Source organism: Lagenorhynchus albirostris, chromosome 18 (genome assembly GCF_949774975.1).
Source record: "Lagenorhynchus albirostris chromosome 18, mLagAlb1.1, whole genome shotgun sequence".
Classification (NCBI taxonomy): Eukaryota; Metazoa; Chordata; class Mammalia; order Artiodactyla; family Delphinidae; genus Lagenorhynchus; species Lagenorhynchus albirostris.
Window position 1 is genome coordinate 20,502,114 of NC_083112.1, and position 68,359 is coordinate 20,570,472.

Sequence of the window (68,359 nt, forward strand, 5' to 3'; positions counted from 1 at the left end):
TTTGGTGAGAGGTTAAATGAGCAAATTAGGAGTATTCAAATCGTAGTGTCTTTTTCTCTTGATAAATAACTTAAACATTGTGACCATATATCTGAATTTTTTTTTTTTAAATGAGAATGTATAGTCTGGCATCTCATCTGAGTCTGGCAATAGATCAGAATATTGTGAAGTCATTTTACAATATGTTATTAGACTCACTTTCTGTTCTGTTGAAAATTTATTCAATTGAATAAAAACATAGAAGGTACCTGCTATGTGTAAGGCATTGTAGTAGAAAATACCTGAAAAACTAGCAAAAGGGAAAATGGCATACCCTATTTTTAAAAAGGAAAAAAAATGGCCAATCCATTAGAATGTGAATTTCATGAGGACAGGAACTTTTGTCACTTTCATTCACTGCTATAACTGAACGGTCTAGGACAGTGTCTGGCATACAATAGGAACCCAATAAATATTTGTTAATTGAGTGAATGACTGAATGCATCCTAGAAAATATTGACCTGCCTCCTACTCTAAAATAACAAAACATAAATCAACTTGAAAGTATATATATGTGTATGTTTTTCTTTATATTTTTTTAGGCCACGTCATGCGGGACCCTAGTTCCCCAACCAGGGATCGAACCCATGCCCTCTGCATTGGGAGCACGGAGTCTTAACCACTGGACTGCCAGGGAAGTCCTTATATATGTATGGTTTTATAAATATGTTTCTGAGGAGTGGTATATTAAATCATACTTAGAGCTAATAATTTAAAGATGCCATATAAAGATTTTCAAAGAATGCTTTTATTAAGAGAATAATCACCCTTACTTTGTTTGTTTGACAAACCTAGATTTTTTTAATATGTGACACTTGCATAAAGTGGCCTCAACTCCACTTCAGTGCCCAGAAGAGAACAGAATATGACTTAAAACTAACATAGTTTTTAAATATCATATCAGCTCTATAAAACTAATTTTTTCCTATGACAAAGTTATAGTCTTGGTGAATTAATGAATGAAATAAAGATTTTTTTCATACTTCGTCCTCCTGTGAAGTATAAAACAAGGGAATCATTCTAGAGACTTCCCTCCCTCCATCATGTTCAACATCTACTAATTTTTAAAATATTTTTATATATTTTATTTTATTTTTATATATTTATTCATATTAATATTTATATTTTATTTATACTTATATTTTTTATATTTTATATTCTAAATATTTCTTTTTTTTTTACATCTTTATCGGAGTATAATTGCTTTACAATGGTGTGTTAGTTTCTGCTTTATAACAAAGTGAATCAGCCATACATATACATATGTTCCCATATCTCTTCCCTCTTGCATCTCCCTCCCTCCCACCCTCCCTATCCCACCCCTCCAGGCAGTCACAAAGCACCCAGCTGATCTCCCTGTGCTATGCGGCTGCTTCCCACTAGCTATCTACCTTACGTTTGGTAGTGTATATATGTCCATGCCTCTCTCTCGCTTTGTCACAGCTTACCCTTCCCCCTCCCCATATCCTCAAGTCCGTTCTCTAGTAGGTCTGTGTCTTTATTCCTGTCTTACCCCTAGGTTCTTCATGACATTTTTTTTCTTAAATTCCATATATATGTGTTAGCATTCGGTATTTGTCTTTCTCTTTCTGACTTACTTCACTCTGTATGACAGACTCTAGGTCTATTCACCTCATTACAAATTGCTCAATTTCGTTTCTTTTTATGGCTGAGTAATATTCCATTGTATAAATGTGCCACATCTTCTTTATCCATTCATCCGATGATGGACACTTAGGTTGTTTCCATCTCTGGGCTATTGTAAATAGAGCTGCAGTGAACATTTTGGTACATGACTCTTTTTGAATTATGGTTTTTCTCAGGGTATATGCCCAGTAGTGGGATTGCTGGGTCATATGGTAGTTCTATTTCTAGTTTTTTAAGGAACCTCCATACTGTTCTCCGTAGTGGCTGTACCAATTCACATTCCCACCAGCAGTGCAAGAGTGTTCCCTTTTCTCCACACCCTCTCTAGCATTTATTGTTTCTAGATTTTTTGATCATGGCCATTCTGACCGGTGTGAGATGATATCTCATAGTAGTTTTGATTTGCATTTCTCTAATGATGAATGATGTTGAGCATTCTTTCATGTGTTTGTTGGCAATCTGTACATCTTCTTTAGAGAAATGTCTGTTTAGGTGTTCTGCCCATTTTTGGATTGGGTGGTTTGTTTTTTTGATGTTGAGCTGCATGAGCTGCTTGTAAATTTTGGAGATTAATCCTTTGTCAGTTGCTTCATTTGCAAATATTTTCTGCCATTCTGAGGGTTGTCTTTTGGTCTTGTTCATGGTTTCCTTTGCTGTGCAAAAGCTTTGAAGTTTCATTAGGTCCCATTTGTTTGTTTTTATTTCCATTTCTCTAGGAGGTGGGTCAAAAAGGATCTTGCTGTGATTTATGTCATAGAGTGTTCTGCCTATGTTTTCCTCTAAGAGTTTGATAGTTTCTGGCCTTACATTTAGGTCTTTAATCCATTTTGAGCTTATTTTTGTGTATGGTGTTAGGGAGTGTTCTAATCTCATACTTTTACATGTACCTGTCCAGTTTTCCCAGCACCACTTATTTAAGAAGCTGTCCTTTCTCCACTGTACATTCCTGCCTCCTTTATCAAAGATAAGGTGACCATATGTGCATGGGTTTATCTCTGGGCTTTCTATCCTTTTCCACTGATCTATATTTCTGTTTTTGTGCCAGTACCATACTGTCTTGATTACTGTAGCTTTGTAGTGTAGTCTGAAGTCAGGGAGCCTGGCAGGCAGATTCTTAACCACTGCGCCAGTAGGGAAGCCCCTATACTGATTGATTTTTGAAGGTTAAACCAGTCCTGCATTCCTGGGATGATTTTTATAGATGGGATCTCAAGGATGACAGTGTATGGCTGAGATGGAATGAGAAGACAATAAAGTATTTTACACCAAAATCTGCATCTCTTATTTAATCAGCATCTGTCTGTGAGCCTTCTGGCCTCTGGAGACCAATGATTCCCAGCTTCAGTGAGCCTTCAAACAACCTGGAGAGATAGTACTTATGAAGATTCCTGGATACCATCCCCAGAGATTCTGATCTAGTAGATTTGGGGTGGATCTGAGAATCTGCATTTCCAAGAAGCTTACAAATGATGCTAATATAGAATATAATGCAAAAAAATGTTTTTTAAGCCTACTGGAATAGGGGAGGTTCTTCTGTATACAAATGCATGCTTATGTGTGCTTGTAATTTCTCTGGAGCTGGTAGCATTGTTTGCCTCTGAAAACTGGCTTCTGAAAAAAAATTCATATGAGGCAGACTTACGTTTCACTCTCACCTAAATCTTTTTTGAACTGGGTATTATGTGCTACTGTTATTCATTCAAAAGTAAATAAAACAAATATATATTCCCTATTAAATATAAACGCACATACATTTTGAACCAGCACTTTCACTTCTAGGGACATATCCCACAGCTGTATCTAAGCATGTGCAAATGACAAGGTTATTCACTGCAACATTTTTTTTTCATAGCAAGAGTTTACAAAAATTTGAAAGTTCACTACTAAAGCGAACTGGTAAAATAAACTATATACAGTGCTCAGCGGAATAATATGCAATCATAAAAAATAATATAAGCTAATAATATGCTGATGTGAAACTATCTCTGTGACATAATATTAAAGGGAAGGGTGCAGAAAGGAGCACGTATTATTTTAATATTTTATAAATAGTAGGAAATATATATATTTATTAGCTTACATGTACATAAAGTATCCTGGAAAAATATAAAAGGCTTGATATCATTGGTTGTCTCTGAGAAGGGAAATGAATGACAGGGCACTGGGGTTAAAGAATTTTTAAGATATACTCTTTTGTATCTTTTAAATTTTGAGTTACGTGATTTAATACCTGGTAAATATTTCTCTAACAATACTTGGTAGATATCTTTTCATGTCAGGCAAAACAAAGCTATCTAATTTTTTAAGTGGCTGAATGATACTGCCTAGTTGGATTTGCCATATTTAACCAACTCTCCACTGATGAAAACTTCGAATGTTTCTAATTTTTCACTATTGTAAATATCATTGCAGTGAATGTCTTTGGATATATTTTTGCATACATGTACAGGTTTTCTTTTTTAAATTATTTTTTAATTTTTGGCTGTGCTGGCTCTTCATTGCCGGGCACGGGCTTTCTCTAGTCGCAGTGAGCAGGGCCTACTCTTCGTTGTGGTGCACGGGCTTCTCACTGCGGTTGCTTCTCCTGTTGCGGAGCATGGGCTCTAGAGTGCAGGTTCAATAGTTGTGGCACACGCACAGGCTTAGTTGCTCCATGGCGTGTGGGATCTTCCCGGACCAGAGCTCGAATCCGTGTCTCCTGCATTGGCAGGTGGATTCTTAACCACTGCGTCACTAGGGAAGTCCTGTGCAAGTATTTTTGAGCAATAAATTCTTACAGTTATTAGGATAAAAAATACACATATTAAATTTTGATTGTTATAGCTATTTAAATATTTAGTTCATCTTTTTGTTGTTATTTGTAAAAAGTCTCTGATAGCTCTAGATTTTAGCTGCCCAAAACATTTTTCCTTTCCCCAATTTTCAGTTCCAGAACTCTTCTTCCTTGTAAAGAATCTATTTCATGTGTTTGGGGAGGGGCTAATTTCCCTTTTCCCAGTTACAGAAATGGGCATGTGACTCAGCCAATCAGAGTATTCCATTCATGCATCTAGAATCATTTGTTCATATATGGACATGTGAGAACCATGTTGAACCAGTGAAAATCATCCCTAATGTGTTTTACAGTAACAGTGGAGATAGATAGTGACCTTTTCTCTGAGGTTCCTGACATTCCAATACACGAACCTGGAATCATCAGTGGTCATCCTTGCTACCTAGAAATGAGACAGACTGACAGAAAGGTGTTACTAAGAGGTAGATGATAGATAGATAGATAGATAGGAAAATAGATGATGCCTTGATGACACGGTTTGAACTGAATTTGCTTGCCTGAAGACTCATGCACAAATGACTACTAATACATTTCCTGTTGTTGCTTCCACTGGTTCTAGTGGGTTTCTGTCATTTACAAGCAAGATTCCTGGGTGAATAGTCTAGTTCTCTGTCGGTCGTATGTATTACAGATGTTTTCTCCAGTATGCTGCTTTGTCTTTTGACTTTATTTGTGGTGTTTTTGGCTGTACAGGAATTTTTAAAAATTTTACACAGTGGGCTTCCCTGATGGCGCAGGGGTTGGGAGCCCGCCTGCCGATGCAGGAGACACGGGTTTGTGCCCTGGTCCGGGAGGATCCCACATGCTGCGGAGCAACTGGGCCCGTGAGCCATGGCCGCTGAGCCTGCGCGTCCGGAGCCTGTGCTCCGCAATGGGAGAGGCCACAACAGTGAGAGGCTCGTGTAATGCAAAAAAAAAAAAAAAAAATTTTACACAGTGAATCTGTTCATCTTTTCTCTTGGGTTTCATTTCCTACTTAAAAAGATCCTTCTCATTCTGAATTTTTATTAAGACCCTATTTATCTCTTTATATTTTCAATTTTGACCTTTAGGAATCTGGAAATTAATTGTTGTGTGTGGTGTGAGGCAGCTACAGATCCCGTTTTTTTAAGTAGAGTAATACATTATTTCAGTGTGTACATATACACATATACCTGTCAAAATGATTATCTCTTGTTCATTGTGTGGTGGCATTACAACAGAGATTTTGTTTTCCTCTTAGGTTTAGTTCTATTCTCAAATACTTCTGTAATGTATGCCTTTTTAAAAAAATTTATTTATTTTAGGCTGCATTGGGTCTTCGTTGCTGCACGCGAGCTTTCTCTAGTTACAGTGAGCGGTGGCTTCTCTTGTTGCAGAGCATGGGCTCTAGGGCGCGCGGACTTCAGTAGTTGTGGTGCACAGGCTCAATAGTTGTGGCGCACGGGCTTAGTTGCTCCGCGGCATGTGGGATCTTCCCGGACCAGGGCTCGAACCCATGCCCCCTGCATTGGCAGGCAGATTCTTAACCACTGCGCCACCAGGAAAGCCCCTCTATAATGTACGTCTTACTTTCATATTTAAGAAACACACTGTAAGTTATTTTTTTAAACATCTGTAAGAGATCACTTAGATTCTAGGTTTGTACTGAACATGAAGAAATAGCGAGATTGAGCTCTAAGTATGTTTCATGTTTGTCCAAACGTCTAGGTATATTTGTTTCTCTGCAGTGTCTCTAAGATATTGTAATTTCCCATGAACCCTATTCTTTCCTGTTTGTTCTTATTTCAGTATGATACCACCCAGTTACTCAAACCAAGAAACAACATTTTTTTAAATAAAAAATAAATATACTTTTTCTCCAAGAAATATTTCAGGGACAACTGTAAGCATTAGTAGGCTATATGCCACTAGGATTTAGTGAATTAGGATTTATTTTTTTAAATCTTGTTTCACAATTATGGGTATATTACATTTTTAATGAATTTATTATCATGCTATAAATATCCCCTTTTGGATTACATGTGTGATACGGTAGTTACTTCTCCTACATTAATAATTTTATTCTTTTGCTGGAGAACACCTTGTATACTTCTCAGGCAAGGTTTTCCTATTTCTGCTTAAAACTGAATTAATTCTCAAGGAGAAGAATACAGGCATCCCAATTTATTGAATTCATTAGTCAGAAAAATTATTTTGCCTGGCTTATTTTTTTTATTTAAATGATATTACTACATGATATACACAAACTGACATAAAATGTATTTTCTGACATTCTCTAATGATACGATAGTTGTATAAATTTAAGTCGTTTCATTTCATCAGGTTTCATTAGCAATGACATTTTAGATTTAAGTTACCTGCACATAAAAGATATGCCATATATGAAACAATTCTATGCCTTTCTAAAATTGTTTGTTATCTCAAAACGCTCTTTTACCTTCCTCTTACTAAATACTAATTCTTAAAGCCTCAAGTTCTACTGTATCCACTGTATCCATATGTTGCTTTGCAATGTAATTTTGTACATTTTACTTTATTTTCTTGCCAGGCTATCACTGAAAGCCTGCTGAGTGCTGGCACTAGCCTGTGGAATTATGAGATGGCAGTCCGGGTAACTGAAAAATTGTACCAGTTTTCTTAGAGCCTGGGTAATGAATTCAAACAACTAAATATAGTACTGGAATTAATCTTTTATTCCCCAGAGCAATCCACAGTTGAGATGGTTGGCACTGGACAAATTTCCACAGAAATGCACAAATATTGAGAACTTGGGTACATGACTTTGAATCCATATGAGGCCCAAACCCCACTGAGGACTTTGATTACTATCTTATCCCTGAGAATGGATGCATAAAAAGGCCAATTGTAAGAGAAATACTTTTTGCAAAGGATTCTAACATTTTTCTTTTTATAGTAAACATACTCTGAAAGAAATTTTCTAGATCTTCTTTGAAATCCCCGAAGACCTTTTTACTAATCATTCTTAAGGAAATATTCTGCAAAGATTCCCTAACAATCGCAGACTTTCATTAGGAGCTAGGATTACAAAGAGGATTCACATGAGAAGACACTTATCTTCCACACAGAACCTGTGCTCTCAAAGACATGAATGATTATATACGTAAACTTTAATGGCTTTTAAAGTGGGACTCATAAATCACTGTATGATTCATCAACTCGGGATTTAGAGATATTCTTTCACCAGGAACATTATTGAAAACAAAATTGCTTTCCTTTACTTTTCTGTAGCAGGAAGAGGAACAGACATAAAATATAACAGGAAACTGTGTTACTCCGAAAATATTGCAGGATCGGATGATGCGAAAACCTTCACCGAACATTGGACCATGACACCATTCACATCGGGATGTGCTGCAATGAAGGAAACATCAGATCTACTAAAGGAAAGACATTTTGCTTGATGCTCTGTAAGACTCAAAGTAGTATAAAATATGGCCTTTCTCATTATAGATCTTACCATCTCCTTGAGGAGCTAAGACATACGCAAGTGTAAAACTAAATGCTAAAAAATAGATATATGTGTATAAAATAATCCTAGTTCTCTAAAACAAAAAAAGTATAGATTCATAGTAAGAAAACACCCTAAGGACAAATCCCAAATGGAAGACAGTAATTATCCTTGGACCTATTCTCCTACGTGATCACAGGGAATTTTAAATTTCTTCATAATGTTTTTCTGTATTTCCCAAATTTTCTATAATAAATACATATTATTTTTATAACTCAAAATAAATATATCATTTTAAAAATAAAGGGACTGTTGTAACCTAGCGTAGGATTAGTGTCCATGTATATTTTTAAGTGCTCACAAATCAGTTAAAAAAAGACATCAGCCCATTAGTATATTAAGAGTAGCACATGAATGGACTATTCACAGAAGATGAAACTTGAACATCCAGAGAACATTGAAAAGTAAAGCTTCTCAATTTCATTAGTAATCAGGGAATACAAAACAAAATAACAAAAGAATACCATTTCATAAATCATCAGATGGGCAAAATGTAAAAGTCTGATAGTGCGAAGTTTGGTGAGGATACATATAAATTGGTGGAGTATAAATTGGTGTAATCACTTTGGAGCAACTTGGCAATTTCTGCTTAGGTTTAAGATGTACATACTCATAGAAAGAGTAGAGTGATGGTTGCCAGGGGCTGGGGGAAGAGGGAAATGGAGACGTGTAGGTCAAAGGGTACAAACTTTCAGTTATAAGATGAATACATTCTAAGGATCTAATGTATAACATGGTGACTATAGTTAATGTGGTATTATATACTTGAAATTTGCTAAAAGTAAACCTTGAATGTTCTCACCTCATAAAACAAGAGTTAACTATATGAGGCAATGGATGTGTTAATTAATATTATCTTTGTAATCATTTCATGATGTGTATGTATATCAAATAATCCTATTGTACAATTTAAATATATACAATATTGTAAAAAAAAAAAAAAGACAAAAACCAAGCCTCCTCTGGCCAGGAATTGTAAGAGAGGAAAAATATCTTTTCCTCTACACATCTTAGGTTCATTGGCTGGGGCCCTGGAAATTAAATTTGTCAGTTTAAACTTGTCAAACAGATTAGCAAGAGAAAAAAACAGTTTAATTATGTACACATACATGGGACTTTCTCAAAGAAATGAGACTCAAAGAAGCAGTCAAATGATTGAGGCTTATATACCATCTTAGGCTAAACAAAGGAAAAGGGGATTTGGGCTTCTGGGCTGAGAAGCCCAGTTATGGGAAGGCAAAGGGTGGAAATATATGGTAAATAAGGGTTGTCTTGTTATACAGCTAAGAGTCTTTCAGGTGATAAGAGTTGTCTCCTGAAGTAGTTCTCTTCCTGGTGTGAAAACATTTTACAAATGGAAATTTCCAAAAGGGGAAATTTATGTTCTATTTTAAGGTAGTTACTGGGAGGTAAAGAGCTTTTCCTGCATCTGCTAGATCTCAGTTGCCTTAAGCTCAAAATAATACCTATGTGAAAGAAGCATATTTTGGGGTGGCATATTCTGTAGCCTTAAGAAAGTGGAAAAATTCAGAAGGTCCAATATTTGCTATAGTCCCAGAAAGAGCACAGAAAAATAGAAGATAGAATTTTCGAAGTAATAGTGTAAGAAAATTTCTCAGATTAAAATACATGAGTTTCCAGATTGAAAGGATACATCAAGTACTGAACACATTGAGTTAAAAAAAAAAACTCACAAAGGCACATCATCATGAAAATTTTAAACAACTAGCAAAAAAAAGAGAAGATTCAAAAAGCTTCCCCTTCCAAAAAAAAGGTATAGGTTATGTATAAAGCATAAGGAATAAGAAAGCTGTAGATCTCAAATAAAAGATAGAAAAGTAGAAGATGATGAAGCAATGTCTCCAAAATCCTGAAGAAAATGACTGAAGCCAGAGTTTTATACCCAGCCAAATTATCAATCAAGTCTGAGTGCAGAATAAAGACATATTCAAATACGCATGGTCTTAAATTTTTATTTCCATGCATTCTTTTGCAGGGAGACACTGGAGGGCTGGCTTCACCAAAATGTGGAGGTAAACAAAGAACAAGGTATTCAATGTGACTTTAGTAAAGGAAATTCCAAGATAATAGTGAAGGGAAGTCTTGGAATAATGGTTGTGCACCAGATCTAGACAACAACATTTCTAGATTAGGGCAGGAAGACACAGGGCTCCAGGATGATGTATTAAAAAAAATTAATAGGACTGATAGCCATATCTGATACATTCATACTGATAAAGATTTAAATAATTCTATTAGAATTTTCATGGCAGAATTAATGATAAACACATAAAGCAAAGTAAATGAATAAAAGTCAATTACTCTTTCTAGGAAAAACAAAAAGTTGTACAGTAAAAGAAATATATTCATAGTACACTGTGTAGCCTAACTATGCATTACTTAGATTTTATAATTAAATAATAATTATTGATTTAACTTAAAATCATTATTTTACTCGAGAAGTATTAATCATTATGTCACCAGAACTATCCTAGGTACTGGAGATAACATTAATGAACAAAACTATCATGTATTCTTCTCTTCATGGAGTTTACATACTAGAGGACCAGCCTGATATTAAATAAAATAATTAGATAAAATATAAAATGAGGTGATGGTAAGTGCTACAGAGAAAAATTAAAGCAATGAAGGGGGAGGAATAAGGAGTGCCAGTAATGTGAGGCATAGGATGCTTGAACTTTTAAACATTCTGTAAATAACTATATTGTGAGGTTGGAGGAAGAAGACAGGTATATATGAGGGCTGATAAGAGTCCTAATACCTATCTTACTTAGTAGGAAATTTAGAGATAAGAGCTAAAATTGAAAAAACAAGAAGAATGACTCAAGGATGCTATTTAAAAATATAGAGGCAGCTCCAAAATAAATCCTCATATATATGGTCAAATGATTTTCAGTAAGTGTGCCAAGACAATTCAGTGGGGAAAGGACAGTCTTTTCAACAAATGGTCCTGGGAAAACTGAATATCCCACATTAAAAAAATGAAGTTGGACCCTTACTCACACCATATCCAAAAATTTACTCAAACTGGATCAAAAACCTAACTGGAAGAGCTAAAACTATGAAACTCTTAGAAAAAAATATAGGGGAGGGACTTCCAGGTGGGGCAGTGGTTAAGAATCTAACTGCCAATGCAGGGGACACGGGTTTGAGCCCTGGTCCGGGAGGATCCCACATGCCACGGAGCAGCTAAGCCCGTGCGCCACAACTACTGAGGCTGCGTTCTAGAGCCCGCCAGCCACAACTACTGAAGCCCGCGTGCCTAGAGCCCGTGCTCTGCAACAAGAGAAGCCACTGCAATGAGAAACCCACGCACCGCAACAAAGAGTAGCCCCCACTCGCCGCAACTAGAGAAAGCCTGCGCACAGCAACAAAGAACCAAAGCAGCCAAAAATAAATTAATTAATTAAAAAAAATATATATATATATATATATATATGGAGAAAAGCTTCATGACATTAGATTTGGTAATAACTTCTTGTAAATGACACCAAAAGCACAGGAAACAAAAGAAAAAATAGATTAAGTTGTACTTCAGCAAAATTAAAAACTTTTGTTCATTAAAGGACACCATCAACAGTGGGAAAAGGCAACTGACTGAATGGGGGAAAATATTTGTAAATTGTATTTTAAAGGGGGTTAATATCCAAAATATATAAGCAACTACAACTTGACAAGAGAAAACACAAACAATCCAATTTAAAAATAGGCAAAGGACCTGAATAGACATTTCTTCAAAGAAGATACACGGATGGCCAAAAAGCACATGGAAGGATACTCAGCATCACTGATAATTAGAGAAATGCAGTGAGAACCACGGTGAGATCCCACCTCACACCCATTAGGATGGCCAATATAAAAAACAAAAACAGAAGCAAAACAGAACATAAGTGTTGGAGAGGATGTGAAGAAATTGGAACCCTGTGCACTGCTGGTGGGAATGTAGAATGGTGCAGCCTCTATAAAAAGCAGTGTTGCTGTTCCTCAGAAAATTAAAAATTCAATTACAGCAATTTCACTTCTGGAAATAGAAAAATGGAAAGCAGGTATTTGTACAACCATGTTCATAGCAGTATTCACAATAGCCAAAAGGTGGCAGCAATGCAAATGTCCTTCAACAGATGAATGGATAAACAAAATGTGGTGTATCCGTACAATGGAATATTATTCAACTTTTAAAAGGAAGGAAATTCTGACACATGCTACAGCATGGATGAACCTTGAGGACGTCATGTTAAGTGAAATAAGCTCATCACAAAAACAGACTAATATCGCATGATTCCACTTATATGGGGTGTTTCTGGAGTCGTCAAACTCAGAGAGACAGAAAGTAGAAGGCTGTTTTCCACGGGCTAGGGGGAGGGGGAAGTGGGGAGTTGTTCTTTTATGGGTATAAAGACCGATTCCAGTTTTGCCAAGTTGAAAAGACTTCTGGAGATTGGATGCACAGAAATAAAAATGTGCTGATTGCTAAACAGTACACTTTAAAATGACCAAGATGGTAAATTCTATGTCATGTGTATTTTACCACAATTGAAAATAAAATTTAAAAAATATGAGAGCAAACACCCAGGGGAGAACTGCAAAAAGAGTTTGGCAATAGGTGACTCTGGAGGAAAAGAGTGAAGGGGGATAGAGATGCGGGCAGGGGTGATTTTCATGGAAAGACCTGTAGTAAACATTTGATCTTTTAAACTAAATACTTGTGTTGATAAAAGATAAAATTATTTTAAAGAGAAGAAAATTTGGTTGAGCAGGTCACCTAAACTCTTGAGGAATGTCATCTTCAGAATAAGGGAGTTTAGTGACCTGAGTTGTTATTTCCTTATTTCCTCTAACTAAATAGTTCTATTACTGTCCCCAAGTAAGTGATATGTACTTGAGAAAATACGCTGGTACTAATAAAATCACATGGAAAATTAAATTGCAATATTTAATATAATTTTATCAAAAAATTCAAAGACTTTTGCACAATAATGAAAAATGGAAGGCTATAAAGATGTTAAAAAAAACATACGGAGTTATCTCTAGTAAAGATGACTTCCAAGTATTAAGTATGATCAAGGCTTTATAGTTTAGTGGAACTGAATAATACTTTTGAAACTTTAGTCTATATCTCTAAGTAAACATTTCTATCATTCTCGTGCGCAAGGAAGTTAAGGTAAAATCCCATGGAACGTGAGTCTTTTAACCCAGCTCTCAACAAAGGCAGATTCTCTGTCTGATTGAGGTGATAGAGTGCAGGTAGAGACACAGGGAGGCAAAATGCAAAGAGAAGTTGTAGGAGTCAAAAAAGAAGCTCACAGCTGCTAATGGGTAGGGCCCAAATCACTGGGGTGGCGGCAGAAGCTGGGCTTGGAGTAGCCTAGGAGCAGACATTGTACAGAGCCCAGAGCTGAGCCACCATTCAGACCCAGCAAACATAGTACTCGGGACGGAGGTTGGAAATTAAGGATCAAAGCCAAGAGCAGACGTTAGAGGGTGAGGGTGGGCTTGGGTGACAAACGCCTCCTTCGTTGTTTCTATCTTTATTAATATGACAGTTGTCCTCGATGAGATTGAACCCCTCATCGTTTTTACTCCTCCCTCTTTTACTTGCCTCACATACTCAGGCAGCCGTTGAGTTCATTTTACCTTCATAATTTGTCTTGTGTCATTTCCTACCCATTTACTCCTATGCCCATTACTTTGGTTTAATCTCCCCTTACCAGTTAACAAGAGCGCTTTAAGTGAGCTCCACCCAGCCTTCCGCTACTCTAGTCCATCTTCGACACTACTGCCAGGTCTGCTGCTATCACCTGCAGTGGCTCGCATGGCCTAAAGAAGAGACCTCATCAGTGGTCTCCATAAGCTAGCTCCAACCTTCCTTTTTAAACTTACTTTTGCTACTCTTCATAGATGTTTTGTTCTGGCTGGACATTCACTTTTTCTCTTTGCCCACGTTCCTAATTTTACTCAGCTTCGGTTCATTTCCCCACTTGGTTCCCTCTTCCTGGAATGTCTCTTCAATACAACACATATTTCCAAATATATAAATTTTACCTGTTCTTCTAAGACTCTTTTCAAACACCATTTCATTCCTAAATCTTTTCCCTATTTTCCCAGCTGTAGTTGTAATCTTTCCTTCTCTAGCCCCTTTTATTTGTAATTCATTTGTCACTTTTTATTTACATGAAAACCCATCCTTGTAAAATTTCCAAAAAAAATATAGATGCATACAGGAATAAAAGCACAGAATTTCCCCTTTATTCCTCCTTTAAATCATTCTAACTCCCCTTTGCAGAATAACTGAAGCTCATATTGGTGGTGTTCCCTCTAGCTCCCAGACACATGACTCTTCTCTACATAAATGGAATCTCTCTTGTGTATGTGTTCTCTCTGTATGTGTCTGTACATACAGCTTGCTTTTCTGATTTAACAAGATGCTCTGGACAGCTTTGTATGTCAATACATTTTGTTTTATTTCATTCTTATTAACAGCACCATAATGTTCCAAAATACGGATACACCATTTTATCTTACCACTTTTTTATTGATGTGCATTTAGTCTGCAGTTATCATCCCTCTGCCTAACTGTGTATTCACATATACCTATTTCTATAAGACATATTACTAAAATTTAAATTTCTGTTTTAAGGAATATGTAAGATACTGTCAAATTAACCTTCCACAAAACTTCCGCCAACTTGACAGTGCTACCAATGGTGCAGGATAATCTTGTTTCTGGGCATGCAAGGGCAACACTTAATATCAATCTTTTTAATTTTGATAAAACAGGTAAAAAACCCTATTGTTGCTATTTTACATTGCAGTTCCTTGGTTACTAGAGAGATTTAACATTCTTTATGTTTATCATCTATCTGTGTATTGTCTTCCATGAATTGCATATTCCTATCATTTAACCACTTTCCTATGGGTTATATCTTTTCTTATTGATTTGTGGGAGATATATGTTTAAACAGTTATAAGCATTGCAATATCTTCTTTCAGTTAATAGCTTGCCTCTTAATATTATTGATGGTTATAATATTATGTAGAAAAATCTTTTGTCAAATTTATGAAACTTTGCTTTACTGTTTATATTTTCGAGGTTTGTTTAAGGTATCTTTCTCTACCTTGAAGTCATACAGATAGTCTCCTATACTTGCTTGTTAAGGCTTTAAAATTTTGCTTTTCATATTTAAGTCATTAATCCAACTGGAAATGATTTTGTAAATGATGGTAACATATACATAGCAGAAACATAATTATATACTTCTCACTTATAGATGATCAGATGTTTCAGTGTCATTTATTGAAAAGTCTCTCCTTTCCCTACTGATCCACAGTGCTATTTTTGTCCAACGTCAAGTTTCACATGTACATGAGAACATAACTGAGCTATGTATTCTTCATTGGTTAGATTGTCTTTCCTTGCGTGTAATATCAACTGTATTTCTCTAATTTTATAAGTCTTTATATCTGATAGGCAAGTCCCTAATGTTAGGCTCCTTTTTCAGGCTTGCTTTGGCTATTTTGGAGTGTCTCCTTTTCCGTACACATTTTATAATCAGCCTATCAAGTTTCTCAGAAAATTCTGTTCAGATTTTGACCAGAATTGCATTGAATCTATAGCTCTATTTGGGGAGAACTGATACATATATATCTATATCTCTCTCTCTATATCTTTATCTATATATCTCTATATCTATCTATATCTATATATATTTATACATATATATATATATATTTTTTTTTTTTGCTGTACGCAGGCCTCTTGCTGTTGTGGCCTCTCCCGTTGCGGAGCACAGGCTCCGGACGCGCAGGCTCAGCGGCCATGGCTCACGGGCCCAGCTGCTCCGTGGCATGTGGGATCTTCCCGGACCGGGGCACGAACCTGTGTCCCCTGCATTGGCAGGCAGACTCTCAACCACTGCGCCACCAGGGAAGCCCAGAACTGATAGATTTTTGGTATTAAATCTTATTATACCTGAGTGTGTGTATCTCTCCCATTTCATTCAGCCTTCTTTACCTTTTTGTAAAGTTGTAATCTTTTCCTCTATAAATATCTTGGACATACTTCACTTGATGTATTCCTAGGTACATTATGTTTTTTATTGCTATCATAAAAGGTATCTTTTTAAAAATCACATTTCTAACTGTTTGATGTCTGATTTTAGTTACATCTTCTTTCTAACACCACACCATAGACTTTGTTGTTACTATTACTTTATAGATCGTAGAGATCATATTTGTTTAATTTCTTTTCCCTCCATCCCTTCTTACGTCTCAGAACATACTTCTGGAGTTATCTTCCTTCTTTCTGATGCACATTCGTTGCAAGTTTCATTTCACTAAAGTGAAAATCTGTGGGGAATAAATTCTCTGTTTTATTATCTGAAAATCCATTTTTCTCCCTTGTTCTTGAAAGTTAGTTTTGCTGGGCTGAATAACATTTCTTCAGTTATTGTTCCACTGTTGCTAGCAGTTTATTTGTTGTTCTTTGTAAGTGACTTTCTTTCCAGCTGATTTCTAAGTCTTTGTCTTTGGTGTTCTTCACTTTCACCACAAGGTGTTTTACTTGGCTTGTGTAGAGTGTTCAGTCTCTGTGAATTCACTCCTTTCATCACTTCTGAGGATTTACAGTCACTACCTCATTGAACAATGACTCCCAACATTCTCTGGGACTCTAAGGATATGTTAAATTTTCTCCTTTTACTGTCCATGTCTCTTTGCCTCCTGTCCACATATAATTTCTCCAGATTTCTCTTCATATATGGATAATGTCTGTTAAACCCACGCACCAATTTCAACTATTACACTTTTAGTCTCTAGAATTTAATTGTGTTTAAAATTTCTTTCTCATATTTTCCTGGTCATATTTGATGGTCTTTTATTCTTTAACCATTTTAAAAATTATATCTTACTTCTTTACACTCTTAAAGTAGGTAATTCATATTCTGTCAACAATTCTAATATCTTAGATCCTTGGAGATTCGTATCTGTTAATTGTGCTAATTTTTACTCTTGGTGGTTTATTTCCTCATGTATTTGAAAGTCTTAATTTTGAGATAATATTCATTTGAAATTAATTTTCTGGAATCTTTAATGTCTAAATTGAGGATGTTTCTCTCAAAAACATTTGTTCTGCTGAAAGAGAAGTATTCACTGCTCTGGGGCCACCAGCCCCTTTGGCGGTACAGATTTCACTCAGGAATACCATGTTCAGCTTCCCTACTTTGTGGTGAATTCAAATCTCTTGGTCCCATATATGTTTACAGTCACTAGTTAGGTTTTAATTCTTTTTAAATGTTTTTGTCCTTGGTGATTTTCTTACTTTCTCATGTGCATTCAAACTCATGAACATTGACATAGTGCATTAAAATCGAAAACTTTGGCACCTGGTTCCTTTTTTTATTGATAGATTTTTAATTACTTTTTCAGTTTCTCCAATGGTTACTAGTCTGTTCAGGTTTTCTGTCTTTTATTCAATCAATATTGTTGACTAATATACTCCCGGAAAACCATTTTACTTAGACATACAACAAATATTTGTTATATCAGGGAATTCCCTGGTGGTCCAGTGGTTAGGACTCAGCACTCTCACTGCTGTGGCCTGGGTTCAATTCCTGGTCAGGGAACAAAGATCCCGCAAGCCATGCAGCACAGCCAAAAAAAAAAAAAAAAGTTATATCAGTAATACAAGCACTGATCATCGGTAGTGCAGAAAAAATAGTTTTACACCATCTGAAAGGAAATAAGAGGTGAGCCTGAGTGGACTCATAGTGTGTGGGCTTTGAGAATCCTAGTCCTGAGAGAGGCAATAATTCCCACACTGGCTTTCAACCCCTGAGGAAGAGAAGTTGCCCTGTGTGTGTCTGCTCTATTCCTCGTCTCTGTGAAGTTAGAGTAGAATAAAGCATTTCCCTTCATAGTGTGCCTGGCACTAAAGAATCTTTTTCTGGAAGAATCCCCTTCTTTGTCCTTAGGGGTTCATAGAAAAGGCTTATACTACAATTGTATAGATATTGCCAGCTATACCTCAGCAATCTGTACCTCACATTGGATTTAAGTAATAACTTGAGAAGGTGGGCTGAATCCAGACTACAACATTATGCCTGAAGAGCCAGAAGGAGCAGTCTGAAAGATTGCATAGATGTTTTGGTGTGTGGTGGTGTGTGTGTGTGTGTGTACAGTAAAACTATCATCTGGCCCTGTAATAAAGAATATTTTAAACACTTAAAAGTGTGTCTTGGTAAAAAGAGCTTCAGAATTTGCTCACCATTTTAGTAACTTTCGAATTTCCACTGGGATCACATTATAATATTTATGCAGATTATTCTTTAAAAAGAACAAAGAAGTAAGTTGAGTAAGATGTTGTGGACTATTCATAGAATTCTCTTTCCAAAAACTAGGATGAGTGAAATTATTCTCAAATAGGACTTTTTTCAGGTTAAGCTTCAAAATTGCATGTGGAAAACTAGTCAGTTCATTTCCATCAACGATCAATGTTTCAAGTGATCTGCAAATAAAGGAAACCATATTTTAAAAGATAGAAGAAGACATCTGTCCCAATGTTCCCAAAAATCGGTATAAAACTTAGTAGTAATAAAATATGTGTTAAGTATTTCCTTAAAAATCAAGAGAATTAACTAAAAAGCAACCAAACCAATATATTATCATGGAATTAAGTGCATTTGTGTAAATAGTAGAGTTAAAGCACATATTTTGGGTCTTTGCAACAAGTCATCGCTATGGAAAAAGAAATAATCACAAACAGAAGAATGAATGTTACACTACATAAAATATAATATAGTATAGTACAGTGATACAAAGAAAGAATTTATTTTCATAGACAAATTAAACATTAACACGTACTTTTTTTCATTCAGGTAAAGGTCTCAACTATTGGTGGAAGGCAGCAGTGGGGAAACAGACCATCATGCTGGGGGAAGCTTTTATCTTGCTTTTATAAAAGATTAAAGAAAAATGTGTTTGTAAATTTTGGGGAAGGAAAGATAACCTCTAATAGACTCAGAAAGTCCAATGGAGTTCCAAAATTAACAAGGGAGAAAAAAAGAGAACAGATAGAATCCTGAAAAAAAATCTCCCCCACCAAAAAAAAGAAATATGAAAAGGAGAAAGTGAATAAATAGTAAATACAAAGTAAAACGGAAGGTAAAAAATTATAACAGATGTGAACAGGCTGCATTCTATTAAAGTACAAAGATTGTTACACAGGAAATTAAATAATTGGTATAAATATTAGAAACAAAATGATCTCATTTTACTGAAGATAAGGTAATGCTCCTAGAAACCAAATAAAATCTAGTAAAACTCAATCAGAACTAAGATAATTTTTTACATAGTTTGATTTTAAAATGTAAAGAAGTAAATAGCTCTTCTCTCTTCTGTTGCATTCTTTATTTCTCTATTCTGACTGGTGATAGTCAACTAGAAATGGAAATTACAGAAAATATTACATTCATAGTAGCAACACAATTGTATGTTTTTGGGGGGAGGAGGGGCTTAGAATGATATTAAATGATCTTAAAGATCATAATCTAAAGAGACTAGTTGAGGCTATTATTGAAAAACAATCTCCATACTACTTATTAAAATTATTCTAAAGTCATAATCAAAATAGTATGGTACTGACCTAGAAGGTCAGAGATCAACTTCAGAGACTTTTTAGAAATTAGTACGAGAATCAGATCTTAGTATTAAAGCACTGTGTATTACTAGCATTTTGTGTATATGTATTTCCTTACAAAAAAATCAACTGAAAAGAATTACAGGTGCACACATGGATAAATGGACAAAAGCAGCTTGTCATTCTGTTAAGGTGGTCATCAATACTAGCTTTTAAATAATTACTGAAAATGTTATGTCTTAAAAATGCTAAACACCAGTCATTCAGTTTACATTTTGGTAAACCTTATGCTTCACATATTATGTTTTATGGCTATTAAATAAATGAAAGGACTCAATTTTATCCATCACAATCATCACCTAATATATCCTTAAGGGGCATATGTCTTATGGGTACTTACTACTTCCAAAATACCTGAGTTTCTGGATTTCATTTGGAATAAAAGCAATACTATTGTAGGAAATATCAAGTTCCTCAAGATTAAACAAGCAAAATAACCTTAAATAGAAAGAGAAAATGATTATATGTTTACCATTACTGGGCATTAATAAAGAATTGAATTCGTCAGTAAATAGAAGCATAGAGAAACTGTATTTTTCTAAGATTTTTCAACTTACAGACTTTTTTTTTAATTATAGATGGTATAATTACAATGAAATTTCCTAAAAATGATTCATCTATCCCTTAAGACTGGTTTGAAATGTTTAGAGTTGGTAAAGCCCCATCTAGAAAAAACCACCTGTATTAGTTCCCTAGGGCTGACATAACAAATAGCACAATCTGGGTGGCTTAAAGCAATGGAAATTTATTCTCTCACAATACAGGAGGCCAGAAGTCTGAAATAAAGGGGTCGGCAGAGTTGGTTCCCCTGGAGGCTCTGAGGGAGAAACTGTCCCTTGCCCCCTCTTCTGGTGGTTGCCAGCCATTCTTGGTGTTCCTTAGTTCATGGCAGTATAACTCCAATCTCCACCTTTGTCTTCACATGGCCTTCTTATAAGGACACCATTTATTGGATTTAGAACCCACCCTAATCCCACCCTAATCCAGTATGACCTCATGTTAACTAGTTACATCTGCAAAGATCCTATTTCCAAATAAGATCACATTCTAAGGTTCTGCATGGACATGAATTTTTGAAGGGCACCATTCAACCCAGTGCAGTTGCATTAAGATTTTTCTGGTGAAATATCTTTGGTCTTTCTTTCCATTAAGCAAAGTACTTAAAAGTAAGAACCAAAGAACACAAAGGCTAACGCAGAGAGTCCTGTCCCCTGGGGGGTGGGAGTGGGAGTTGCTTCTTGGAGACTGGAATTGAAGTATGACATTTACCAAAATCCCTAGTAAATATTCCCCTCTTTGTGAATGCTCTTCTCAAATACATTCCTGTTTTCCTTAAAGGATGAAAAACTACTTGCATGATTATTAACTAAGACATCATGAGCACAATATTTCATTAACTTCGTACTATTTTAGTGTGGATTATAATGGTCCTCATGATCTGTCCCCAGACTACTCGTCCAACTCACCTCTCACACTACCTGACATTCACCTCAGGCCCAGAATTTATTTGCTGAATTTCCCTGAATTAGCCCAGTTCTCACATATCTCCAGTTCCCCCAAATTTGATCAGTGTCTTTCATTTTTTAAGTCTTGGCTTAGATGTTACCTCTTCCAAGGAGCTCTTCCTGCATCTTTCAGAATAGGTGAGCTGCCTCTTCTGTACTTCTCTGCTTACCACTATCACAGAATTTATCACACTGTGTAATAAGTGTCTCCTAAACTATGACATTCTGGAGGCCAAGGATTCTATTTTACATTTCTGTATATCCAGTGCTTTGGCCAGTGCCTAGCACATCAAAAGTGCTTATGAAATCACAATTGAATAAAAGGTATGGTGACCCCAGTTAATATAAAATCATTTGCTCTGAGAAAGTAATGAGATTGAATAGAAAAGCAAAAAAAAAAAAAACTTTTCAGTTCAGTGTTCATCTCAGACTTTTTTTCCACCTCTGTAAAGAAAATATTAGTACCATCTGTTCCATTTTTTTAATTCAAAATTATGTTATTTCATTTTCTTGCCTTAGGCAGTTTCTAGAGTCATTTTGTATTCCCTTATTACTTCAGTACAAGCAAACTAGTCTGGTTCTAGGCTTTCACTGTTGATGATAAATTCCTGTTGATTGTGATGTTTAATTGGGCTTGTAGACAGCACTGAGAAAGCTAATTAAGAAATTTCATAGGCTCTAGAGTTGAAATTTATCTCATCTATATACGATTTTAGAGAGCACATTTGTTTAGACGGCCTTAGTTTGGTTTGATACTCTATACCCCACTAGCAACAAATCTATCACAATTTTCAGGGTGTATAGAATGTTTTACATTTATTTCATTGTTTTATTTATCAGCACATCATTGAGCAATAAGATGCTTAAACTAGACGCTTGCTGTTGGCTTGGAAGATTGTGCTAGCATTAATATTTGCATGTCATAACATTAATCACCACCACAGCAACATAAATATTATTTATTGAGAGCCTACTATGTGTTTGTGGCAGTTTAGAATGGTCTTTCATTGGACCACAGCAATATTGTTAATATTATTTACAGATTTAAAAAATGGAAGCTACCTTGATTCCTTGCAGTGGTAAATGGGAGTGTTCAAAAAGAATAAAATACCTAGGAATAAACCTACCTGAGGAGGGAAAAGACCTGTATGCAGAAAACTATAAGACACTGATGAAAGAAATCAAAGATGATACAAACAGATGGAAAGATATACCATGTCCTTGGACTGGAAGAATCAACACTGTGAAAATGACTATACTACCCAAAGCAATTTACAGATTCAGTGCAATCCCTATCAAATTGCCAATGGAATTTTTCACAGAACTAGAACAAAAAATTTTACAGTTTGTATGGAAACACAAGAGACCACAACTAGCCAAAGCAAACTTGAGAAAGAAAAACAGCTGGAGGAATCAGGCTCCCTGACTTCAGACTATACTACAAAGCTACAGCAATCAAGACAGTATGGTACTGGCACAAAAACAGAAATATAGATCAATGGAACAGGATAGAAAGCCCAGAGGTAAACCCACACACATACGGTCACCTTATCTTTGACAAAGGAGGCAAGCATATACAATGGGGAAAAGATAGCCTCTTCAATAAGAGGAGTTGGGAAAACTGGACAGCTACATGTAGAAGAATGAAATTAGAACACTTCTTAACACCATACACAAAAATAAACTCAAAATGGATTAAAGACCTAAATATAAGGCCAGACACTCTAAAACTCTTAGAGGAAAACATAGGCAGAACACTCTTTGACATAAATCACAGCAAGATCTTTTTTTTTTTTTTTTTTTTTTGTGGTATGCGGGCCTCTCACCGCTGTGGCCTCTCCCGCTGCGGAGCACAGGCTCCGGACACGCAGGCCCAGCAGCCATGGCTCACGGGCCCAGCCGCTCCGCGGCACGTGGGATCCTCCCGGTCCGGGGCATGAACCCGTGTCCCCTGCATCGGCAGGCAGACCCTCAACTACTGTGCCACCAGGGAAGCCCACAGCAAGATCTTTGTTGACCCACCTCCTAGAGTAATGGAAATAAAATTTAAAATAAATGGGACCTAGTGAAACTTAAAAGCTTTTGCACAGCAAAGGAAACCATAAACAAGATGAAAATACACCCTCAGAATGGGAGAAAATATTTGCAAATGAAGCAACTGACAAAGGATTAATCTCCAAAATATACAAATAGCACATGCAGCTCAATATCAAAAAAACAAACAACCCAATCCAAAAACGGGTGGAAGACCTAAATAGACATTTCTCCAAAGGCATACAGATTGCCAACAAACACATGAAAAGATGCTCAACATCACTAATTATTAGAGAAATGCAAATCAAAACCACAATGAAGTATCACCTCACACCAATCAGAATGGCCATCATCAAAAAAATCTACAAACAATAAATGCTGGAGAGGATGTGGAGAAAAGGGACCCGTCTTGCACTGTTGGTGGGAATGTAAATTGATACAGCCACTATGGAGAACAGTATGGAGGTTCCTTAAAAAACTAAAAATAGAACTACCATATGACCCAGCAATCCCACTACTGGGCATATACCCTGAGAAAACCATAATTCAAAAAGAGACATGTGCCACAATGTTCATTGCAGCACTATTTACAGTAACCAGGATATGGAAGCAACCTAAGTGTCCATCGACAGATGAATGGATAAAGAAGATGTGGCACACATATTAATGGAATATTACGCAGCCATAAAAAGGAACGAAATTGAGTTATTTGTAGTGAGGTGGATGGACCTAGAGTCTGTCATACAGAGTGAAGTAAGTCAGAAAGAGAAAAACAAATACCGTATGCTAACACAGGTGTATGGGATCTAAAAAAAATGGTACTGATGAACCTAGTGGCAGGGCAGGGATAAAGACACAGTCTTAGAAAATGGGGGGGGGTGGCGGGGGGGAAGGGGAAGCTGGGACAAAGTAAGAGAGTAGCATTGACATATGTACACTACCAAATGTAGAATGGATGGCTAGTGGGAAGCTGCTGCATAGCACAGGGAGATCAGCTCCATGCTTTGTGATGACCTAGAGGAGTGGGATAGGGAGGATGGGAGGGAGACTCAAGAGGGAAGGGCTGTGGGGATATATGTATACTTATAGCTGATTCACTTTGTTGTACAACAGAAACTAACACAACATTGTAAAGCAATTATACTCCAATAAAGATATTTTTTAAAAAAAGAACTGTAAAAAAAAAAAAAGGAAGCTATAAGAAGTTAAGTAGTTTATCCAAGTCAGTATGAAATCAAATTAGTACTCCCTGTTCTTCAGGTATATGGATACAAAGTAATTCAATCCCTATCTTTAATCAATACCAATATGGGAAAATAAATTTGTGCATTTTTAGAATCAGCTCTTACTTCAGGGTTCACAAGTATGTTCTTAAATTCTTTATTCCAAACAGCTTCTCTTTCCCAAAGAACATGCTGGCTAATTAAATCAAACTGAACCAAAACAAGGCAAAACTTTGATTCTGTTAGTTAAAAGTAGTAATTTTCTATGTCATTTTCCTCCTGGTATCCACTGAGAAAAAGATAAGAGCATTTGTTTTTAAACTTTTGTTACAGTTATGGCTTCATAACTTCAGGGAGTGAGGTGTGTGTACATAGATGTATGTGTGTGTACACAAACAATTATAGATATGTGTGTACACAGATTAGTATACATACATAAGTTATCTATCTCTGTCCACTGAGAGTGTCTAGAAACAATATCATCCCAATAGCAGTGGGAATATACAGCACCCAGATCTTGTTTTTTAAATACCATCCTCCAATAAAAAGGAAATAGGGTTTCCTAAGAGAAATGGCTGATTCTAGTATCCAGGCAGGGAATCAAGGCAGTACACTTTATGTTACTCTGGAAAGATAGATGAGTCAAACAAAAATAAAACTCATAATGCAATATCTTTACTTAGTATTTATTCTTTCTTTTTAAATACATTTTATGTGTAATGTGTGATGTGTATATAAGTGTTTTTACACAGAAATGCTATAATTTTTATTTAATTTTTCAAAATGAATAGTTTTACAGTGTTTTAATGTAGATCTTGGATTGTTAATTACAAACAATGCTGGATGAACAGTTTTATAAATGAATTTTGATGCACTTTCTTAATTACTATAAGAACTTCTTTTGCAAAATGTTAAACTATTTAAGAGTCCCTGTGCTCTTAACTTTTTGCCCTTAACCTACGTTCAATTTGTTAAAATCTAACTGGAAGAGATATCTTGTTTTGGCATTTGGTTAAGGTTTTGGTTCAAAACTTTCATTAAGACGTAAATAATTACCAGTCCATATGTGGGAAAAAAATCCATCTCTTTTATGCCTGGATATAAACATTCCTATCAGAGTTTAAAGGATCTTAGACATCATACAGTTAATTTCTTAGTTCATAGATTAGGAAATTGAGGCCTAGAATGGTTGTGTCTTTCTCCAGATCAAATAGATAATTCTCAACTTTGAAGTTAAAAGTCTAGAATTGTTTTTTTTTTCTCGATGTTTTTTTTAAAAATAAATAAATTTATTTATTTTTGGCTGCATTGGGTCTTCATTGCTGCGTACAGGCTTTCACTAGTTGTGTTAAGCAGGGGCTACTCTTTGTTGTGGTGTGTGGGCTTCTCATTGCAGTGGCTTCTCTTGTTGTGGAGCACGGGCTCTAGGCACACGTGCTTCAGTAGTTGTGGCTCGTGGGCTCTAGAGCACAGGCTCAATAGTTGTGGCACACGGGCGTAGTTGCTCCACTGCATGTGGGATCTTCCCAGACCAGGGCCCAAACCACGTCCCCTGCATTGGCAGGCGGATTCTTAACCACTGCGCCACCAGGGAAGTCCCAAGCCTAGAATTCTTAATTCCAAGTTCAGAGTTCTTTCGATATCCAAAAAGGCTACCAAGGGATAGGTGTTAAGTTTCTCACCTGAGCTTCTTTATATGATTTAATCCATACTCAGAGAATTGATGTCTAGATATGTATTTACTAGCCCCAGATTAATTGCCATCTATGTAGCTGGTAGGTTTTTTTTTTTAACACAATAATTAGAAGCAAATCAGCTAACTGGAACTGAATAAAAATTATCAAATGGCTAAAAAGTAGCTAGCTGCTTTCAGAAGGGAAATTGATCCTTTTCTAAATTATATGCTCTTTATTTTCTGTGTTTAGAATCTCAGACTATCAACCTTACCCAGGTGGAAGCGTAGTAATCAAATTAAAGGCGATGTTGAAAGTTCTAAGGAACTTAAGTTGTTGAATTGTAGAAGGGATTTCTTTGATAGGATTATTTCTCAGATTCAGTATTTGTAAATTTTTAAGACAAAATATCTGAAGAATGGAAAAGAGAAATAAGCATGAGTAGAATACTAAAGTGTGCGAATCCTTATTTTTTACATTTTATAAACTCTTTGAACCAATGCAGTCAAATCAGTATGGTAACACTAATTGGCTGTGTCATATATCTCAATAAATACCTTTGGTAAGCCTTGAAAATAACTAACCAGCATTCATATGTATGATATGGTAAGATAGTGCAGCTACTGTACTCATATACCCTTGACTCAAGAATGTTCCTTTTCTAAATGGGAAAATCATCCTATTTGATCAAGCTCACGGTTTCATAAGAGACAACCAAGAATGAGGAATGTCAAGAATGAGGAATGTAGGAGATACCTGCAGAATCAAGAAAATAAGTGGAATTAACTGTAGCAATCATGGGGTGTCTGATATCATAGCCAGCTTGATTCACTCTGATATCACAGTAATTTGTAAATAACTGATTTTCCATATGAAATTTAAAAATAGAGTATGCCATTTAAATCCACAATCTTTGCTTGATTTATATATTTCTTCCTCTCTAGTGAATCTTAACAAGCTTTTACATTAGCTCCCTTTAACATTAAATTAAAACTTTTTATATCATGAAGATTTAAAATTGGTGGAGTAGAGCATGCTTATTCTTGCCATCAGAAAGTTTAAGTCCTCCAAGTTTGTTTTTTCTTTTCAAGATTGTTTTGGCTATTTGGAATACCTTGCAATTCCATATGAACTTTAGGATCAGCCTGTCAAATTCTGAAAAAAAGGCAAGTTGTAATTTTCATAGAGAGTGCAATGAATCTGTAGATCAATTTGCAAGTATTGCCATCTTAACAATGTTAAGTTTTCAGATCCATGAACATGGGATGTCTTGTCATATAATTATGTCTTCTTTAATTTCTTTTAACAATGCTCTGTAGTTTTCACAGTATAAGTTTTGTGCTTTTGTTAAACTTCTAATTATTTTCTTCTTTTTCGTGTAAGTAGATTTGCTTTATTAATTTTGTCAGAATTGTTTGTTGCTAGTATGTAGAAATACAATTGATTTTTGTATATTGATCTTGTACACTGCACCCTTGATTAACTCACTCATTAGTTCTAATAGTTTTTAGTGAATGCCTTAGGATTTCTATATATAAGACTGTATCAGCTACAACAAAAGATAGTTTAAACTCCTTCGTTTTTAGTGTGAATGCCTTTTACTTCTTTTTCTTGTCTAATTGTCTTGGCTAGAAACTCCAGTACAATACACAGTGACACGAGTAGACATCTTCATCTTGTTCCTGATCTTAGGAAGAAAATTTTCAGTTTTTCACCATTAAGTATGGTATTGGCTGTGGGTTTTTTGTAGACACCCTTTATCAAGTTGAGGATGCCCCCCTTCTATTCATAGATGTTGAGTGTTTTTGTCATGAAAGGATGTTGGATTTTGTAAAATGATTTTTCTGTCTCTGTTGATATAATTGTATAGTTTTTTTTAACCCTTCACTATATTAATGTGGAATCACATTGATTGATTTTTGTATGTTTAACCAACCTTGCATTCCTGGAATAGATCTCACTTGGTTATGGTGGAAAATCCTCTTTATATGTTGCTGAATTTGGTTTACTAGCATTTTGTTGAGGATTATTGCATCTATATTCATGAGCTGTTGTTCTGTAGTTTGCTTTTCTTTCCATATCTTTGTCTAGTTTTGGTATCAGGGTATTACGGGTTTAATAGTTTGAATGAGAACGTTTTCTCCAATTTTTCATAGGAGTTTGTAAAGGATTGGTGTTAATTCTTTTTAAGACATCTGGCAGAATTCGCCAATGGAGCTATCTGATCCTGGACTTTGCTTTGAGGAAAGTTTTAAAATTACTACTGAAACTCTTTCTTTTTTTATAGAACCATTCAGGTTTTCTATTTATTCTTGAGTCCTTTCTTGTGTCTTCCTAAATATGTGTCCACTTCATCTACATTATCTAGTTGGCTGGTATACAGTTATTTGTAGTATTCTCTTAAAATCTTTAAAAAATTTTTCTGTAAGGTTGATATGATATCCCATCCTTCACTCCTAATATTAGTAACTTGAATCTTTGTTTTTTTCTTGATCAGTTTATGTCAGGTTAGTCAATTTTGTTGATCTTTTCAAAGTAACAGTTTTAGGTTTTGCTGACATTGTTTTTCTGTTCCCTGTTTCACTAGTTTTTATTATGTCCTTCCTTATTCTTTCTTTAGATTTATTTAGCTCTTTTTCTCTTGTGGCTTAAGATGGAATATTAGGTTTCGATTTTTTCCTTTTTAGTATAGTAATTGATAGCTATAAATTTCCCTCTGAGCACTGATGTAGATGCATCCCATAAATTTTGGATTGTTGTGTTTTGATTTTTATTTATTTCAAAGTAATTTTTAATTTCCCTTTTGATTTCTTCATTGACTCATTGGTTATTTAAGAGTGTGTTGCTTAATTTCCATTTATTTCCAAATTTCTTTCAGCCACTGATTTCTAATTAAATTTCATTGTGGCCCAAAAATATACTTTCTGTGACTTTCAATTTTTTTTAAAATTTTTTGTAGACTAACCTATTGTCTCTTCTGCAAAATGTTCCACGTGAATTTGAGAATTATGTATTCTGCTACTTTTGGTTGGAGTGTCCCATAAATGTCTGTTAGGTCTTATTGGTTTGTAATGTTGTTCATGTCTTCCACTTCACTTTCATCTTCTGTCTAGTTGATCTGTGTGTTATTGAAAGTGGGGTATTGAAGTGTCCAACTATTATTTTTGAATTCTCTATTTCTTCCCTCAGTTCTTTCAGTTTTTGCTTCATGTATTCTGGGGCTCTGTTGTTAAGTACCTAAATGTTTATAGTTGTTACAGCATCCTGAAAGATTGACAAAATGTCCCTCTTTATCTCTAGTGACATTTTTTGTTTTAAAATTTATTTTGTCTGATATTAGTATAGTCACTCCAGCTTTCTTATGATTGCTATTTGCATGATATATCTTTTCCTATACTTTTACTTTTAACCTCTTTGGATCTTTTACTCTTAAGTGTATCTCCTTTAGACAAACTATCACTGGGGCTGACAAACTATTTTTTTATTGATTGTTTCATGTATTAACATTTAATGTTATTATTGACATGGTTGGATTTACATCACAATTTCACTTATAGTTTTCTAAATGTCATGTCATTTTTGTTCCTCCTTTACTGTCTTCTTTTGCATCAACTGGATATTTTCTAGTATAACATTTAAATTAATTTAATGATTTTTTTTCCCACTGTATTCTCTTCAGTTATTTTCTTAGTGATTGCTTTAGGGGTTGTAATATACACCTTGACTTACCAGAATCTACTTCAGATTTACACTAACTTAATTCCAGTGAGATATGGAGATGTTGTTCCTAGATAGCTCTATTCCCTCTTCCTTTTTTGTACTATAATTGTTATACATATTACATCTATATATGTTACAAACGTAACAATACATTATTATAATTAATTACTATTGTATGTGATTTTGTGTCTTTTAAAGAAGCTAAGAGAAGAAAGGAGACCAAGTATATATTTATATGGTTTGTTATATTTACCATTTCTGCTTCTACCTTTTCCTGTCCTAAACTATTTCAGTAGGCTCTGTCTCTGCCAGAGTCTACCATCTTGAATTTTCCATGAAACTTGTCCAATCACCACATGTATGCCAGCCTCTAGTCTTCTATTCATTTCACTTACACTATGCTAATAACTTGGCATCATTTGCCTACCCCTAGTACGGCCCTTCCAAGCCTGGATATTGCCATTTTCATTGGAACATTTTATCTATAGCTATACAACACTGATCTGCATTTTAATGGCAAGTTCTACTTATTTCTATCACTTTAAAAATGAGCACTTTATAATTTACACCTGAAAATCTTCCATATGGTTATACATTCTGCTTGAGTGGTTAGAGTATTCTTTGGCAGATGCACAAGCCTCATATATGACTGTTTAGAAGAAAGGTTAAAATTAATGTGAAGAACTAAGATCCCTATATTCCTTGGGAATTCTTGTCAATTTGTCTTAGTCAAATTAATAAAACTAGTGTGATATACTAGAAAAGAACAAATAACTCTTCTAGTGAAAAAAAAAACACAATATCATAGAAATTATGGAAAATATATGTTTCCAATACTACATGTTTGAAATAGAAAGCAAATCAATTTGCTAGAAATTAATTCACTAAAAGTTAATACTCTGGAAATCAATTCACAAAACAACAAAACACCCCGTGACCAATGAAACAATGACTAAAGACACTGAAAACATAATCTGTCCTAATTACTTATAATGACTTGTTTATATAATGACATTGAATCATCTCACCCCATATCTGATTATCCTTGGTATGTTTTATTAAGTAGAATATCCTATTTCAGCCTATTGTAATTAAAACTTGTTACAACATCATATTACCTTGTCACTAAACATTGCCTTTAAAGCTTCCAATTAGCATGGATAAAGTATATCTTAGGTTTTATTCAGAATCAGAAAAATAAATAATTTTATATACATTGTACAATTATGAGAACATATTTGAGAGCCTGACCATAACACAGTCTTTGGGGATTGTGTCATGGGACTTGCTAAGAAAAATGTACTATACTTTTGGTACTTCTAAAAATAAGCCTTTTAGGATACAATCCAAAATATATTTATTTATAGTAACTCCAGGGTATCATAAGTGTCTATTTTTAAATTATAATTATTAATAATAATAAATTATGACAATATATACAATAATAAAAATGGACTCACTTCTGTGGGAAAGTAACCGATGTTATTATATGATAAATTAAGATATATCAATTGGAAAGCCAAAGATGTTAGGTCTGGACAATTCAGGAGAAAAAAGCCCTAAAAGAAAGTGACAAGAGATAAGAATTATTTACCATGCACAAAATATTTTATACTAGTGTTTAAAAAAATGAGCACATAATCTAAATGTGTGACCTAATAACAAGCCTATAATAATCTTCCATTCATTTATTTTAGTCTTTCATGATAATAATTTCTTAAATATGTAAAGAAAAAAATAGAAAAACTAAGTATTTACATCTGTAATAAATATAGTGTTACATGTGTGAAAGGCATTATTTCAGTTAATAACAAGCAAACATTTATTGACTGTCCACTACATGCTGAAATAAGTAATTAAATGTATTTTATATTTAATTCTCTTTACCCCCTCTTTTTTTCATGTTTTACTTCTATTTCTCTGTTATCTTTCTATTAATCTAACGTCTTCTTAAAATTTCTTGCTTAAATATGCCAATTTCTGATTGAGGAAAACATATGCTTTTGTTATGGACTAAATGTTCATGTTCCCCCAAAATTCATTTGTTGAAGCTCTAATCCCCAACATGATGGCATTTAGAAGTGAAGTCTTTGGGAAGTAATTTGGATTAGATGAGGTCTTAAGGATGGAGCCCTCACGATGGAATCAGTGTCCTTATAAGAACAGTGGACCAGAGATCTCTTTCTCTCCACATGTGAGGATACAGCAAAAAGTCAGCTGTGAAAAAGAGAGCGCTCACCAGGAACCAAATTGGCTGACACCTCAGTGTCAGACTTCCCAGCCACCAGAACTGTGAGAAGTAAATGTCCATTTTTTAAGCCACTCTATGGCATTTTGTCATAGCAGCCCAAATTGACCAAGACATGCTTAGTGCCCCCAGTATCTTTAATATTCCAGGAAAGTTGGTACATTTGTTTCTTAAGTATCATAGAATCAGTAGTGTTCAGCTGAATGAACCAAGGAACTCTAATGCTGAAGGATCAAACCTCAGCTTATAGTGAAGGGAGGCATTGCTACCAATGCATTGGGTTATGGCATGCACTGTATGAGAGAGATGAGGTTCATGGCTAAAGAATCTTAGAATTGACAGTACTGGTTTCAAGACTGACCTCTTATTAAAGTATCAATATTTGTAAATGTCTAGATGTTGGTAGAAATATACACCTATAGAAGAGTAGGTGTTCTTTCTTCCTGTCACTAAACATTCATCTCTTCTCGACATAACTAGTAGTACACTAAATTATGTAGCAGGAAAGTGTCTGTCACAGTCTGTAATCATTCCACTAAGTGTGCTCAGATAACTAGTGCCTTTACATTTTCTTCTGCCTGGAAAACTCTTCCCCCATCTATTCCCATGAAGTATCTTCTCACTTCATTCACAGGTTGCTTATAGGCAGCTGTCTGCTCGTAAGTCATCACATCCTATCACAAATAGCAACCTCTCAAACCAGTGCCCCATTGATGGCTTTCTGTCCCCTCCACTTGCTTTATTTTTCTTCATAACTCTTATCACCAGAGGACAGACTATATATAAATGTATGTATGTATGATCTCATCCCACTAAAGTATAAGCTCCATGAAATAGTTTTTTTTTTTCTGTTTTGCACACTGATACATAATGAGATACATAGTTTACCACTGGGTACATAGTGGGTTATTACTAAATATTGGCTGAATGAGTGACTATCCAGGACCTTCTTATTGCCTCATGGAATCCCAGGAACCTTCACTGTGGATATACTATGAGGTCTGCCCAGCATAGGTATGCTGGATCTCTCTTTTACCATCCCATCATAAAACCTGTTTGCTGCAGTTACCATGATAAGGATGTGAAGAATTAAACAACACCAAGAAAGTGGCGGCTTTCTCAAGCTCTTGAATTGCTCTAGCAACATTTAAGCATTGATGCACTGAGTCTGTATTAAATTAATCAGTACATTTTTTTGTGTAAATTCTATTCATGTAAAATCTGTTTCCTTAATAAGTCCATGAGATAGATTAGAAGTTATTACTTTTAATTCTTTTATATCATCCCCACAGAGCTCAGGATTCTACTCTGGAGTCAAATATTCTTTTAAAATAATATTGATGACTGTGTAAGTAGATGTTTCTCTTGACTAGCTCCATTTAACTCTTTAGAAGATATACTCTTCCTCGATTTAAAGCAGGAATCAGTGAGCTACAGTCTGCCACCTGTTTCTATAAATAAAGTTTTATTGGAACACAGCCACACTCTAAGTTTGGGTGTTGTAATATGGCTGTTCTTATACTACACAACAGAGTTGATTAATTGTGACAGAGACGATGTAGACTTCAAAGTCTAAAATTTTACTTATCTGTCCCATTACAGAAAAACTTTGCCAACCTCTGATTTAAAGTAATTCACTTTGGGACTTCCCTGGTGGCACAGTGGCTAAGAATCCACCTGCCAGTGCAGGGGACACAGGTTCAAGCCCTGGACCGGGAAGATCCCACATGCCGCAGAGCAACTAAGCCCATGCACCACAACTACTGAGCCTACGCTCTAGAGCCCACGAGCCACAACTACTGAGCCCATGCACCACAACTACTGAAGCCCGTGAGCCTAGAGCCTGTGTTCCGAAACAAGAGAAGCCACCACAATGAGAAGCCCATGCACTGCAATGAAGAGTAGGCCCTGCTCGCCACAACTAGAGAAAGCCTGTGTGCAGCAGTGAAGACCCAACGCAGCCAAAAATAAATAAATTTATTTAAAAAGAAATAAATAAATAAAGTAATTCACTTCAAAACCAGATAATCTGATTTTTTCACTTATATTAATGGGCAACAGCCTTGTTTCAAACCAGCCCTTCAACTAAAACCAAAAATGGAAACAAACACAATACAACAAAGACTTGGAGAATGACTAAAGTAGCTAGGTCTTAAGAAGCCAAAATTCCAGAAAGAAGGGAATCTCAGGGTGTTAAACACAGCACTCAACACTATTTTTCTCCAAAAGTCATTTGCCTAATCCAAAGCTGTGGTGGCGAACTATAGCCAGTCTCACAGGGCTAGGGAGACAAAAATTGGAATTCAGGGCTTCCCAAGGAGAAGGGACTTCAGACTTGATATGAGGTGGCTAAAAGGCTACAGCCTTAGGAAAGAAGTTTAACAGGAAATCTCTACAAAAATTAAAGTCCAGCATTAAACCAGCTGATTTTGATTAGATTAAGATGAACATCCCCTAGCCTCTTTGCCTGTCAGAAGCAACAATAAAAAAATTTTGGAAGAATATAACATTATCTATGGCCTCAAATTATTTCTACACAACATCTATCATGCAATCAAAAATAAAAAGACATGCAAAAAGATACTTGGACAAAAATCAAGAGAAATGATAGACCATAGAAATAGGCCCATGGAAGGTCCATATTTTGGATACGTCAGATGTGTTAAACAAAAAAAAAAGTTAACTGTGATTAATAGCCTCGAAAAATCAAATTATAAGATAAAGAATTTAAAGTTCAAAGAAATTAGATTATAAAAGAAACCAACCAAAATTAAGGACTTGATAAAGGGTTTAACAGCAGATTTCACAAAGCTGAAAAGAGAATGAATGAACCAGAATTTAGGTAAGAAGAAAATGCTCAGAATAAAGCACAGAAAGTAAAAGGGATACAGGAAGAGAGTAAGGGATATATGGGACAAGATGAAAAGGCCTAAGATACATGTAGCTGGAGTCTGATAAGAAGAGGACAAAAGGAATGAGACGGGAGCAATATCTGAAGAGATAGTAGGAGAGTTACACAGGCATCAAACAATGAGTTAGCAAGTGTTCTTCCTCCTCTGATTTCTGAAGGAGTTAGCCTAAACTGATATTATTTCCTTCTTCATTGTCTGATAGAATCACCAGTGAGGCTGTTTGTGCCTGGAGCTTTCTCTGTGTGAAGGCTCTTAATTAAAATTTCAATTAGGTTTTTACAGGTGCAAGACTTTTCTGATGTTCTAGTCCTTGTTGTGTCTGTTTCAGCAAGTTGTGTTTTTCAAAAAATTTTTCCATTTCATCACAGTTGTTGCATTTATTGGGAAAATGTTGTTCTTATTATTTCATTATTTTCTATTTTAATGTCTGTAGGAAATGTGGTGATTTCCCCTTTTTAAATTTTGAATTTGGTATTTAGTGTTTCTTTTTTTCTTAATCCTATCATGGATTTAGCAATTTTATTAATTAATTAACAAAGGATATTGATCTGTAGTTTTCTTGTGGTGTCTTTATCTTCCCTTGATATCTGGGTTATACTGATAGCATAAAATGTGTTATATGTTGTTGATATTTTTACTTGTTAAAAAATGTATTTGGTCATCTGAATGACCAAAATATATTTCTCATATATAGTTGGACTTTATCCATGGTTCCTCGCTACCAGCTCCCAAAACCCTTGGAATTTCCTGAACAATAAGAGCAATGGGAGCATCTTTTGTCATAATACTTATTCTCTTATCTTCAGCTCCTGAAATTGAATCAGAACCATAAAGGCGAAATGGGTGTCTTGTTATTCATAACAAACGCCTTTCCACAACAACTGGATTTATGTTGGTGAGGTGACTTTTGAAAGGGGCTGGGTGTCAGAAGAACCAACCATGTGATTAGAAGGTTGGAACTTTCAGTCCCCTCACCTCTGAAGAGGGAAAGGGATTGAAGACTGAGCTCAATCAGCAGTGGCCAATGATTTAATCAATTATACTATTAATGAAACCTCCATAAAAACCAGAAGGACAGGATTTGGAGAGCTTCCAGGTCTGTGAACACGTGGAAATTTGGGGAGAGTAGCACCTGGAGAGGGTGTAGGGTCTCCACACCCTTTCCTCATACCATGTCCTATGTTTTTCTTCATATAACTGTTGATTCACATCCCTTAATATCCTTTGTAATAAACCAGTAATCAAGTAAGTAAATAGCTTTCCTGAGTTCTGTGAGCCACTCTAGCGAATTAATCAGGAGGGGTCGTGGGAATTTCTGATTTATAGCCAGTCAATCAGAACTATAGGTAACAACTTGTGATTGGCATCCTGAGTTGGAGGGGGTCCTTGGAACCTCCAGTCTGTAGGTGGTTGGTCAGAATCACAGGTAACCACCTGGGCTTGTGATTGGCGTCTGAAGTGTAGAGCAGTCTTATGGGACTGAGCACTTTACGTGTGGAATCTGATGTTATCTCTGGGTAGATAGTGTCAGAATTGAGTTGAATTGTAGGACACCCAGCTGGTGTCCAAGAACTGTTGGGTGATGTGGGATTCCCGCCCCCTCCACCAGCACAACAGTGGAATTGGGTGGTGTTCCTTCCTCTTTTATTTTCTGAAAGATTTAGAGAAGTATATATGTTCCTTTTTCTTTAAACGATTAGCAGAATTCACCCATAAAGCTATCTGGACCTGCACTGTTCTTTGTTGGGAGGTTTTGATTATTTATTCAATCTCTTTACTTTTTATAGGTCTGCTCAAATTTCTATTTGTTGTTGAGTCAGTTTTGGTAATTTATGTTTTACTAGAAAATGTTTCATTTCATCTAGGATATTTAATTTGCAGGCATGCAGTTGTTCATAGTATTCTCTTATAATCCTTTCTGCTTCTGTGAAGCCAGTAGAAATGTTTCCATTTTCATTTCTGATTTTATTTATTTGGACCTTCTCTCTATTTTTTCTTAGTCTAGCCAAAGGTCAACTTTGTCATTCTTTTCAAAGAACTAACTTTTGGTTTCATTGATTCTCTCTATTGCTTTTCTATCCTCTGTTTCATTTATCTCTGTTCTAATCTTTATTTCCTTCTTTCTGCTAATTTTGGGTGTAGTTTGCTCTTTTGTTCAAGTTCCTTAAAGTGCAAAGTTAGGTTACTTATTTGAGATCTTTCTTTTCCACATACCCCTTCCCCACACACATCCAGTACATCTCCCGACATCAACATCTGACACACCAGTATATTTGTCACAATCAGTGGACTAACATTAGCACATCATTATCAACATAAATCTGTAAATTATGTTAGAGTTCAGACCTTTTGTTGTATATTCAATGGGTCTTGACAGATGTATAATGAAATGTGTATCCATTATGACAGTATCATACAGAATAATTTCACTGCCCTAAAAATCCCCTGTGTTCCTCCTATTCATCCTTCCCTCCCTCCCTCCAAAATCCCTTACAACCACTGATATATTTACTGTCACCATAGTTTTGCCTTTTCTGGAATTTTTGTTGTTGTTATTCCACGTTTACTACATTACTGCCTCCTTGGTGTTTAATTAATTTTTTGTAATCTGTCATGTTGATTCCTTTCTCATTCCCTTTTGTGTACATTTTTAAGATAGTTTCTTAGGAGTGGTTACCATGAAGATTATGATCAGCATCCTAAATTTAAAACATCTAGTTTGGATTGATACCAAGTTAACTTCAACAGCACACAAAAGTTTTGTTACTATACAACTCCATTACTCCCTCAACCACCACCACTTTATGTTGTTCCTTCAATACCATGGAGAATAACCTAAGTTAGGAAACCTAAAACAAAAATGACCGATAATACAACAGGAAGTTGCCATTGAGAAGACGTAGTATACCTTAAGATTAAGTGCATTTCTTCCATGAATTTGACAGGTTACTATGGCCATCTTGGTCATGGCTGTTACTGTTCCATAGCGTGTTGCCACAACAGCCTTAAAACCTTCACAATGTACGATATGTGACGCTGAGGTTTCGATTTTTCTAGATTTAATGCTACCTAAATAAACAAAACAAGACAGGAAACGTAAATGTGTCATCACTTAGAGTGAAAGTTAAAAGGTATTCATGTTATGATAACAGTAAGTCATCATAAATAGGTTACCTGGATGCCTCCTTTGGAAGAGATTCCCCATAACTTTCACCCACCCAACCTCATGTTGGAGATTCCCTATAACCTCCATCCACCCAACCTCAGTTGGTTCTGTTGGCCAAACATTTTAATATTAGATAGCAGACTAATATTAGATAGCAAACTTTTCTTCCCAAAAGAAAACCATAAGCTCATAGATTTCTACCTCAATAATTTAGATTCCATCAGTCTGAGTCTTGTGCTATATGTAAAAACATCTTATTTTATGATGAATTACATAAACAACTTCTTTCTTCACAAAATGAATAAAGGACATCATATAAGCATATATCAGATAGAGATCATATCCCAAGGAGAAATCTTGCTTTTTGCTTTAATATCGCATTGATGCATGATTCAAATACCCTATGTAACTAAGCTCTTCCCTCAGTTTAAAGACCTCACACAAGAAAGGGGTGGGGGGAAGCAGACAACTCAGGAGTAGCCAAACAGCGACCACCTACATTTACTTTATCACAACCCTTGTGGGTTTCCCCTTTTGTCAAAAATGGCATGTTCAAGCACACACCCAGGTGTGGCAGGAAAATATTTTGAAATATATTTTACACTCCCAGCCATTCTTGCTGTATTACTTGCTGCAACATATTTTATCATCTGAATAATTCTTATACCATTGCTTCAATGAGAAGAGATGAGGCATCCTAGACCAAAGAAAACAATGTTCAGTTGTTAATTTCTAAAATAGGCCTTTGTGCCCATTTCAGGTCAATCGATGTGAAAGTTAACCACAGAATGAAGAAAGATGTATGATGTGATATGGAGATTCCTTGTCTTTTGGGAGGGAATGGAGCAAGAGGAATGGAGAATGAGTTAAGAATTAAGTCTGTGGCCTGCTTCCTGCCCACCCACACTTATGGGCTAAGCTCAAGCAGTTGATTTTTGAGTGAAAAGGAGGGAGATGGAGGTGCAGAGGTGGTTAGAAATTCCCTGAAAGATCTCTGAAGGATCTCAGGATGCTTAAACTTCCCTGGGAACTTTTCAAAGAGGGAAACACCAGAGTGGAATAAACTCCCTAAGTCAGAAATGGTAACATGACTTGTTTAGGCCTATGATGTGGAGGAGAGCCAGTGGTTAATTTATGTCACAGACAGGGATAGGGAACTGCTGGAAGGGTAGTGTGCTCAGAAAGTCTTATGGCTGCTGTAGTTAATGATACTACAGTGTATATTTGAAAGTTTCTGAGAGAGTGAAGCCTAAAATTTCTTGTAGCAAGAAAAAGTTGTCAGGTGATGGGTATTAACTGAATTTATTGTGGTAATCATTTCACCATACTGTATATTCATGTATCAAATCATTATATTGTATACCTTAACTTTATACAGAGTTGCATGTGAATTGTATCTCAATACAACTGGGGAAAAAAGAGAAAGTTTTATGTCTGGAGTGTTCTTCTGTGTATAATCTCCTACTAAACACATCTGTGAATCATTAATTTGTTATATTACTTTTTCTGTTCTAAAATTTTATATGACTCTAATTTTTAAAAGCAGAAATTCCAGTTCTCTGATAAAATTCTTCAACTTTTTATTTTCTTCAACATAGTAATCATAGTTATTTTAACATCCTTGTTTGAAAACCCCAATACCTGATCATATGGTTCTCTTTCTTTTGCCTCTTTCTACTGGTTCCCAGACCTTTTATCCTGTTTTTAGGATGCCTTGTGATTTTTAAGTTTAATGCTGGACATTGTGAATGAAAATTTTAAAGGGTCTGGATAATATTATCTGTCTCTAATAAGTGTTAGGTTTTCTTTGACTAGGCAGGAAGTACCACTTTGATTTATCAAGGATTGGTTTTGAGTTTTGTAGGGGATAACCTATTTTAGTTTTGTCCTTTCTCCTAGAGCATCATTCTTATTCCCAAGGCATAGGTCTTCTGGGTCTGCAACTGAAAGCCCAGTGTGTTTACCAAGGCCCCTTCATTTCAGCAGAGCTTGACCTCCAATAATTGCCTTCTGTGCAACTGTCAAAATCTAGGCGCACTTCCTTAGCATCTCAGCTGATGGTTTCTGCTGTGTTTCTTAGCGTATTGTCCTGTACATGCCCAGCTTAGAAATCAGCCAACACTCTTAAGGGAGTTTGTATGCAGGTATTTGAATTCCGTTCTCTCCTCTCTGATATATTACCCCTCTATCCCAGCTATCTTGTCAACTCTGAAGTCTGACTGCATTCTCTTCAATCCAGCAAAACTATCACCTTCTTTCTACCTGTGCCCTGTTCGCCAACACCACAAATCCCCTCAAGAAAAAGCCAAGGTAAATGTACAGCTAATTCAGCTTATTTCAGAGATGGTAACCACTCAAGTCATGCTTGCAAGGGTTACTCTCCAGTAACCTCAGTGGTTATTTTATATATTTGTGGGCAGCTTTAATAACTGATTTTGGTGGGAGGGATTGTCCAATACAAGCTACTCATCTTGGCTAGAACCAAAAGTCATTAGGTTATTTAAAAATCTGAATCTGATCATTCTAATAGCTGGAACTCCTGTGGGTATGTTTCTACTGCTTACTGTTGCTGCTAGTTTTCATTCATTTTGTTTTTCTTTGTGTACCTGACAATTGTGAATTGTTTACTATACACTGTATTTGTGAAATCGTTTATAGAAATGGTGTGAGATGTAGGATGATGTAATCTTTCTCTACAGATGACTTTTCATGTTTCTGCTCGGTAACTAAGGTCCAAGCACTCAAAACAGTGCTGTCACATGGCAAGCAGTTACCTGTCACGATTGCATGTCTATCTTCTCCATCCACATGAAGAATACTCCATCTTATATGTTCCCAACACCAGTACAAAGTTGGGTTTATAGTCAACACTCTAAAAATAGTTGCTGAGTAAATAGCTTAAGGAATGGAAAATGAGGTGGGACATATGTGTGAATCACACACATATACACAAACACACAAAATCACAAATACTTTTATGGAGAGATAATCATATATACCATTTTTAAAAGAATGATATAAACCTAGCATTTACCTTCACATACGGTCAGCATGCTTTGCTTTGGGACACTTTCTACACGTTCATATTCTGTTACATGACTTTCTAGGAAAAAAATTTAAAATAGGATAATGTTTAAATTCGTGTGAAAATTCATGTTGAGGGTATTATGACTTCATTACAATTGTTCATCTTTTAATGAATTGAGGTTATCCATGGAAAAGTGCCCATGAAGGCATCCATGAGCACTGGCATTCTGCCTCTAGAGTTCATCTAGACCACCTTACAGACGACTGTTCATTCACACTCCTCCTTTATGTGAGCTTTTCTGATCCTTTGAACTGCTTTATCTGGTTCCCATCACCACCATCTGGGTGGAGTTCCCAGTTTGCCCTTGGCAGACCTGCAAGGTCAGGATTTCTGCTACTGCATTCTGCCCCATATATTAAATGTACAGGTGAAAAGGGATCCCACCATCCCATTCTGCAGACCCAAGGGGGAACCACCATATGCTTGGATGCCTTCTCTCCCTTTTGCTCTACTTGACCCCATTATTACAGACCATGTTCAGACTGGATTTACCTATCACAGACTGTCTTAGAGGTTTCCTTGGTAAAACTGGCGTCGGTGTGAAAATGGAACCTGGAAAATCTTTAATATTTAGTGTCACCGTACGACATTGTAAACGGTCAGACTGCTGACTTTCAGCTTTAACAGGTATAGTCCTCGGTACAGGGATTGGCACTGTTGCACTTAAACGTAACAGGGGCTGCTTAAAAGTATAGGTACTGCTCATTTGTAAAAACTGGTCAGAATGAACTTCCTTGAGTTTGGGAGTGGGCACTGAAGAAGGGGCACTTGGTAGTTTGGAGAACTCTGAGGAGAGAATCAGAATCTCTTTTAAAATGTTAGCATAAATATTTGTTATTTTTAATGGCTCTTCTGATTTTCTGGAACTTTCCATCTTGCTTGTTTCTTTCCCAAAAATTCGACTTGAAGCTGAACAACACTTGGGAAAAAATATGGAACCAGTAGCAGTCTCTGGAATGTGCCAATAGACATGCTTAGAAGATTTTGTGGTTGTTGAAATAGTAGTCACTCTTTTTTGTACATGATGATCAAGAAAGAGATTTTGAATATTAACAGGGGGTTGTGACTGATCTCTTGGAACATCAGGAAAACTAGTTTTATCTCTTTCAAATGAAGCGGTTTTATCTGGAATGAACCGTACACGTGGTAGCTTAGTTTCACCAGTCTTTCCTAAACCAGAAAAAAAAAATAAGGCAGAATTAGATTATGTTTATCAAGGTGTCAGGGGCAGAACTATTAACGTCTCAGCATTCATAGCTTTTCTTTATCCACTCGCCCTCTCTCACCTTATAAAAACGTTTCTGTATACACTCACTCAGCTATCAGGACTTCTGCTTACCTTACTGGGATAAAGTTTGCATGAACAATTGGAGAATCAGGAAGGCTAAATTATACTAGATTTAGAAAGAGTAGGGGGCTACTCCTGGAAGAACAGAATGGATGAAGAAGAGTAGGACATAAAGGGAGATTTTTGAGCAGTTGCCACAGAAAACTCTGGCAATATGGAGAGGTAAAAATGACTCAGTGAAGTTTCGCTATTTATCATTATCACTTCCTCATTTGAAACTTCTTTGAGCAAAGATTTACATTTCTTTTCAAAGCCAGATATCAGACCAAGATGGCTTTGGAACATGCTAACATGCTGATACTGGCTACAGGGTACCACGAGTTCACTCAGGTTACAACCAGAAGTATTCTTCTCTCTCTCAGGTCCAGAAAATGCACTGTGCCTGCATTCTTAGGGACCTCACTATATCAAATCGTGCTTTCTCTTTCTTCTGTGACAGAACGTTAAATAACATTTTGGTCCATCATCTCAGTTGAGTACAATAAATGATGAGGACCTCAGCATTCTGATGAGAAGATAAGAGATTCATTAAGGCAAGACTTGCAAAGAGATGGCCAACACAAGCCCAAGTCTCACCTGTTGTCTGTATACGAGAGATGGCTAGAGGTTGATCTACATTCGCAGAGAGGATTTCTTCTGAATTGAGCTATTGGCGTGCTGTGTGTTTCTCCGATCTTCCCCTCCTTGTGGTGGGTAGAGGAGGATTTACCCCGACCTCAAACCCAGTGAGGGGGATTCTCAGAGAACCATCTACAGAGCACAGGAGTGTGTGCCACAAGGAGAAGATAACATCTCATCACTCCCTGCCATGGTTCCCCCAACCCCCTTATACCTACAGAGTAACAGAAATGTATTGGCCCTCCCATTGCTGTGTCGCAACTTGTGTAAGGCAAGAGAATCCTTGAATCTACTTGACCTCTACCTTCTGGCATTTCAGCGGGGTGCAGAGACTGATGACGGATTCTCACCTTCACTCTTAACTCCTTAACTCTTTCCCACCCCTAGCCACACCTATGAAGATACCAGAAACTATGAGTTGGGGAAGAGAAGTAAAAGAACAAGATGGACGCATTTATCATGCCCCTGTTTCCCTTGGCTTGTCTAAAAATTAGCAGACCTAGTCTGAGCTGGGAGAAAGGGCAAGGTTTAATTACATGCTAGATGAAAGTATTGATTTAGATTGGACTTAATATCTAAAAATGAGACAAGGCTAATAGATGAAAGTGACTAGAAAAGCCTCGGTAGAGAGATGTGTGCCGTGTGAGTTTAAAGAGCAGTAGTAGGAGAAGGATAATGTTTGCTTCCTGCTTATATGGAACTTATCAAAGCTAGCTCGTTCCATAAAATGGTTACACCACCATGTTCAACTTTCCTTTCTCTCTCTCTCATATTAAAACAAAACATAACATGAGCAAAATCTAGGTGATGTTAGGTGTGGCAGTGACTTTTATTCTTAATGTATTTTTTTATTGGAATATAGTTGATTTACAATGTTGTGTTAGTTTCTGCTGTGCAGCAAAGTGAGTCAGTTATACATACACATCTATCCACTCCGTTTTTTTTAGATTATTTTCCCATATAGGTCATTACAGAGTATTGAATAGAGTTCCCTGTGCTATTCAGAATGACTTTTTAGATATGACACCAAAACAACAATCCATGAAAGAAAACATGGTTAAGTTAGACTTCATTAAAATTAAAAACTTCTACTCTGTGAAAGACATTCTTAAAAGAATAAAAAGACAAGCCATGCACTGAGAGAAAATATTTGCAAAACACTCATCTGATAAAGGAATTGCATCCAAAATAAAGAGGTCTTCAACTCAACAATAAGAAAACAAGCCAATGAACATAGCTACTCCAGCTTTTTTTTCTTTTTTTTTTACATCTTTATTGGAGTATAATTGCTTTACAATGTTGTGTTAGTTTCTGCTGTATAACAAAGTGAATCAGCTATACATATACGTATATCGCCATATCCCCTCCCTCTTGCGTCTCCCTCCCACCCTCCCTATCCCACCCATCTAGGTCACAAAGCACCGAGCTGATCTCCCTGTGCTATGCAGCTGCTTCCCACTAGCTATCTATTTTACAGATTGCCAACAAACACATGAGAGGATGCTCATCGTCACTAATCATTAGAGAAATGCAAGTCAAAACCACAATGAGGTATCACCTCACACCAATCAGAATGGCCACCATCAAAAAATCTACAAACAATAAATGCTGGAGAGAGTGTGGAGAAAAGGGAACCCTCTTGCATTGTTGGTGGGAATGTAAATTGATACGGACACTATGGAGAACAGTATGGAGGTTCCTTAAAAAACTAAAAATAGAACTACCATGTGACCTAGCAATCCCACTACTGGGCATATACCTTGAGAAAGCCATAATTCAAAAAGAATCATGTACCACAACGTTCACTGTAGCACTATGTACAATAGCCAGGACATGGAAGCAACCTAAGTGTCCATCAACAGATGAATGGATAAAGAAGATGTGGCACATATATACAATGGACCATTACTCAGCCATAAAAAGAAATGAAATTGAGTTATTTGTAGTGAGGTGGATGGACCTTGAGTCTGTCATATAGAGTGAAGAAGTCAGAAAAAGATATTACTGTATATTAACACATATATATGGAATCTAAAAACAAAAATGGTTCTGATGAACCTAAGGGCGGGACAGGAATAAAGACGCAGACATAGAGAATGGACTTGAGGACACTGTGGCAGGGGTGGAGGGCGGGGGATGGGAAGCGGGGACGAAGTGAGAGAGTAGCATTGACACATATACACTTCCAGCTTTCTTTTGATTAGTGTTAGTATGATGTATCTTTCTCTATCCCTTTACATTTCATCTATCTGTGTTTTTATATTTAAAGGAAGTTTCTTGCAGACAGTATATAATTAGCTCTTGTCTTTTATCTACTCTGACAGTTTCTATCATTTAAGTGGTACACTTAGACCATTCACGTTTTAACGAATTACTGACATCATTGGCTTAACATCTACCACATTTGTAAAGTTTTCTATTCATTGCAGTTGTTTTACTTCTTTGTCTTTTTGAAATCTTCCATTCTTATTCTGTCTTTTCTGGTTTTAGGTGAGAATTTTATGAGTCAGTTTCTCTCCTTCAATTTCATTCCTTTCTTAGCATATCAATTATACTTATAAAATTTTTTAAAAAGTGGTTGCCCTAGAGTTTGCAATATACATTTACAGCGAATCTAAGTCTACTTTCAATAAACACTACACCGCCTAATGGGTATGGCAAGTATCTTTTAACAGAATAGTCCCAATTCTTCTCTCCATTCCTTATAACACCGCCGTCATTTGTTCCATTTATCCTTGTGCTATAATCACCCAGTACATCGTTGCTATTCTTGCTTAGAACAGAGACTTACCTATTAGATCAAGTGAGATCACTTATCCTTCTCTGACACTCTTTTTTTTTTAGGTAGACCTGAGTTTCTTTTGTTGCTCACAGGGTGTGGAATACTTTCTCTTACCAACCAATTTATATCATTTTCCTTTGCCAAAGTCTACCTTAAACCTTATACAATCCATCCTTCTTGATTAACACAACCCATACTTACTGTTCTCATTACTTAATTAAACAAACATTTAACACCTCCCATGTGCTAGCTGTACACATAGTGCTGAGGGGACAATCACACAGCATAACCTTACTACCATCAAAGATCTCACGATTTAATATAGAAACTAGGCAGGTAAACAGTTACACTAGAGAATAAGAGCTCAGTAAGGGGGTAGATAGGGGATACTCTGGGACCATAAAGGTAAGCACTCTGATTGGGTGCAGAAAGAAGAGGTGCTTAGGGAAATCTGCCCAATGAAGATATCTGTCTTCTCAATTTAGACTTCCCTATTTTTTAAATTTTTATTTATTTATTTATTTATTTTTGCGGTACGCAGGCCTCTCACTGTTGTGGCCTCTCCTGTTGCGGGGCACAGGCTCCGGACGCGCAGGCTCAGCGGCCCTGGCTCACGGGCCCAGCCGCTCCGCGGCATGTGGGATCCTCCCGGACCAGGTCACGAATCCGCGTCCCCTGCATCGGCAGGCGGACTCTCAACCACTGCGCCACCAGGGAAGCCCTAGACTTACCTATTTTTGTTTGTTTGTTTGTTTGTTTTTGTGGTACGCGGGCCTCTCACTGCTGTGGCCTCTCCCGTTGCGGAGCACAGGCTCCGGACGCGCAGGCTCAGCGGCCATGGCTCACGGGCCCAGCCGCTCCGTGGCATGTGGGATCCTCCCGGACCAGGGCACGAACCCGTGTCCCTTGCATCGGCAGACGGACTCTCAACCACTGCGCCATCAGGGAAGCCCATAGACTTCCCTATTTTTTGATACATTTCCCCATCCCCATGATTTCTTTTCTTTTTCTTCTAGTACGTTAAAATTCCACTTTTCCAATAGACTCCTCTGCCATCAAAAACTACACAGGTCTCCTCTATAATTAAACATATTTCAGGGCTTCCCTGGTGGCGCAGTGGTTGAGAGTCCGCCTGCCGATGCAGAGGACATGGGTTCGTGCCCCGGTCCGGGAGGATCCCACGTGCCGTGGAGTGGCTGGGCCCGTGAGCCATGGCCGCCGGGCCTGCGCGTCCGGAGCCTGTGCTCCGCGGCGGGAGAGGCCACAACAGTGAGAGAGGCCCGCGTACTGCGGAAAAAAAACAAAAACAAAAACAAAACCAAACATATTTCATTTCACTTTCACTAATTCAAGTCTTAGTTCACACCCCATTCCTGCCCCAGGGTTTCTCACATTTATGAAGTACTACTGTCTGTACCATTAATTGGGCATAAATTCTATGCTCTTTGTATTATTATTTAAGGTACTTACTGTATGTGTATCTCATCTTTAGAGTTTAACTAAAGTTCTTAAAAGGTCCTGAAAGGCAGGGACCAGACCAATCGTGTCATTCATTCCCTACAGCGTTTAGCATTGTATGCAAACTGCAGGTATTTATTTCAGGTTTTTATTTCAGTGTTTGAATATTCATTTTTATAAATTGTATTTCAGTCATTTTAAGTATTCATTCATTTATTCGAGTATTTTGAACATCTACTATATGCAAAGCACTCTGCCAAGAACCTTTGGAGACACAGGATTACTAATAGTTAAGGTCGTTGAATCTCCATGTTGTCAAAAGCAGGAAAGCCCCCCGCCACAAAAAAATTATCCAGCCCCAAATAGCAAGAGTGAGAAACTCTGTACTAGAGGATAAACTTCAACCAAAAGATAAACGGAAAAACTACAACCAAAGAACTAGTAGTGAGCAGTATATCTACATAACTGTGGGTATTATTATTACAGAACAGATTGTAAATGCAGAAATGTAGACCATTATAGAAATGTAGAAATGATATAACAAAAGTTGGTAGGGAAAGTGAGAGAGGAAATTGGATGTAACATAGGTATGTTGATTGACACATCTTTAATAGCCATGGATCAAAAGGTAATGATTTAGCATTGTAAATCAAGTTAGACTAGGCACATTTTAACAGTATAAATGTCGACACTAAAATAATATAATCAACTAAAATCAGGGGGTAGAGGAGACTGAAAAGGGGAAAGAAGAGGAACTATGCTAATTTTACCATTGCTTATAAGTAAGGAGTTAATAAATACCATATACAGAAATAGAGGATTAAGGGTATTATATAAAGTTATAATCATAAAAGTAGCTCATCTTTACTTCACAGCACTTATCACGGATAATTTTACATTTAGTTGTATGATCATTGGATCCCACCAGAGGGTAACTAAGAAAGAGGAGCGGCAGACTTGGTTTTGCTCACTATTATATCTCCAGTTCTTAGCACTGTGCTTATAAGTACACTCAGTTCTCATGATTTGTGGCGGTTCTGTTCTGTAGTCTCAGTGAGCACTGAGTTATCCAACACTGAACCATTACTTCTTGGGAAAATACGGGGTTAGGTTCCTCCAAGCCTCTGGTCTCAACATTATCAGCAGCCAATCAATACATAACCTTGTTTTATATGTGCTTCTATTTCAAGACAGTTTATTTAATATAGATCGTTCATTCATTAACAGTGAACTCTCAGCCAACAACGCTGTAACTCAGGCCTGAAGGAAGCTTCTCTAAGGCATATATTTTCTCCATAAGGCACATCACAGCCTTCTTGTACTATACTTAGGGGCTATGTTAGACTGTTAAATCACCAACAGAAAGTACAGAATTCAGAAAGCATGGCACTAACTAGACCAGGAAAAGGGCAGTTATTTGTAATATGAGAGCTAAAACAAGGCACAGCCATATCTTTCTTTGACCTCAGCTGGGAACATGTGCGTTTTCAATGCCCTGCATGTGTCCGAGAATTATCATATATACCCGCCTCCTGCACAGTTTCACTATTATAAAAGGACTGAGAAAGAGCTGTATATACTGCTCCAAAGTGTTCTTCATGGTATATTTTGGAGCTAAAAAGACAAAATATAGTACAGTGTACTGATTGGGGAGTTACAAATAGATTCTAGCAGTTAGGTAAATTCACTCCTACAGAATCCACAAATGATGAGGATAAACTGTACTTGTAGAAATGAATTGGATGTTACCATCTTACAACAAACATTTGTAAGTTGCTGGTTATTAGTGAATGTCCTTATTGTGATTCTGAGCTGTGCAGGTTGAGAGACTTCTGTAAAAAATAAAGTTACTCCGCAACGGGAGAGGCCACAACAGTGAGAGGACCGCGTACCGAAAAAAAAAAAAAAAAAAAAAAAAAAGTTAAACATCTGAGTAATGCACATACCTGCACGGGCTTTCTTCTGACATAAAGACAGCTTAGGGAGATTTGGAGGTAAGGGTCTTCTAAGAAGTTGAGGATGGTTTTGCATTTTACTAATAAGCACTGTTTTTCACAGCTATTGAGAATTGAAAAGTTTTTGAATGTGTTTGAATTGTTGCTGAAAAATAATTCATTCGAATGCAGATTACATCCTAATGAAACTTGTTCTGCACTAATACTATACCGGGTCCAAGCAGAATTCCTATAAAAGGAAAAGAGGGGAAGAAAATAATTTCTTAAAACTTCTAGAAAGAATCTAAATAAAATTTAGGTTTATAATTAATACAAAATTTAAAAATACATATACTATTACCAATCAGGATCATTCTAAAATTTCACGTTAGCAAAAAGTTCAGTCAGTGTTATTTCAGCTAGTAAATACTGATTTTCCAGAACAGTAGAACTGACACTCATCTTTTTTCTACCTCCAAAATATTATCAATTTATAAATTTGGAAAGAGTTTTTGGTCAAAAAGGTGAGGAAGTCCTTCCATGGCCTCTGAAGACCCACAATACCTAACTCTTCACAAATAAGTTGTTTCCTTTCTGTAATAATGACATTTTAAATTTCAACCACTACACTTGGGCCATAACTATTTAACCCAAAAATAAAATGGTCTTCAATATAATGAGATTTTCCAGGATCGCGGTCCCAATTAGTACTGTTTGAGAAATGACGCCAGAAGATAGAACCAAATATGTGTGCTTAGTCGCGACAATATCAAAGTGACTGGGACATCACTATTCCGTTGACAGTCTAGGCGGGTACGCTCTGGAGCTGCACAAATGGGCCGCTTTATCCCCCCAGGATGACTTGCACACAAGCACTCAAGGTATGCTTCCTGGTAGTACGTCCCACTTGATGCCTGTAATTTTCCGTTCTTATTATTGGAAGAGATGCTTGGAAACGTTGGACTTGTACGCTCTCCTTTAGGGCAATCAGCTGCTTCTCAAAACAATCAGCTTTTCCTTTTTTTATCTCCTCTTCCTGGGAATGTAGGCAGGTTAAGGGCAAGTGAGGTCGCAGGTCTTCCCGCGGTATATGCTGTCCGGAAAGAAAGCACTCAGGCCACCCTCACCCAACCGCCAGGTGCGACCCGAGGCCAAGGAGACAGGCCCTAGCAACCGGAAGCCGATAAAAGCGTCCTGGCCGCCGGATGCGCAGGCGCAGAGGGGAGGGCGGGGCCGGGCGGGGCCGGGCGGGGAGCGCACCCGCCTGCGGAGCACTGCGCAGCGGGTCCCGCCCCACCGGGCGGCGCGCGCCGAAGCCATTCGCTTTGCCCAGCCGCTGTGCCGGGCTGCAGGAGAAGCCCGCTCCACGTGCACCTGCTGTACGGAACCCCGTGGTGACAATCGTTATTACTGTTTTTATTCTTAATGACAATGACCACTATTATGTATTTACTTTCCTCGCTTGCAAGGTGCTTAACTCGGGTGTCTGGGGTCCAGGCTGGCATTCTTTCATGCTGCACTTCTGCGCAGCCGGGTCCCGGGGCTGATTTTACAGGGCCCCCGAATAGCGAACATTCTGTTTTGTTTCTCTTCCTTTAATGCAACCTGTTTTGTCTTTCTGATCCTTTAAAGTGCCTGGATGAATAGGAAATGTGTAGGCATAGGGGCATTAAGGATCCAAGAAAGCTTTAAAAGAAACCCATTTCTCACTGTCCTAGTTATTTGTTCTGACTATCGTGTTGTGACTTGTGTCCTGTGTCATGTTGTTGATGAACCTGTACGTACAGTGATCGATACATCGTGTGTGTTTGCATGTATGCGCATGTGTTTCTCTGGAGATTTGATGGAAAAAGTGCGAGAGAGAAAACTCATTAGGTAGGTGTGTAAATCCCAGCTCAGAAAGTGAAGTAGATGGAGCTACCTTCCAGTCTTGTGTTTTGTTTTGTTTTGCTTTATTTTGTAAGTACAAGTGTAGGAACTTTAGTACAGTTGTTGGAATATGAGACTTGTGTGTAAATCTTTGTAACTTTGGGGTCTTTCAAGATTTACTCCCTAACCAAGTCTTCCTTTTTCTCCTTAGGAGCAAGCATATATTTTTAAACAGTCAGTGAAAAAAGTGGAAAAGTAAAAAAGTATTTCATCAGACTCTGGGAAATATTCTGCACCTTGTTTTCCTTTGTATGTAGTTTCTTTTCCTTGTAAGATAACTATGTCCCAATTAAGCTGCTGCTCAACACTATGAATTTATTCCACTCTTAATCGACTGCATAGATTAATTAGCTTCTCAGAAAGCTAAGAAAGTTGACAATAGGCAGATCTGTTTGCTAGGTTTTGTCTCAAGTAATATTTGTTGTGCATATTTTGTAAGTGTGAAAAATATTTATATTTTAACCATGAAAAATATTTATGTTCCAATAGATAAATTGAGTCAGGTTCCTATCCTCTTAAAATTTGCTTGAACCGTGAGAACTACTGGGATTCAGTTTTACTGACCAATGCTTGGCCTTTAAAATTTGTACTTAGTATTGCATAGTCAAAATCAAAGCGATGCACTTATCAATAGTTTTTTTTTAAATGCTTTGTCACACATGGAATCAGGCATCAGGCTTCATTCCCTGCAGATTTCTTCTAGCAAATAGCAGGCAGAAACTAAGGCTGTTTAATATGTAACCTCCTTAGGTGTGAATATTTTGTCTTCCACTACTTACTACTTCTGTTACTTAGCACCAAACATTTAGGTAAATGAGATCGTGATTATGAAAATTCAATTCATGGCTTGGTGTGTTTCATATGCATATATCAGTTTTTCTAACACAGATTACGTGCTTCATCTATGGAAATGATGTACAAGTGCAGGCCGGATTTAGAAAGTACACATCACATTCAATTTGGATTCTTTTACTATTTTTATTTAATTTATTAATTTTTAAATTTTGGGGGGAAATATTGCTACCTCAATCTCCTTTTCTTTTTTAAAAATAATCATGTCTCTTTAAATAATACAACTCCCTCTGATTTTAAGGGTCTCCTTCACCTGATGTACAGTACAGTCATCCTTTTTGTTTGTCGCATTAGCTGTGTGATGAAGCTTGTCAAACTGAACCGCAGCACTTTTAGCAGACTGTATTAAGGAGGCCACAGTAATGGTGAGCGCCAAGGTTGTATACATTCTGCGGTTTTTTTTGGTTTTTTTTAATGTTGCTAAAATGAGATAAAAGCCTTATGCACAAGCAACCCTACGCACCCTGCAGGTAATGCTATTGATTTTCCTAGCGAATGGGGAGTACTTGGGGAATCTCAGATTTGCTACTGGTGAAAGGACACAGCTCTGTTGGAATGGTGTAGAAACTGTTGCTGGAAATCTTCTATATATAGAAAAACTATTTTCTATATACCGCTCTATTTGTTTGTTTTCCTTTTAAACAGGATGGAGGTTTACAAAATAGTTTGGTCAGTGTAGATTTAATGTAGCATTTTACTTTATGGAAATAACTGCAGTGATCTGTATTTTTGTGCTCATATTAGTTTTTTAGAAGTTCTTTTAAAAAAAACAGTTATTTTTGAGAGCACATTGAATAAACTGTTGAGTCCCCAGGGTAAACCAAGGCACAAAAAGCTTTTGAGAAAGAGGTATTTTCTTGATCTGAGTTTACCTGTTTTCTTATATATATACTGAGAAATGTCTTTACTCTTCACCAGTCACAGTGGCTTAAATGTATACTTTTGTTTCATGTGTTTTCATGCTGCTGCATAGAGAACAATTTTATATTTTCTTAAATGTTAATAAAGATACTTTGAAGAAGCTGCTTTTCTTTTTACCTCTCCTATCTCATTGCAAAGGCAAAAACTTCGTTTCTGTTCTTAATTATTTAGGGGCGGGTTATTTAGTTTTTCCTTTTTGTCTTTCATGATGATAGTCCTGGGATTTTTTTCAGAAAAATCATTATTAATAAGGAAAGGTCATGCAACCTGCATCATAGAATTAAGAAAAATTCCCAGACATAGTGAAAGGACAATGTCTATCTGTTATAAAAGCATATTCATGAATTCAGCCATTCATTCCAGAATGATTTATTGGAACCTGTGTGTAAGGCTCTTTGCTAGGTGCTAAACTTTAAACTTTATTAAAACAACATGTAATGATTCATTTGAGGCTTTATAATTTTAGACATTAAAAGGAAAATTTAAATCTTTTCAGTCTTTATAATTATGACTACTTGAGGTTTTTTAATTTTTTTAACATTTTTTTATTATGTTGCTTGGATAGAATACTGTTATGTATTCACAGTACCCCGAACACTTAGGAACAGTTCTGTATTTCCTTAGTTTCAGTGATTGTTTTAGACTGTCTGCGCCCAGCTGATACTAGATATCTGTGTATATTGTATGATTGTGACCTTCACCAAAAAAGGGTAGATAATACTTGTTTCCTTAATGTTAGGTTGACTAAGCAACATTGCCTTTCATGCTGTGAGTGATGAAATGTCAATGGTGGTTACTTACCATGTGGAAGGCACTGGTCTAAGTGTGGATTTTATGTTTTATCTTACTCCACAGTTCTCACGTTAACTGAAAATTCTATTACCTGCATCATATGTCAATCCAAGGCAGCATAGCTCAGCTCGGCTGGGTTCAAATCCCTGGCCGCTACTTGATAGCTCTGTGCCCTTGGACCAGCTACTCAACCTATTAAAGCTCCTGTGGTTTCTTCACCTGTAAAACTGGGGTAAAATGGTACCTGACTCAGGATGTTGTGAGGATTTAGAGAGAGAATCTAGGTCAAGGACTTAGGTTCTGCTGGGTACAGGTGAGTCCTCATTAGATGCTAACTGTTAAAAACAAATAGCTCAGATTTCCTATCTGCGTTGTCCCTGCTTTATGTGATTATAGTTGATGTTAACCAAAGTATTTGGAGGGTTGAAGGGTGAATCCTGGGCATTTATCCATAAAGTATCACACTTGGTTTGCTAACGTCTCTGATATGTTGGTGAAAGAGGTCTGCACCTCTCAACTTGTGAACAAATGCAGCGCATGCTCCAGGGCAGGTCCCTACATTCTGTCACTGGTCCTTATACCCCTCTGGGCCGCAGAGGAGCCATGGGACAGCTCATGCCTGAAAATGTCCAAGTGCAGTGATGTGAGTAAAGAGACCTTGACCTGTGTCATTTACGTGAGTTGAGTCCGTGAGCTGCTGTCAGCATTGACTGAGCTGGACCGAATCCGTGATGAATTTCAACCTGTGACCCAAGGATGAAAGCCGCTTTGTTCTCGGTGTCCTCCAGGCCAGCTGGTGAGCCAAACAAAAGTGGAAAAGGCCAAAAGGCTGCAGTGTGTCCCTGCTCAGAATTGCTAGAGGGAAAGATGTTCTGAAAGTATATAATTTTTCTCAGGTTTTTTCTAAAGTGCTCACTGGACTTTGGGAGAATAATCTACTGAGTCCTTGGGACCAGCTAGGATTTAGCCCTAAACTTACAAGGAGCATGTGCCAGGAGGTGGAGGCGCTGCGTGCCTTCCGTTCAGTCCTCAAAAAAGACCTCTAGGGCTTCCCTGGTGGCGCCGTGGTTGAGAGTCCGCCTGCCGATGCAGGGGACACGGGTTCGTGCCCCGGTCCGGGAGGATCCCACGTGCCGCGGAGCGGCTGGGCCCATGAGCCATGGCTGCTGAGCCTGCGCGTCCGGAGCCTGTGCTCTGCAACGGGAGAGGCTGCAACAGTGAGAGGCCCGCGTACCGCAAAAAAAAAAAAAAAAAAAAAAAAAAAAAGAAACCTCTAGCATGTAGAACCATAGGTAAGCAGAAATGCTTTGTAATGACTTACTCTTCATTCTAAGGCAAATAGCAGTTCATGCTCTTAAACAGTAAATATGGTGGATTTGCTTTTCAAACTTACTCTGCTTTATGCTGACAGTCCTAAGTGTAATGAGGCCTGGGGATGGCAGGTGGGGAAGAGCACAGGTTGCCTGCACATGTCATGGTGCTTTATATTCTCCATGTTGGTGAAGAACTCACATTTCTCACACCACAACCGGACTAACAGAACCATCACTTTTGTTTCAGTGTCACACAGTGAGTTTAGTGTGCTCTTGACAGTTCTTCAAGAGTTACAACAATCTCAATCCCCCCCACCCTTATGTTTTGATGTTGGAGAGTTTATCAGGATTGAACTTAGTAAATCCCAGGACACTGTTTCTTTTCTCACCCTGTTCCTTCATTTCCTCTGCCAGTTATTCCAGGTGAGGTAATACCCTCCAATGGAAGAGATACGGTGTCCAGCTCTGTTCAGGAGCCATGGGGAAGACAGATCATGGGGCTTTGCTCTTCCCTCCACCGCAGTTCCAAGCAGAGCAACTACCCTTTTATCTGTTTGACATATTAATATGGCTCTGCTTAAGACTTGCTTTAAAGAAGAGGTTCGGTAACTACAAGAGATTTGCATGCAAACCACCAAATAGCATGAGAGTAAGTCTGTGCTCCTGCTTTTCATCAGATGGTACCTCATCCTGAATCATGGAGACCTCGCATGCCATTGCTGGTGGGGTACCTTCCTTGCACCCACGAACCCCACACTACCCACCCATCCGAATCAGACCCATAAGGAGATACCTCTAGTAACCCCTTCTTTCAGTAGGAGCTAAGGAAACCAGACCATCCCCTTCTTCCCCAACACCCACTTCCCAAACCCAGACTCCTGGCATGGAAAAGGATTTGCATCCAGAGGAGTTGTACCTTCTCATATCACTTTGCCCAGGTGATCCCTTTTGGGAGGAGAAAAGCATCTCATCCTCACACTCACTCTCTGCTTCTCCTCAGTACATGGTTGTGAGGCACTTGATGTCCCCAGTGAATGGAAAAGGGACTTATGGGATCAGTGAGGAGCTAAGCTGATAGACCACAGTGACTGAAAGTGGAACCACAAGTATAACAAATCCGGCTTGTCACCATTTGCTTAGTAGGAATTAGTTAGTTAGGAACCAGAATGGCCGGTTTTGCTAATCTTGTAGTGTAAGACGAGCTGTAATGAATTAGAGCAGCTGTGATTTTTAGACCCACACTTGAGGACTAGACTTGATGTAGAGTGGGTTTTTTGGTTTGTTTTTTTAAATATTCTCAAGGTTCTTATTTATGTATTTATTTTTGGCTGCATTGGGTCTTCGTTGCTGCGCGCGGACTTTCTCTAGTTGCGGCGAGTGGGGTCTACTCTTCGTTGCGGTGCGCGGGCTTCTTATTGTGGTGGCTTCTCTTGTTATGGAGCAGGGGCTCTAGGTGCGTGGGCTCAGTAGTTGTGGCACTCGGACTCTAGAGCACAGGCTCAGTAGTTGTGGTGCACGGGCTTAGTTGCTCCGCAGCATGTGGGATCTTCCCGGACCAGGGCTCAAACCCGTGTCCCCTGCATTGGCAGGTGGATTCTTAACCACTGTGCCACCAGGGAAGTCCCCCTATTTTTCTTCTAGAAATCCTGATTTAAGCACCTATCAGCTGTGTGTAAGAGTGTTTATTTCCCTTCATTCTAACTGATCCTGGGAATTAGTCAATTTTTTAAGCTTTGCTATTCTAATAGGTGGGAAATAACATCTTATTTTAACTAGCATTTGATTATTAATGAGCTTAAACATCTTTTCCTCTGTTTATTACTGAATGTTTTCTATTATAAATGACTTATTCTAGCCTCTTGCCTATTTTTACATTTTAGTATTTATTATTCCCCGTGGTGATTTTGAAGGGAGTCTTTGTATAGTATAGATACCTAATGTACCCAGTTTGTCTACCTCACTATTTAAGATGAGACATAAAGTGGTTACATGTTTGGGCCCTAAAACCAAACAGGCATGGTTTGAGTACTGTCTCCACCATTTACTAGTTGTAAGACTTTGGTCAAGTTTCTCAACCCTCTAACTATTAATGTCCACATCTGTAAAATTGGGACAGTAATGGCGCCTACCCTACATAGAATTGTTGTGAAAATTAAATGAGAATGTCCTCAAAGTGCTTTAATACAGTGCTTGGAGTATTGAAAATGCTCAATAAATGTCAACTATCATTTTTTCCCAGTGATAATTCCAGAATCTAATAGTATAAAGAAAAGGCTACACTCCTGACCATTATTATTATAATTACATATAACAGTGACTTTCTTTGTTGCTAAATTAAACTGAAATGGAACTTGTGCCCTTCCCAAAAATTATATATATATATATATTCATAACGTTATTTCATGCTTGAGCATGTGTGGTTTGTTTCGTTGGTTAGAAATCACTGATAGGACTTTCAGTCTATGTGGCTATTAGTGCCGATGTGGACAGCCTTCTACCCACCTCAAATACATAGAAATGTAAGATAAAATATGTATGAGATGAACAGAAAGGGAGATCCCAGGTGTTGATACAAAAAAATTTAATGGCAGTGAAGTAAGGTCGAGGTGAAGCCATGGTACTCCACAGGGGTATCCAACGTGGAGTTTTAGGGGCCAGGCACCGGGATTGTACCACTGACACAGGAAGTAAAGATGAGCTCTCTAGTCTCCAGTGGGCAGAGAACTGAATCAAAACACCTTGAATAAAGTTGAGAGCCTCAAAACTGCAACCCATCCTCTGGAGCTAGAAAATCTACACCTTAGCCAGTGAAGTGTCAAGGAAGTTGACCGTAATGCTGGGCAAGAAATATACGAATATTGGACAAAGTAGGCTCTCATGGACTTATTTTTTAAGGATGCAAGGAAATGATTCATCAAGATGACATGCCAACATGAGACTGTCTGCACCTAACCACGTAACTTCTAAATACATGAAACAAAAATGGACAAAATTACAAGGAGATGTTATTGATACATTCATTTCTAAAATGGGGATTTTTTAAAAACATGTCTCTCAGTAACTAAGAGATCAAGAAAACAAAAGAGTACTAAGGATATAGAAAATTTGAATAACCCAATTGATAAGTTTGATCTGATAGACGTATATAGATAACTGTATCCAATAACCAGAGAACACACAGACTCTTCAGTACACAAGAAATATTGACCAAGATGGATGCTTACTTGGCCATAAAGAAAATCTCAGCAAATTCTAAAAGAATATTTTGCAAGTGTCTTTGTCTGTTCTGGCTGCTATAACAAAATTACCATAGACTGGTGCCTAATAAACATTTATTTCTCACAGTTCTGGGAGCTGGGAAGTCTAAGTTCAAGGCACCAGCAGATTCGATGTCTGGTGAGGCCCGTTTCCTGTTCCATAGATGGCTGTCTTCTGCCATGTCCTTACATGATGGAAGGGGCAAGGGAGCTATCTGGCATCTCTTTTAAAAGGGCACTAATCTCATTCATGGGAGCTCCACCCAAAGGCCTCACCTCCAGATACCATCACCCTGGGGATTAGGTTTTAACATATGAGTTTTGAAGGGACACCGACAGTCTATGGCAAAAGGTATCCTAGTTTGACTAGAGAGAAGATGGGTAGGTAAGGCTGCAAATGTAAGTCTGGGAGAGACTTAAACGTCAGAATTTTGACAGGCAGAGAGCTACTGAAAGATTTGGAGCTGGGAATCCACGGGGATCTGCATTAAGAGATGTATCTAGAATTGAGGCCAACTTCCTCCTTTAATTTTCATGAGCTAATGAAAAAGAACCAGCTCCAAGTAATTCATGAGTTCATGCAAAGTGAAGGCCAAATGATGTCACTGAAGCCTGCAGTTGTTCAAAGAAAGCAAAGTGGGAGAACTGAGCAGAACACAGTAGACAACCTGGACGGTGAACACAGAAGAACTCGCACGATGGGGGATAAGCACCATGTTCACAAGGCAATTTAATTCCAGAAAATCACGAGTATCCTCATTAAAATAACTTAATTTGGTTTTGTTGTTATTGTTGTTTTGAATTTAACCTGATTTTGGATTTATACTTAGGCTCTGATGGCATTAGCAGTTTATGCCAAGTTTTATGTTTGCTCATGTAATAGAAATAAAGACAACTTTGGACGTTTGGGATAATTTTTCCAGATATTTATTCATGTTTGAGAAATTCTGGTCTAGCTGATGCCCCTCATTTTACAGTTATGTAAAACAAAGCACAGAATGGTGACTAATAATAATAGTAACTATAATAAAAATTATTAAATACGGCTTACGTTTGGTTCATATCTTGTATATTGGTCATTATGCTAAGTGCTCTCCATGCATCACTTCCTGTAAACCTTGTAACCATGCTAGGCTGTGAGTGCTGTTTACTTTTCCTGTTGTGATGAAAAAACAGGCTTACAGGGATTAAGAAGCTTTGCCCAAAGGCACAAAGACAATAAACCTAGGAACCAAGTTAGGAACCCAGACCTTTGTAACTCCAGAGCATGTGCTCTTAATCACCTAGCTATACCGGCTTCATCTGGCCACACACGTTGAAACAGCCAAATTTTGATCCAGGATCTCTTGACTTGTGGTCAGGTAGATTTTCCACCTCACCCCAGGCCTCCATTTCTTTGAGAGTATATAGGTGAAGCCACAGAGTAGTTCAAGATCCTATTGCAAGAAAAATGTTTAATTAGGCATATCTACTGTGTCAGAAGTTTAGAATATTTAATCATATTTTTAATGTCATTTGGGAAAATCTTTGACTTTTCATGGAGCCTCTGGAATGTTTTAATCAGATATTTGACACATCTTTTGTTTTCTCTGTCACCTGTAGCACAAACCAAGCATTCAGGTTTTGGACCAGATATTGGTCTAATAAGTATTTGTTGGATGGATGAATGAAAATCTAGAACCTCTTTCCTACTTATGAACAGGTTAGATTTCAGAAGGCTGTTTTCAAGTACACTTGTATGTAAGTCTATAATGACGAAAGTGGATTGAAGTAGTATTTCCCAAAAGTCCCCAGAAGTATTTCCAGTAAAGCTGGGTGTCAATCAACCAGTCCTGGAAAACTTTAAAATCAGGTCTGTTTATCTCCTTTGATAATCAATCTATCAAACATCTCTTCTGTAACTGATTGTCTTGGTCTACTTTGAAAATCTTTTGAGGCAGTTAACCCTTCTCTTTGATGATATCTACAACTGTTTTAGTTATACCTTGGTTGAGGTCCTCACTTGATAAACCACATATTAAATCAACCCTCCACTTACTCAGTACCTGCACCAGTGGAGATGAATGGGGTGGGGAAAAAAACCATACGGAATGCTTGTATTTTAAAATCCATGATCACTGTATTATTAATTATAAAGGAAATAGTACCTTTACAGAGGAGGACCCTGGCAGAGATCACGTGCCGCACGATGTGATGCACTAAAAACAACACATCACTTTTGTGATATTCTTGCCAAAACTATGTACCTGATTTAAATTGTGAGGAAACAGACAAGCCCAAACTGAGGGACATTCTATGACTAGCCTTTTCTAAGGTGTCAAGGTAATGAAAGACAGACTGAAGAACTGTCCCAGATTACAGGAGACTAAGAAGACAACACAACTAAATAGAATATGGGATCATGGATTGGATCCTACTTCAGAAAAAGAACATTCATAGGACAGTTTGCTAAATTTGAAAAAGGTCTAGTTTACTGAAGAGTGGTGGATCAGTGATAACTTTCTGATATGGACAGTTATACTGTGATTATATAAGATGTTAACATTTGGGGAAGTTGAGTGAAGTGCACATGGGAATTCTTTGAACTATTTTAGCGTCTTTTTGTAGTTCTGAAATGATTTCAAGATGAAAAGTTAAGAAATTAAAAGGAAAATATTTTTAAAATGTAATCACTAGCCTGGGATGTTGCTCAGCCATCATACCCTCTGCCCCTAAAGCATTCACTCTTCCAACCTCCTCAACAGTTATTTCACACACTCTGCTTTCTCTTTAACCCTTCCATAGCTTCCCCCAAATCCTTCACTGTGAATATAGAGGCAATCAGAAGAATTTCCACAGCCCGACCTCCCAGCACCTGTGACCATTTACTCAGCTCTCTCTCCTATCGTTGGAGATGAGCTGTCTCTGCTCCTAGCCAAGGCTGAGCCCTCTACTGTTCACTAGAGCTTATCTTCTCTTATCTATACGAGAAAATTGTCCCAGCTAATCTTCCCCCTGTCTCTTGCATTATTTTTTATCTTTCTCTCTGCTGGATAATTCCTGGAATCATGGAAACATACTGTTATTTCTCCTGTCTTAAAAAAAAATCTCTTGAGCCCACTTCCCCCTTGAACAAGCTTCCACAACATTTCTCTTCTTCCCTTTATAATAAATCTTTTGAAATTTGTTTATAGTTGCTATCTCCAATTTCTTCCCTCCCATTCTTTTAGGGAAGCTCTCCAATGGGACTTTTGCCCCACTCCTCCACCAGACTGCTCCTACATGACTACTAACGGCCTCCATGTTTCTGTATCCAGTGGCCAGTAGTTGTCCATCCTTAAATGACCACCAGTGGCTTTTCAGAGGTTGAGCTTTCTCCCCAACTTGAGATCTATCTCTCCTAGGCCTCCAAATCATTACCATCACCTGATTTATCTCCTACCTCACTGAGAGTTCCTTCTTAGTATGCTTTGCTGGTCCCTCTTCATTTCCCTAACCTTTTATGTTAGAGTGCCCCCAAAGCTCAGAGCTTGGTCCATTTCTCTTCTTTATCTGTATTCACCCTCTAGGTTATCTCATCCAATCTCACACCTTTAAATACCAAATATATGCTGATGACTTCAAATTTAAACCTACAGTGTGGACCTCCAGACACTATATCCAACTGCCTATGCCACATCTCCTGATTGGATCCCCAGTAGGCTTAATGGGTCTAAAACTGAACTCTTGCTGTTCTCCACCCCCAAGCCTGCTTTCATCTAGTCTTCTCCACATCAATCAATGCCAGCTTCATCCTTCCAGTGGCTCAGGCTAAAGGCCTTGGAGTCATCCTTGCCTCTTCATTTTCTCATATGCCTCAAAGAATGTCAGCAAATCCTTCCAGTGCTACAGTAAAAATATACACAGAATCTGATGCCTTCTTGCTGTCTCCACTGCCAAGACCTTAGTCTAAGCCGTCATTGTCTCTCACCTAGATTATTGAAACAGCCTCCCAACTGGTCTCACTGCCCCTGGCTTTGCTGTCTTTTGGTTCAATCACGACAGCAGTCAGAGGATCCTTATAGAACATATGTCAAATCTTGTAACTCCTTTGATTAGACCACCTTCCCTGCAATGACTTCCAGTACCACTGATGGTGAAAGCCAGCCCTCTGTGTGATCAGGCCGCCCTGACCTCATCTACTACTGCTCTGCCCCTAGTTCTTGGATTTATCATGTTGCTCTTGAAAGTGACACATGCACCTTTCCCTTGGGACCTTTACACTTGTTCCTTCTGCCTGGACTTTTCTTACCCCAGATATCTCAAGGCTTGCTCCGCTTCCACTCACTCACTGTCAGCCCTCACCTCCCTCGTGTGTCTGTGCAAATGTTTCTTTCTCAGTAAGGCCTTTCCTGTTCCCCTTATTTAGAATTTCAAATCCTCTTCACCCTTCTCCCTGCAAAAGGATGCACACATACTACACAAAAACAAAATTCTATTCCCCTTTCCTGATTTAATATTTCCCCCTAAGACTTATCAGTATGTAATATAGAATTTACTTATTTATATTGCATATTGTCTGTCTCTCTTAACTGGAATGTCAACTCCAGAAGGTCAGGAACTTTTGTCTGATTCATGCACTATTGTATCTCCAGTGCCTCTGATGGTACCTGGCACATAGTAAGTGCTCAATAAATATTCGTTGAATGAATGGATGGATGCATGAATCTGTCCTGGAACCTCAACACAAGCCTTAATGAAACAGGCTTTGAACCAATAGACTTATCCACGCCTTGCAACAACTTTGAGCAGTAATTTGCCACAGTATGTTATGACTCAGATTCTTAGCTTTCTTCCTCTAAATTAACATTAGACATCCAACATTTATCACACCAAAGATTTTTCCCTAGTTTCTTGCAGATGATAATGATGATAATGATTACATAGGTAAAGCCTGTTTCAACATTTTGCATGATTTGTTAACAACCTTTCAGTATCATCTTTACTGTCACATCTTCATCCCATATGCACTAGTAATGGTCATTATTTTCTTATTATTCTTAAGTTTTAAATTTTTCTCTTTTTTCATTTCAATTATAATTGCATGCCTCTTCCTTTAGGTTATTTCGGCATTCTTAAGTCTTTTGCACTGATTGCATATGCTAAGGTTAATCATATTTGTAAACCTGTGATGAGTTCCATGTTTCTGTGCAAACACAGCAAACTTGCCATAGACCAGAGGTTGTAAATTAATGACCTCTGGATGAATCAGTTACAGAGTAACCAATATGACATTTAATATTTTTAAATTCATTGCCAATATTTTTAAAAATCAGATGATTTCCCAAGAAAATCAGATTTTTGGTTTCTCTTGAACAATCAAATTTGCCTTCCTTCTGCTACTACCTTTAGACAAGACATACATTTTCCAGTGTGTGTCAGTTCCTGCCACCTACACTTCACTCATTTAGCTCAGTTTAGTTACCTGCCTGGTCCCTGGAGGTATTTGAGATGGACTCAAACCATAGGCAGGGAAATGGCTTAGAGATTAAAACAACCCTGTGTGCTCACTGTTGCCACCTGCTACAGTAGGCAGAGTTGTATACTTACTCTGAAGCTTTGCTTCCTCTCTCTGAACACTTACAAAATGAAAATTTATAAATTCAGTAGCTTCAGTGAAACTACCACTGGAAGTAGTTTTGGAGAAGTTCATTCATTCTGGCTCATTCATTTCTTTTTTTATTCTTAATTTAAAAAAATATATATTTTTGTTTATCTTTCATTTACCCTTCATTTCTTTTTTGTTTGTTTGCTTTGTTTTGTTTTGTTTTTTGTGGTACGCAGACCTCTCACTGTTGTGGCCTCTCCCGTTGCGGAGCACAGGCTCCGGACGCGCGGGCTCAGCAGCCATGGCTTACGGGCCCAGCCGCTCCGTGGCATGTGGGATCTTCCTGGACCGGGGCACGATCCCGTGTCCCCTGCATCGGCAGGCGGACTCTCAACCACTGCGCCACCAGGGAAGCCCTACCCTTCATTTCTTTTGACTTACATGGGAAGGAGCAAGGAGATGAGAAAGGAGATGAGATGGCAAAGGATTCTTCTCCCTCCCATGTTCTCATTCCTCTGACTGGAGTCATAAAGGACTAGGAGGCCTCTGTAAGGCCCAGACCTCACTGTGTTGACAACTGACACAGCCCTCTGGAGTGGTAACAGGAACCACAAGTTCCTGTTAAACTACTCAGGTTAAAATGTGTAACCACTGGGGCATATATTTGTCACATTTTCTGGCTACTCTATAACTCATTTAAAAGAAGACTTCTACTTGCTGGTTAACAAACGCTCAGCCTTCATCTGTAAAAAGTATGTGGCCAGGGACTTCCCTGGTGCCGCAGTGGTTAAGAATCCACCTGCCAGTGCAGGGGACACAGGTTCGAGCCCTGGTCTGGGAACATCCCACATGCCGTGGAGCAACTGAGCCTGTGCACCACAACTACTGAAGCCCACGTGCCTAGAGCCTGTGCTCCGCAACAAGAGAAGCCGCCTCAATGAGAAGCCTGCGGACCGCAACCAAGAGTAGCCCCCGCTTACCCCAACTAGAGAAAGCCCACGTGCAGCAACGAAGACCCAACGCAGCCAAAAATAAATAAATAAATTTAAAAAAATAAAGAAGAAGAAGTACGTGGCCAGAGGACAATGGGAAATGTCACTGAAGTTCAATCCTGATTGCTTTGGATTAGAAGCAAAGAGGCAGGATAGGAATTGTGGACTAGACTATGAACTACACAAGAACAGAGAGTGTGTCCGTCTTATCCATCACTGTCCTCTCAGTGTCTGGCTGAGCACCTTGCAGAAAGTAGGATGAATGAGGAAAAGAGTGAATGAATTTGGATGTTGGGATCACTGAAGGCAGAAGCTGGGCACTTTCAGGGTCTCGCTGATGGAAACAGATGTTACACGTTGGTGTAAATGGAAATGGATTCTAAATATTCCCATTTGGTTGAAGGGACTTCATTTTCAGCCATGATTTCCTTTCCCTGAATATGATTCTTCTCAGAATGGGCAGAATTGAAAGTGTATGTGCCTTCTCTTTTGTTGATACTTAACCTTTACTGGGCACAGAAAAACAGGAATAAAATATAGTCCTTTATTAGCTCATCTAATTTAAAATAATATGAATGCTAAAATAATATTATCTAAATATATTCCAGTACATGCCCAAAATTGATCAAATTGGCCCTTCTTCTTTCTCCCTCTCTTAATGTTAGATGTCAGTCCTCGAACTTCTGCTCACATGCTTCTAAGCGCTTCCCCCTCCTAGAGAGTTGACTCCATCCCATGGTTTTAGTTATCTCCATGGTGATGAGGCTCGGATCTGTATCTTCTGCCTTGATCTAGCCTCACCCTCCAGTTACACAGCTTGCATTTTGCACAGCTGAGCTCTCCTGAGCCTTTTCCGTGTGGCCCTAACCTCATTGTGGTCACGTGGAGTTCATCCTTTTCCTCCCTAAGTGCCACATTTCCATCCGGGAGATCACTCTTCCCGCAGCTGACTGACCTCAAAGTCATCCTTGACTCATCTTCTCATTTATTTTCTATAGACAGTTAGCCTCAGAAACATCTCTTAAGTGCCCACTGCCACCGTCTAGACCTGGCAGTTACTACTTCATACCTTGTCAGTAGCCATGGCTTTCTAACCCTTCTCCCTGTTTCCAGTCATTTCCCATCCATCCCATTTCTCTGCCACCAGACTAATCTAAAGTCATCTATTTCACTGTTTTACTTTCTATTGTGTATGTTTCCTAAGATGCTCTTTACCTGGGTCTGCTTTGTGTCTTCCTTGGCACTTCATTGTACACAGTAAATACTTGCTTAACAAGTGAGTGAGTGAAATCTGGAAACTGTGTCATATGAATTCACTGAAACTCTGCTGACTATCCTTTGGCCTAATACGCAGAGAACTAGCGGCTGATTCATCTCTCTATTTAAAGAATGGAGAACTTGACCAGAAATATTTTCATATTGCAGCTACAGATAAACGGAAAAGACAAAATCTTTTCATCTGGGCCTCAGTTTCTTTACTTTAGAATACAGTAAATGCCACTTATATCATGGGTTTGTTGGAGGTATTCAATGTGATGCATTACGGCCCCCAGCTCAGGGCAGTAGTAGATGTAAAATCAATTCCAATTGAATCTTACTAAAAAACAAGATTGATTGATGGAATGAATTTGAATCAATATAATGAAATATTTAGGTATTTTATATAAATCACAATTTAAAAATTCAGATTCAACTAAAATTTGGCACTAACTAGGACCACGGTGTTGGGTGTGTTAGCATATATCATCTTGTTTAATTTTCAAAGTAACCCTATGATATAGGTGGTGTTTTCTCTAATGTACATGTAAGTTCAGCTAAGGAAAGGGAAAATGCCTCACTCAAGATCTGTTAGTGTATGCTGGAATTAGGATTTGTCTCTAAAATTTTTAATTTTAGGTCTTTTGCTTTTCCTGTGTACCATCCTCAAAGAGTTTTCTTATTAGTTTTTAAATTTTTATTATTTTTAGGTTTGCATTGTTAAAAGACTCATTCACGCTCTTTTTCTTTTATTGTTTTCTATATGCTTATTTAAAAATCATTGTCCTTGTATTTGTATTCTTGGTGGTTGGGAGTGTCTCAGACATGGTCTCAGCTGCAGCAGCAGCGTATCTACTTACAAAAGTTGAGAAAATATTGTATTTCCAGTGTAAGTTGAATGTAAGTAGCGTACATTTGAAGTTGAATGTAAGTAGTGTACATTTCAGCCTGCATCTGTTTTAATGACTCTGTTAGTGCAAATGGGTTATTAAATGTCAGTGAATATCTAGGGAGTTGTTATAAACCAAAGATGTGCAGATGTTCTACTTCTGAAATGGTCATAGACCACATACTGTGCTGGATTCAACTTTTTAATACTTAGAAATATTGCAGAGATAACATTTTTATGTACTTGACATTTTGTGAAAATAAAATTTGCAGCTATGAACAGCCCTCTTCCTTTTATAATCTATCTGGCAATAATAGCTATAATTAGCTTTCATTGCACCATTATCAGAAAGGGAAAGTAAAATTAGCATTAAACATGTGTGAAAGTCAGTCTTTATATGGCAGCCGCATATATAAATTCTCTGGGAGAACTATCATGCTTATTGAATTTTAGAGGTATATTTAAAACATCTAATTGCCTTTGCTCTTTGGTTTAACCTTTAAATGCCATATTGTTCATAGAATCAATTTGCCTTCTCAACTAACCAAATATTTATTGAATTTGTACTGTGAGCAATGAATTGTGTTAGGTGGTAGGAGAGGGTGCAATTCCTGTCCTCCAGAAGCTGACATTTTAGTTGGGAGATGACCACACTGTACATATGCTGGTCCCTCTATCTGAAATGCCCTTTATCGCTCTCTTTCCCATCCTTTGCCTGACGAGCTTCTAAGCATTTTGGAGGTTCAGCTACACATCTTCTAAGACGCCTTCCTGCCTGCTTCCCCACTCCCCTGTCATTGGTACATTAAGCATCTCTCTATCACAGTGTTTGTCACAGGGGATGATAATTGTGAGTGTGTTGGGTAACCTCCCAGATTGTGAACTCCTCGAGTTTATGAGACTGAATCTTTTGGGTTTGTTTTCTGAGGGCTTGGAACATAGTATGTTCCTAATAAGAGCTTGATGAATGAACAAAGATGCTGCAAACACATAGATAGCTAGTCATAGAGATTAACTGACAAAGAAAGGTAGCATGCAGTCAATGTGAAGAATAGCTTATAAACAAACACTGTAGGTTTTAGGAGGAGAAGAAAGACTAGATTGATGGTCAAGGAAGGATTCTTGACTGGGGGCTCCTC

At 37.5% G+C, this 68,359-nt stretch overlaps 1 protein-coding gene and 1 non-coding gene across 2 annotated transcripts; one reads left to right on the forward strand and one right to left on the reverse strand.

The window, feature by feature from the left end:
* Nucleotides 1–7,629: 7,629 nt before the first annotated feature.
* LRRC63 (leucine rich repeat containing 63) lies at nucleotides 7,630–49,549 on the reverse strand. Its single transcript, XM_060129558.1, has 9 exons — nucleotides 49,465–49,549; nucleotides 41,805–42,482; nucleotides 41,259–41,327; nucleotides 37,967–38,127; nucleotides 31,359–31,457; nucleotides 26,453–26,589; nucleotides 20,098–20,181; nucleotides 18,313–18,552; nucleotides 7,630–7,873 (listed from the first exon to the last, which is right to left on the reverse strand). The coding sequence occupies exons 1-9, from the start codon at nucleotides 49,547–49,549 to the stop codon at nucleotides 7,630–7,632; spliced, it is 1,797 nt and encodes a 598-aa protein (XP_059985541.1).
* On the forward strand, nucleotides 17,600–17,671 carry TRNAE-CUC (transfer RNA glutamic acid (anticodon CUC)). Its single transcript has one exon. It is a non-coding gene; the product is annotated as a tRNA-Glu (tRNA).
* Nucleotides 49,550–68,359: the final 18,810 nt, after the last annotated feature.

Bases quoted from the DNA above. Each gene is read 5' to 3' on its own strand.
- LRRC63 (XM_060129558.1), bottom strand. From the start codon at position 49,549: ATGCAAAACCATCCTCAACTTCTTAGAAGACCCTTACCTCCAAATCTC. The intron at 42,483-49,464 runs GTATGTGCATTA...TTTCTGGTTTAG, and splicing joins TCAGAAGAAAGCCCGTGCAG to GAAAGACTGGTGAAACTAAG. The intron at 38,128-41,258 runs GTAAATGCTAGG...TTGTTTATTTAG, and splicing joins CATGCTGACCGTATGTGAAG to GTAGCATTAAATCTAGAAAA.